The sequence below is a fragment of the Dreissena polymorpha genome, chromosome 14, assembly GCF_020536995.1.
Source record: "Dreissena polymorpha isolate Duluth1 chromosome 14, UMN_Dpol_1.0, whole genome shotgun sequence".
NCBI classification, from domain to species: Eukaryota; Metazoa; Mollusca; class Bivalvia; order Myida; family Dreissenidae; genus Dreissena; species Dreissena polymorpha.
In genome coordinates, this window is record NC_068368.1 from 9,188,890 (window position 1) to 9,260,978 (window position 72,089).

At 36.0% G+C, this 72,089-nt stretch overlaps 2 protein-coding genes across 6 annotated transcripts; both read left to right on the top strand.

Moving 5' to 3' along the window:
• The first annotated feature begins 12,280 nt into the window (after positions 1 to 12,280).
• On the top strand, positions 12,281 to 42,661 carry LOC127858398 (zinc phosphodiesterase ELAC protein 2-like). Of its 5 annotated transcripts, none has more exons than XM_052395518.1 (21): positions 12,281 to 12,414; positions 12,803 to 12,960; positions 20,336 to 20,380; positions 22,663 to 22,733; positions 23,862 to 23,932; positions 24,965 to 25,028; positions 28,150 to 28,328; positions 29,925 to 29,983; positions 30,939 to 30,999; positions 31,378 to 31,432; positions 32,425 to 32,563; positions 33,317 to 33,541; positions 34,268 to 34,443; positions 35,249 to 35,351; positions 36,236 to 36,377; positions 36,737 to 36,885; positions 37,816 to 37,906; positions 39,082 to 39,202; positions 40,416 to 40,494; positions 41,595 to 41,739; positions 42,007 to 42,661. In XM_052395518.1, the coding sequence occupies exons 1-21, from the start codon at positions 12,331 to 12,333 to the stop codon at positions 42,520 to 42,522; spliced, it is 2,733 nt and encodes a 910-aa protein (XP_052251478.1). In that variant the 5' UTR covers positions 12,281 to 12,330; the 3' UTR covers positions 42,523 to 42,661. The 5 variants fall into 5 exon arrangements, with proteins under 5 accessions (XP_052251478.1, XP_052251483.1, XP_052251481.1 ...); XM_052395521.1 differs by having other exon boundaries at positions 12,292 to 12,312; XM_052395520.1 differs by lacking the exon at positions 12,281 to 12,414 and adding an exon at positions 12,432 to 12,490.
• Positions 42,662 to 47,121: 4,460 nt separating this feature from the next.
• On the top strand, positions 47,122 to 47,511 carry LOC127858664 (uncharacterized). The gene has a single exon (XM_052395870.1). The coding sequence runs from the start codon at positions 47,122 to 47,124 to the stop codon at positions 47,509 to 47,511; it is 390 nt and encodes a 129-aa protein (XP_052251830.1).
• Positions 47,512 to 72,089: the final 24,578 nt, after the last annotated feature.

The window sequence follows — 72,089 nt, forward strand, 5'->3', positions numbered from 1 at the left end:
TTTAGAACAAAACAAGAGCTATTGTCATATCCAGGACGTTTGGACGTGTTCACGTTTGTTTAGTTGTCTGTAAATGTCAATTTCCGCAAAGACTATCAAAGATATCCTCTTCAAATTTACAATTCTTGCTCAATGTCGCCTGTTAAGTCCATACTGACAAGGCTGGTTACCATGTGATCTATATTTATGGAATATCTGCCGTTGTTTTGACTTAGTACATATTAGGACATATTGTCAAATTCTCAACAAAAAACATAATTTTCTCAAACATTGTCCAACCTTTGAACATGACAGTCTGCATACTTATATAATATGATCACATGCAACTTCTGACAAAAGCACATAACTTTATCCTTCATATTTTACTAGTTATTACCGACTTACAATTTCTCAAACACTATCGAAGCTTTCAACTTCGAAGTCTATGCACCTGTAGAATATCAACACCTTCATCTACTGACAACAGAAGACAACTATTCACCATTTTGTAAGACTTATTCCCCTTTTCCGACTTCAATTTTTCAATCATTATAAGCTTTCAACTTGAAATTCAACACTCTAGTAGAATGATTATGTGATGACCTACTTCTATTGACATGAGGAAACTATTCCTCTTTTTGGATTTGAAACTTGTGTCAAGCACTTGTATTGCAGCGTCCTGCACCCGTTGGCAGTGCTATTGTCAACACTTGATACTGCTTGTCCAGAGCATAAATGAGAAGCTTGACATCCGATTAACACTTCAGTTAAAGAAACCTTGCCTTACTTATGCATCTTCCTCTTCATCTCTTGAAAAAGTTTGTCTGTAAAATACAACCATAAATCTAATATTTAATTTAAACTTTTTCATACATACATTGTTTTTATGCCCCGAAGGCAGGCATATGGTTTCTGAACTGTCTGTCCGAAAAATTATACTTTTGCCATAACTTCCATACTACAAAATATTTTTTTCACTTATATTTGTACACAAATCTTCTTTGATCAACACCTTCCCACCGACATATTTCTTGATGACCTTGGCCCTTGAACAAAAAAGTCAAAGCACCCAATAACTTAACATTCACCATAACTTTGTGGTTCATGATTGGATTTACTTTATTTTTGTCCATAACTCCCCTTTGGACAAGACCTTCCCACTGACCTATTTTATGATGACCTTGACCATTGAATGACCTTAGCTTAAAGGTCGAAGTGTTTAAAACTAGATAGACATATTAAGCTCGAGTAACATATTAAACCTTCAACTTCATAACATCAGCATACATGTACACTGTATCTGGCAGCAAAATAGCGTGGATCCGTTTACATTTACTTCAGTTTAGTCACTACACTTCTTTCCAAGCACCCTAAATCTAGCCCCAGGCCTTCAGCGCCTACGGCGCTTTGATTTAGAGATGCAACAAGCCTCAATTAAGTTGCCTCAGAGGATGTTGAAAACAAACATGGGTAAAGTGAATAGTTCAAGTATAAGTCTGTTTGTTGTGTCCGCATTCAAAGATCAGAATCTATCATTAAACCCGCTAGTACACTGTACTTACTGATACAGCTGTTGATAAAACCATAATTACTGTAGAATGTTACTGTTGTTGTGAAGTCCGACACCATACTTGGAAAATTGTCTCCGGTTGAGGATATTGTCCTTGATTTGCTGTAAGTTCTAATTTAATTTGTGAAACCTCTGTATTGCCTGATCATATGAAATCACTATTGAGTTCAGCTTCGAACGAGATTACAGATCAGAAAAAGACTACGATAAGTGATTTTTTCCAGCTCCATTTTCTGCCGCCTTTGTACGTCTACTGTATTTTTCATATGTATGGGTATTCTTCTTCGCTTTAATTGAACAGGAACAGCATCAGCAGTATTTATATATTATTCATTCCACAATATCTGCATACCCTAATTTCCCATCTGGGCCTACAAAGGCGGCACTTGGTGAATATGAATACGAAACAATATACCGTACCGGCTCCCAGAACAAAAATGCAGATGGTTAAACCCGTACTATAAAAAGATCATGTCATTTGAGGGAATGTTTGGACTGCAATCAAGCGTCTGACGGGGAAAATCATGCCCGATCAAATGTCTTAAACCTAGTGAATCAGGGGGAGAAAAATGATAGTGACGTTACACACTGTTTCGGACTTGAAAATATTCCGAGTTCTTTAAATACGGATACCCCACGTCTAGAAGAGACACCTTTGTTAAATAGTTGGTCTCAGGATGAGCTGATATGTTAACAATAAGAGAATGAGACCATTTTAGAGATGATAAGACTTTAACGTCAAAGTAAACCTTATAAATCTGAGATTTTCTTTTGAGTAATGAAGTGATGATAATGTGGAAATCTTGGGAAATGCTTGTTGTGATTAATGAAATCCTATATCACAAGAACATAAACAATCTGGGGAACGAAGTGCTTCTACTGGTAGCTCCTCCTTAACTTAGGTTACATATATTCAATGAACTTCATTCTCAGCGTTACTCTGGTAATTTTGGTCGAACTGGAGATTCTATTAGACGTCGTTTCTATTGACCTGGTATATCAAGTGATGTTGCTAGATGATTTAAAGAATGTGATATAAGCACTAGAGGGTCCTGGAAAAGAAAAAAAATGAATTATTTAAAATTAAAGCCTCCGTGTGATGCAAATCTTTGCTGTGGATATAAAGGGTTCTCTAAAAACCACTAAAAGAAACAATGAGTATATTTTGGTGTGTGGCGCTTATTACAGTAAATGGAAAATGGCGTTTGCTTTACCCAAACAGACTGCTTATATAGGGACGGAAGTACTAGTTTCCAGAGTATTCCTTATATTTATATTCCCAACTCAACTCCATACAGACCAAGGCAGAAAAATCGATTCTAAACTGTTCAAACATGTGTGGGCAGTGTTTCGTATTGATAAAACAAGAACTTGTGCATATAATCCGAAATCAGATTGTATGATAGAAAGGTGTAACATGACTGTTGCAGCTTTTTAAAAAATATTCGTTTCTTCTGAGAAAAATTGCCGTGATTGGGATTATCACTCGGACTATTTTATATCTGCATACCTAGCAACACAACATACAAGTGCTGGGTGTTCTCCCAACGGCGAGTTGTGCGAGATATTGCTCGCACCATTTGGCAAGCAGATTAATCCTGTTCATTTGAATGCAATGGTTTGTTGCTTATTGTTACAAAACAGATTTAACTGTATTTGCCAAACTGTTTTAAATCATCAGTGTGCACTACAGCTTAAGTTAACATAAAATAACAAGGTATAATACATGTAGTGACTTGGATACGGTCGATATTATATTGAGTTTTTTTGCGACATTTTCATTGAATAGTGCTGTATTGTTTTTTTATTTAAGTCAATTGTGTATAGATGCATAATGAATGTACGTGATGATTTATTAGAATTACTTATCAAAAAATGATTAGAAGTTTAAGATTACCAGTTAAATGACCATGTTGACATATAAATTAAAATTGGTTACTTGTAATAAGCCAGTTATGTTGCTTGTACATATGTTGCTTAAAGTTTACGCATCTTGTTTGATGCACTAACTTATTACTTTTCATTTACCGTTTCCATACCATAAGTGTTAGAGAGATCGGGCGCATGCAGTTGAAAACCCTGACTTGACAGAATATTTCACCCAGCAATATGATGCCGTCCATGAACTCGATTTCGACGAGTGACACTTATACATTTTTATTAGAATTGCAGAATATATATATAATAGGTGTTGGTGTATCTACATTGTTTGAATGTTTAGTTCATTATTTACGCCTCTTAATATATTGCTGCTTGCGAAGAGCGAAGTGTACGGCGCCTCAAAATCTCCTCTTTCAAAAGCATCTCCCGCACATTCGAATAGCCAAACCGAGAGAGGACGTTTGTGGCACGTGTGAGCGACTTCGCAAGTACATTGTCGGCGCTGTTACACAAGAAAAGAAGTTACTCGCACTGAGGGAAATGGAGAACCACATCACTGACGCGCGCAATGTTGTTTAATTAGCTACAACTCAATTGATTGTTAGCCTATAAATTCAAGTAATAATGTTATGTAATAAGCCCATATTTTGCATGTTACGTTAAAATGCCAGTGATAATGAAAACCAAAGCGGTATTTAGTATTGATAATCAATTCATGTTCATATTTTTACGGGAGAAAAATGTTTACTCAGACTGCGTGGAGCTGGCGTAAATGGAAGTCGTTCATAGACGAACACTTCAATGCGCTACCTGGCATCCGGTATGTAGCAGCTATTAAATAATAAAAAGTAAATTGTACGCAAATATTTATTTACTCTTATTTCATTTGGACAAACTACCACAAAAAGAATGTGAATTTCCGCTAAAGGAAATATTTGTACTTTCGAATGTCGTCTGCAACCCCCGGCGTAGTCATGGTGAAGACATGTAGCGACGGTGAAGAAACCTTCTTTTGTTTGCTGAAGAACGAATGTTTTTGCTTCACAAACACCGACTGCCCAGTGCCGATACTTGCCGCTTGATTATTTGCAGAATGGCGCGACTACTTGTGTAACAACATGCGCTCTATATTGTTAGCTCGGGGTCGCGAAGGCTTTCCGTGTTAGACAGCATGTGGCATTTGTATTGTTGCTGAAGTGTTTCATTTAACCAGTAATGATGAATATATGATTTATTATGCACGTTTGTTTGTATCACAAAAAGATATATATTGAGGAGTTATAGTAGAATTCAGTTTGCAAGTTTGAAAGTACCTAGTTTAAATACAGTCGAACCTATCTGTACTTACTTATAGACTCCTCTTCATCCAACATCATCAGCATGGATGCCACCGTCTTAGAATGTTTCTGTCCTTTTAATCCCATGAACATAGATAGCGGTGGGCCCACAGTGATGATCAGTCACTGCGTGTTGGTTGATTGCCTCCAGCTCTTCTCCTCTCGCCTCAGCCACAGCCAGCTTGATGCCCGTTCAGCTGCTTGGCTCAGTCTCTGGATAGCCACATGTCTCTCCCTGCCTTTACCGGTAGTTCTTACTGCTGTCATCAGCCTATGCAAGGACTGGGAACAGAACCCTCTAACGCCAACTTCCACGGGAAATAGCCAAGTACGCCAGCCTTGTTGCTTGCACAAATCCATGAGTTCTGTGTACTTTTCCTTTTTCCTCTCGTAGGCCTCTTCACATCTTGCCTCCCATGGTATTGTCAGCTCTATGGTGACGAGCTTCTTTCCTGTCTCTGATCACAGTACAATATCTGGTCGTAGGGTCGTTATATAATATATAGAATTTTGTTTTTTAAGTTACACTTTAATATTATAATTTTATTGAGGATAATGCAAGTAAATTGGAATTACAATTTTTGAAACATGCATATTTAAAAAAGTTGGTTTCATTAATAATTAATTCGTTGATTTTGGAAAGTCAGAGATCTTTAATAAAATAAAGATTAATCATTCAAATTTTGTCTGCTTCCGGCGCTGCCCGAATCCGATCTCGCGTTCGCTCTTAAATATGATTAACCAATCAGTTAGTCAGTCAGTCAATCGGTCGGTCGGTCGGTCGGTCGGTCGGTCGGTCGGTCGGTCGGCCGGCCTGCCTGCCTTCCTTCATGCCTGTCTAGCTGCCTGCCAGCCTGCCTGCCTACCTACCTGCCTGCCTGCCTACCTGCCTGCCTACCTGCCTGCCTACCTGCCTGCCTGCCTTCCTGCTTGCCTGCATGCCTGCCTTTCTGTCTGCCTGCCTGCCTGCCTGCCTTTCTTTCTGTCTGTCTGTCTGTCTGTCTGCCTGCATGCCTGCCTTTCTGTCTGTCTGTCTGTCTGTCTGTCTGTCTGTCTGTCTGTCAGTCTGACTGTCTGTCTGTATGTCTGTCTGTCTGTCTGTCTGTCTGTCTGTCTGTCTGTCTTTCTGTCTGTCTGTCTATCTGTCTGTCTGTCTGTCTGTCTGTCTGTTTGTCTGTCTGTCTGTCTGTCTGTCTGTCTGTCTGTCTGTCTGTCTGTCTGTCTGTCTGTCTGTCTGTCTGTCTGTCTGTCTGTCTGTCTGTCTGTCTGTCTGTCTGTCTGTCTGTCTGTCTGTCTGTCTGTCTGTCTGTCTGTCTGTCTGTCTGTCTGTCTGTCTGTCTGTCTGTCTGTCTGTCTGTCTGTCTGTCTGTCTGTCTGTCTGTCTGTCTGTCTGTCTGTCTGTCTGTCCGCCCGCCCGCTACCCCGCCCGATGGCCTGTCCGTCCGTCCAGCCGTCTGTCTGTCTGTCCGTCCGACCTTCCGCCCGCTCGTCCATCAGTCCGTCTGTCTGTCCGTCTGAATATACCTTAGTTTTCCTACACGTATATATTTTACTGGCTTGAGCATAGCAAAAATTGAGCCCGTTTGGATGGGCATTTTTGTGTATTGTTTACTATAACACTATGCAAAAATGCATTTAAAAATATAAGTGTATGATAAGCCCCTCCTGCTTGATACTGTTGCGTGCTCGTCATGCGTCATTGTCAGTTGTTTTTTGTTTGCAGTTAAATAAACCTTGCCCCTGGTTATAAGTTTCTCTTATGAAATAGACCCATATACACAGAAAATTGATTATGAACAAGATTCTCTGTAATCGTGTGAGAGGTTGTCCAATAAATATGCAAAATAGACACCACCTAGATTTACCACTCAAGAGTATTATCATCATCACACGATTAAACCAACGGAATAAAAAATACTTTAAGTTGAAACGATTTGAGATGTAAGTGTTCTAATTGTTCAAGACCAAGAAGACCAAGTACCGTTCGTATCTATACCCTAAAAACTTATTAATACCTTCTTCATAATGTGAATGTTTAGATGGTTCTATTAAAAAAACATGCATATCAACTGTCAATGGGCAACCACGCATATGCGGCGTTACAAAGCATTTTCTTTTCAGTACGATATTGGATTTATGTTATCATCTCCTTCCAAAGAAATGTCTGTTTATAACACAAAAGTGGAATGATTGTTAAAATCAAAATAGCTACCTTATAACCGGGTTCCACTTTAGGATGAATCAAACAATAATCAAGAAGATTATTTAGACGGACATTACGCAATTAAAGACAGAAGTGTATTGCCGTTGTTTTTTTTTATTTCATGCATATAAAAGAAGGAAATACATGTTTAGTTCCATTTGTAAACAAATATTTGACAAATCATTACCATCATTAAAACCAAAATTACAAATGGACCTTCTTGTACTTTTCTAATCGAAAATTGGCCAGCTAAGTAATTTTCGCCTGTGTTAAAATTAATTCACACAATTAATGCGTATTTAAATAGATTTTTTACAAATTATGTATTGATTAATTAATTGATACCCTCATAAACTTGTGTTTTGTATTGTGAGTGTATAATTTGGTACACGATCAAACCGTTTATTTATAAGATTTCAAAGTAAATGTACAAACAACAAGAATCCTATACTTCTTCGACCAACCAGTATTCAATTCAATGTAAAAACACAACCCTGTGTCGATTAAATCGTAAAAGTAATTGGGCGCAGTAAATTTGTACGACGATGATATGTATTTATTCATAGAAGTTCGTTGTGTTAATTATGTACCGTTGAAGGACTTTTTCCACCTTGTAGAACCCATAGAATCGAAAAACCTCTGTCACCTTAAAACGATTTGACAAATGAGTGTTTACTTTTGCACCGGTCGCTTCAAAATAAGACCATGCAACGGTTTTAACCTTTCTATATCAACTTCACACTCCCATTCTTTCTTTTGTTTGAAAAGAAATTATTCATAATGTGAAGGATTAAATAACCGTAATGTCACTATTGATATTTAAGCCTTTTCAGAGTCAATCAATATACAATTATAAATAAATTCTCCAAACAATAAAAATTAAGTATATGGAATATATTATTATTGAAAAACAACGGCATTCAGTTGTTTTAATGAAGACACCAGAATAAGGTAGATTTATTTATAATAGTTTTAATAGCGAAAATGATTTTTGTCTTTTCCCAAATCATTTCATTTGAAAGGTCACGGCAGATGTTATGTACGAATCATTAGTTTGGCGTAAAATCCATGTTAAGGCGTATAACTTGTTTTCGCGTTGGTAATATAATTATTAATACTTCTGCTAACATTCATGTTATTCGTAATTCGCGCAAAGCTATGGTAACCCGCTTAGATTGTTAAATTGCGGCGAATATCTAACAAGCAAGTATTGTTTTAATAAAATAAGTACTCAATTTCGTACCAGACTACACAACCAGCTCCAGTCAGACATCTCCCTTTTATGAACTTGAACTAGTAACATTTGATCGGGATCGTGATCAGCTACATACAAACCCACGTTGGTGAATTCTCAAGTATGATCGTTGTAGGTTACAGATAGTTTGACCGTCATCCACTCAACGCCATACCCACACATTCCCTATGAATATTTTATTGCATTACATTTGATCATAACGTTACCTGAAAAACTCTCAATAGTAATGGGAATCATAAGCTAGACCTCATAGGCTGATTTTTAGCTATACAACTTAAAAGGATAAACGGGCATAAGAACCTCCTGTCTGGCACCAGCTGGTGCTTGGAGGCTTATCACATGAGCATTTCCGCTTTCGTTCAATAACAGCGTGGGAAATGTCAGATTATTTTTTCGGTTAATATCAATCATATGAAACAATTAATTTTAATTTATATAGAAGTTCGACCTTCAATGGAGTTATGAGGATATACTACCGTGCTAAACATGGTCCAAACATTTTCTGCGCGCCAAACAGTTAACACCCCTTATTTCACCGTGGGCTTCCAAACAGGACAAATGAAAGTTAATTTACTACATGTACGCTAAGGACACATATTTTATTGAAGCTAATCTTATTAAAAAGTATAAAGACGACTCAAATTACGAACTTTAATGACATTTCGAAAGTTAAATTTCAAATAAAAGATCGTCGTCGGAACAATAGCAGCACGTTTGGTTGCTTAAACAAATGTCTAACACTCATTTTTAATGTTGCATGTCCAGCCAATTCAGAGGAAACTTGACATAATTTTCTTGGAATTGAAAAAGGTAATAATATCAATGTTTACTAGAATAATCATGTCTATTATCGAACTGAATCGATATCGTATAGAATTGATACTGTTAGATTTTTGAATAATTTTTAAAGATAAATTAAGATCGTTGTGTAACAGCACAGTTTTTGTTATGCACATGACTTTGGGTTTAAATCTGCGTACAATGATTTTTACGGAGCATGGTACCTGCGAGGTAACATGAAAATAAATTATAAATGGTTTGTAAATATTGATGCTGAAATAAAGTTTGTTTTGAGAGAAAAAAAATCAAATACGTAGTAAATATTGTTTCTTCGCGTATTGGTGTATTTTGTGCAACGCGTCTTAATCGTTCATGTCTTACAATAATTATAAAGGGTAAAAGCTCAATATCAGAAAGGGTCCCAACCTCGGTAAGGACGTGTGCGAAATGGAAAGGGCCTTGTTGCACCGCACACTGGTGTCACTGCCTAACAAAAATGTGTTAAGCACTACTGTTTAACATCACGATGTGTAACCTTATTGACGAACATTGGTGTCAACCTTATATTAAATAGATCACCAGATTTTGTAATGTGTTTTGTGTTAGCGATCAGCATCATAAGCATTACCATCTTTATCATCAACATCATCGACGACGTCGACGTCTTCATTATTATCTTAAAAGAAATTAAAAAGTAGTAGTAGATCTAGTGGTAGTATTTTGTAAGACTTTACATTATATTGTTACAGATTGTGTTTAATGTCAAATTTCTGGATGGAACACGGCTATTTGTGACACCAAGTGTACGGGAACAGACCATAAGAAACAATTATGTGTTGTCCAGAATTAACAGTTGTGTAAATTATAGTTGGTCACTTCATTAAGTGTTCATATATATCGCCCTGAAAATTAATGTTACTGTTGTAGAAAGTTCACTATTACAAATAGCGCCGAGTTCTTAACAAAGGTTAACACGTCCATAAAAGCATTATCTTGTTTTATTAAAGGATAACTTCGGACGACCAATTAAAGCGAGATTCTGCAATTTTAACACGTCCATAAAAGCATTATCTTGTTTTATTAAAGGATAACTTCGGACGACCAATTAAAGCGAGATTCTGCAATTTTTAATATGTGTTTAACTGAAATATATTGATCAAATATGTTACAATGAAATAGGCAAGAAAGATTATACATTGAAGAAGAATTTCATAAAATGCAGCAAAGACAAATTAACGCTCCGAGCCGATTATAACAAAGATATTTCGTACATTTTTTCCTACAATGACCGAAGCATTCGTCTTTTTATAACGATCAGATTTAATGTTCGTGTGTCGTATGAATATTTATTATTGCAGGAATTTAAAATGAACCGTTAAACTAAATTTAGGTTCACATCGTACATGCATGATATAGATGCTGGGGAATTCGACTGTACAGACTTTTTCGATTTCATAATTAAATATCTGGATTGTTTCTCAATTTTCGACACATGTTCTTCTTAACTTTTATTTTAATTTATACATGTATTGAAATATATGTATCATAAGTATTTAACACATTTTATGCATAAATATTTGACAAAATCGTATAATCTCGCTTTAATAACTGATGGAAACGTTGTATTCGACACAAGCCATGAAAAATCTTTAACAAACCGCATGGACTGACATAAGCGGGGTATATCTTCAGTAATGTGACCTACGATTTGCGTTGTCATATTTTGTATTCCTTTTTTCAGCACGACGTGTACACCAGTCATGAATGGACATTTTTGCGTCCATTTCGAATCGTAAAACGATTAGAAATCGTGAACAACACAACGTGTAATTATAGCACGGCAAATTGAATTATTTTTCCTCCGACAAGTTGCATTTCTAGAGAAACATGATAATTGTTTATTATTAAATGCAAATAAAATCCTTTTTTAATTATTTTAACACTTGTGAAGACGTGAAATCACTTAATCTGGCATATTTGAGAACGTCACGACAGCCCTAGACCATTCGTAACTTTTGCGTTCGATCTTACGAATTCATAGCGTGTGGTTGCGTAAGAATATTTTTTTAACTCGTGGATTTTCTTACGACGTTCGTAAGTATTATTACGAAATAAAACGTCCGTACGAACTTTTATGAAACGGCCCAATTATGCACGTATGCGTTGTAACACTTTTATCACTCTGAGGATACGAGAATTTAAAGGTGCACTTTTGATCCGTTGCTATGATGTGCAGTTTGAAAAAACTGTAACAAATAGAATTCAATAAATAAATCCAAATTCAAAACAAGCATAACTAATCAGAGTCATAAGATACATATTCGCTGGAGACGAGACTAGTTATTATACATGTGTCGAAAAGAAATAATTATTCATGGAGTAAAGGCAAAACAGTGTGATATAGTTTAAAAGCAGGCATCTTCATCATCATTTTGCAACAATATAAAAATGAAGAGGCATGTTAGTGCAAGATGAGAAAACGTTTATTACGCTTTTACTGGAGCTTTGGGGGATATTTTATTTACAACTAGTGACAGAAAGTTCAATTCTACAGACGCTGATCTTCACAAACGTGTAGACACAAAATAACATGGCATCGATAAAACTATTGTTGAAGTGTGGGGGTATTAAGTGCCCCTTGAATTGTGTCCGGTTTCAAACAAACTTTTTAACCACACACATGTTTATTGTGTTTTTAACTAACACGTTGCAATACCTATTTAACGCTGCTCTGATGAAGCATGTAATTTTTTTCAGAAGCGGTGTCCGTAAAGCGATGATTACATGCATGAAGACAAAGTTCAATACCTCGTGGATTATCTATGCGACAATTATATGGAATGAGGAGATTCTGAAGAATCAGAAAATATACCACTAGTATGATAAAAATAGTATACATATTTTGTTTTGCTTCCTTCAACAGTTTGTTCAGCAAACAGAAAATTAAGTATTTTATGAGTTTGCACATATTCCAAATATTAATTTTATCGTCGAGAATATATATAGAAACTTTAAACAAACATCAATGACACACTATTGATAAAGATTTGATGTTTAATATATTGTATACATGTTTCTTAATTAAATATTTTTTACACATATAGTCATGCTCCTTACTATAATGCATGGTGATGTTCATGTAAATGGTAACAACATGTATTCCTTCATTATTCTGGGAGGTACGCTGTGAATCAGCCTTATTCAGATAAAAGCACGGACCCAGGGGGTGTTTCATACAAATCTAGTACAGTGTAACCTTTCAATTTCGAAGGCCGGCTACTCTAGGCAAGCTGCATGATGACAGAAGGTTGAAATAACAATCCTAATGCGACCAAGAATTATTACACGGTTAAAATCACACCTGCACCAGAGTTGTTTAACATATTCTCATTCTTCGTATCAAAAAATGGTATGTTTTCTTAAAGATGATATTTTCTGTATCTTCTTTAAAATGCTATAGTGTCCGGAGGGAACGCGTATTTCGGGTAGTTAGCCCTCGTGTTCGAAATTTTTGACGGTGTAATGCTTCTATTGATTAATCCTTATAAACATGAAAATATACACATATTATAAATGAGATTTTAATGTTATGTGAGTTTCACTTGATATTGAATCAGTGGAGAAAATGGAAAAATCTGTGAAAAAACGGAGCTCAAGTGGGGGATGGAACCCACGACCTCCAAAGTGGTAGTCAGACACTAACTGCGTCGCTAAAGTGCTTCCTCGACAGCAACCTTCAATCACTACAATCGTTACCATGTTTTCTCTAATTGTATTTATTTATTTTGTATTCCAAGGATCGTAAAAAGAGCAAAATGAAGGTTGTTTCAAGATTGGAGGCCTCTAAGCGAGGCAAGAATGATATTCCTGCATCAGCCTCTATAACTCTGACTGTGCTGTCTGCTGCCCCAGAAGGCACTGGTTCCAGTATTCTACTTAAGCTGGCTTGTGATAGGTATACTGCCCATAAGCCTGATAAGGCCCTGAATTTTTATGCTGCCACTTAATGAAGGAGCTTCAGATCGCGGTGGTGTAGTGGATGAGGTGTCCGCCTAGCGATCGGGAGTTCGTGGGTTTGCTCCCCACTCGGGGAGCATTCTCATTATCTCCTCCATAGACACCTAGTACTGGTTCTTTCCAGGAAACACACTCGATAATGTCCCTCTGCCTATAATGCTCTAAAGGGCGCTTGGCAGTATATTTAGATAGATAGGAGCTTATATACAGTCAGTCGGGTAGTTCCAGATCACTAGCGTAAAAAATGGTGTTAATATTTTTAAAAGAAAGCAACTGCTTTCAAAATACTTGGATTGTTCAGGCAAAATATTTCATCTTTCAGGCCATATTGATTTATAAATACTTACCAATACATTTCTGATGCCAATTTGAACTTATTCACATGCACCAAGTTGGCTAGTTCCGAATCGAGTGCGGTAATTTCGGATCACTCGGACTATTTGGAAGATGTAGGTCAGGGAGCATCTCAAAACTTATGTTGACTGTCAAAACAAATGATGTATGACTTAAATAAACATCAGAATGGTTCGTTTGTTTCAGTTCAACACCTGTCTGACAATGTGTAAACCTTATAGGGTGTTCGTCTGTACGACAAGCGAAATAACACTAAATTAATATTTTTCAAAATTGTTCAAGGTTTATCAATTGGCTGTGCCCCTACCATCATACATCGAGCGACCCACCGGATTCACTCGTCACATGCACCCCTTTCCTGCAGACAGATCCATACCACTGCAAATTATTATAAGTTTTCATTTTTCCCAAATACTATTGTGATGTGGAACAACCTCCCTGCCACTACAGTTTTACATCCTGATTTTGAAGGGTTAAAACAGTCTCTGCTTTACCCTTCTGCACCTTAAAGTCTGGGAGACATGTCTTATCAGATTTTAACCTTAATTCACTTCAACTTATAATTGATCTAACATACTTTTATCTTTCTTCTTCATTATTTTTTATCGAGTGCACCGGGATTGTCTCCCATATGGCCATCGCCCCCAGAAAGACGTGTCAGTTGGTTACGGGCGATAGTGCAAGATACAGGAGACACCCCATTCCAGAGTTGACCCTGGGTCTTTTAGTGCCCGGTGTATAGCACCTAGTACACTGCACCTCGGTTTAACGGCTCATGCGAAAGACGAGTTAGTAGGTTAGGTACAGCAGGGGATCGAACCAGCGATCTCTGGATTGTGAAGCCAGTGTGTTACCACTTGACCACGGATCCGCTACTTTTATCTTTCTCACTTTTAACACTTTTATCTGCACTGACTGCGCACCTGTCAATAATTCCCGCAAGGGTAGTTAGACAGTATAGAATACTTTATATAGTTAGTACACAAGACCAATTAATCTGTTTGAAAGTATAATGTTTTGATTTGAAATGGATTCCTACATATTTTTGGTTATATTAAACAAACCCATATACTCAATAAAAGCAATTTATTGATAAACTCAAGATAACTTCTTGAAAAATAACACAGAATGATAACATTTAACAACAATAGACTCACAATAATTTAAAAAATGTATGAAATTATGACATATACGAGTCCCCTTCTGAGAAAACTGGGCATAATGCATGCGCGTAAAGTGTCGTCCCAGATTAGCCTGTGCAGTCCGCACAGGCCAATCAGGGAAGACACTTTACACGTTTATGACATATTTCGTTTAAATGAAATCCAATTTTGGTTGAAAGTTTCGTCCCTGATTAGCCTGTGCGGACTGCACAGGCTAATCTGGGACGACACTTTACGCACATGCATTATGCCCAGTTTTCTCAGAAGGCGACACATATGTTTATGACTTGAACATTTTATGGATGACTAGAAAATATTTTTATATCTAAGGTCCTGAAAAAAATAGAACTTTATATTAATGTATTTATTAAAATGACAAACAATTAACATAAACACGTTCCACTGGAATGCATTTGCTAATAATAGAATCACAATAATGTAAAAAACATAGCAAACCAGTACCTCTGGAATCAATTTGCTAAAGAAATGGAAAAAATACTAGATATTGAGTTACCTTCTTGGTAAATATCAAAGAAAAACATTTAACAATTAACAATAATAGGATCAAAATAATGTAAAAATAATGTAATAAAAAGTATCAAAAAAATATTGAGCATATACCAGTACCTCTGGGATAAAAATGGTAAAAAATGGAAAGCAATACTAAATATCACGTTACCTTCCTGGTAAATAACATATGATAAGATTTAACAATAATTAGATCACAATAATGTAAAATGTATAAAAGTATACATTGCAATTATAACAAACCAGTACCTCTGGAATAAATTTGCTAAAAAATGAAAAAATACTATACATCCATTCAAAGATCAAAGCAACTGCAATGTTTATTAAACTAAACTATAACAATCATAGGGACCCGGCATAGTGTTGGGATTGAATATAATTGTTTTTTTTATGCAATCCCAACACTTCGCCGGGTCCCTATGAGAACAATACAATGGCAGAATTTAAAATTCAATGCTCATCACACTCCCTGCTTCTAATTTAGAAACAGTGTCTCTAATAACTTTAAGAGTCTCTGTACAAAGGGATTTCAATGGCTTAATGTAATAATTGCAAGGCAAAAATACCCCCCCACCAACTTCATCTTGCTCCGGCCATGGGAATGAACTTGGTGTTGGTTCCCCAAATGCTTCAGCATAGACTTGTCCCCCCGCGTCAAGTACAGTTCTAAAGCAAGGAGCCAATTCTCTTGGTGCCTGACCTACTGGTAAACATGCAATATCTGATAACATCAAATGGGGTTTGTCATTAGTGACCATGTTATGTAAGTCTTTGTCAAAATCATCAGTTCTGGTATCCAGACGAGACAGGAGCTCACATCATGAATGTTTAAATATTCTCTGTCCACTTGTAACTTAGTAGGTGGATCTGTGATAGGGGGGCGAATCTTATAGTGGTGATAGCCTTTAATTACACAGTTTTTTATACAGATGCACTTATCGGACAACGTGTCTGGCAAAGTTGACGGCCCTGATGAATGGTTTGGAATACTCTGCACTGCATCAGTCTTTGGAACCTGAAATATTAGAATTTTAGCATAACAGCGGATAATATATGCCAAACCTTTAACTTTCACGTCGATATATATTAACTAGATTCCACTAATCAAAATTCATGCAAAATTCCTTTAACAATATTTTGAATTTGTTTATGATAAACTGCACTATACTTTTTATCTTGAAAAAAAATATTGACTGGATATGGCCGCATTATTGAGGTAACAAAAAAATAAGTTGACCTTTTAGGGAGCAAAATTTACAATGAAAATAGAGGTAAATTGTAACATGTAAATACAAAAGTTATCAAATTTGAACAGTAAAAAAACAACACTTTTTCTTAAAAATTCTGCTTGTACAGATGGTTTACTAAGGAATTTCCTGTCATATTTGGCTTTCAATCACTATCATTACTCACATCCGGGACAAGAGAATGGTGAATCATCATTGTCTACAATAAAGTCGTCACTGCAACATTCCTTGTGCATCCAGCTATCACACTGGTCACACTGGATCCAAATACTGCCAGTTTGAAGTAACTGCTCCTCCTCCCATGTCATATGACATCCCATACACTTCACTTCTAATTCTTTGGGTGTTTCAGAGTTTTTCTTATCGTTCTTGTTAGCACATTTTGATGATTTTGGTAAAGTCTTTGATTTTATCATCTCATTTGACTTCTTAGTAAGATTTTTGAAGTATTTGGCCTTTGCCATTTTTTCTCTTTTGATAGACTGTCTTATCTTATGTAACTCTTTCAATGCCATTGTCCTTAAGGCAGATGGTGATGTAAGATTATCAGGCATATCCTGCAAGGGACCTGCCCGTTTGGCCTTTTTTGATGTTTCTGCTACAGGGTAAATCAATCTTTTCTTTAAAGCAGGGGATATCATCAGATCACTTGTTTCAGACTGGTCATTTGATACTTTATTTTCAGTTTGGCAACAAACAACAGATGCAAGCAAATCTAAACCACTTGATTTATTACATCCTTCATTTTGAGTTGTAACAGTATTGTTCAAATCAGCAGCATCATGTGCCTTTGATAAACATGAACCCGATACACAATCAGCACAGCTCGAAATGGTTGCAGTGGTTGAGGTACCTGATGTATTTTCATGTGATCTCAAATACAAGGTTTTGTACACCTTAAAACAGGGTGAAACCTCTTGTATATCATAGCTCTCTTCTATTCGTTTCTGGTATTTGTTACGAATAGGTGTGTCCAGTGAACTTTCAAGCGAATGAAATGCTAATAAAGAAGCACTGTCTGTGCCATCTTTTTTGGTTGCAGACCTGCATTCTACATGGTCTTCTGCATTGAAGGTCATGCCAGGTTTCAGCCTCTCTGATGTGATCACAGTGCCATCTACTGGATAGATACCAGCACTCTTGAAGCTGTTGATTACAGTAAGTGGCTTATAAAAAAGCAGGAAGGCCTCCTTCAGTAGTTCAGCAAAGTTTTCTTTTCCTACAGGATTACCGGGATTGTCTCTGCTGTAACGCCGCAGCACTTCATACCATCTTTTTTTCAGGGGACCAAAGACTCCAACGTCCAAGGGCTGCATGATGTGAGTGGCATTTGGGTGTAACCTGTATAGTTCAATACCTTTTGATGAAGCATACTCAAAGACTTTCATTTCAAGATGACTGCTCACACTATCGATGAGAAGCACAACTGGCCTATCTGGTCCACAATTCTTATCAAAATGTTCAAGGAATTTCTTGGTTGCTGCTGCGTCCATCCATCCTTTCTTTGTGTAGGCAATTCCACTGTTTTCTATCGAACCAGATAATGGATTGTATCCCTTTGGAACTGGTAATGGATAGATGAAGAATGGAGGGATAATGGTTCCATCTGCTGAACCACAGAACATGACAGTAAATCTTTGTTTGCTATGGCCACCAACAACATGGGGAACTTGACCTAAATCAGCTTTTAGTGGTCCTATCACTTTACCAGATCTAATGGTGTTTCTTGTCTTAGTTGAATAATGTTACTATTTCTGCTCATGAATGCGTTATACCAGTCATAGCCTGGACGGTCATCCTTAAAAGGTGTACTTTTATTTTCTTCCTTCACTACTCTTTGTACAAAGTCAAGGAATTCACCGGGTTTCAAACCCATTCCTCGGGCACTCATTTCCTTTAACCATCGCGCCATTGAAGCTTCATCTGCGTCAGAAAATATTGGCCTTGGTCCATTCCTACTATCAACATTAACTTCACCACTTAGCCTACGATAAAGGTACCCATAGGAAACACCAAACTGCTCAGCAGCTTTACGTATTGGTACCTTGTCATTCTCTATCGTTAGTAATGCACGTTTGACAAGATTCGCCTTGCTGGGAGATTTCCTGGAGTATTTCCTCTTCAGCCTCTTCGCCACAGACTGTGCAGGGCTCCCGTGCTGTTTAGGCCCCATGAGTTCAACTTGACATGGTCTGAAATGCAAAATCACAGCATAAATACACATTAACAATAGGATAATTGTTTAAAATATTGTAATGCCGGTCTGTCTGGTGGCCGTCATAGGGTGCCAACATCACAAATTTTCCTACTGAATAAAGACTGCATAAATTAAACATCGCTTTTTATAATATTAGAGTTAAATAATTCCAATAAAACAATACATCAAATTTATGAGAAACATGGCAATTTTTATTTCTTATATAATAAACAACTATACTGGCAGCTGGAGCTTAAAAATATTACAAACACAGTATATAAACAATAAACATCTGTTTTGAGATTTTCCCCAATCTGCTGATCCGCAACTGACATGTACACGAGGTGCAATTTCTATGCTTTTATTTCCTTAAATCATTAACATATACTAAAACCACTCATAGGAATTAAATAATAATAATAAATAAACAAATTCATACCAAATTTACTACCATATACCGACGAAAGACGCTCCGAAATCGTCTTTTAGCTGTTGGCGCGTGTTTTAGTTTGACGGTGCGACGGTAAAATGACACGACTGTAATAGTTACCACAGCGTGATTTTCAATGAAAACAATGTTGAAATTAGGAAGCAAAACTTTGTTCTTGCTTGAAATTGAACATATTTTCCAAAAATAACAGTTATATTTATATGGCAATATCTCTTAGACTAATATTTAAATTAAATCATGAAGTTGATTCGGAATTACCCGAGATCCGAAACTACCCGACTGACTGTATATATTTGCTTGTGATTGGTATGCTGCAGATAGGGTCAACAAAAAGACATCAATTCTAATCCATTTACCAAACATTATAATCTTTATGCTACCTTTTATTAAGAATGTGACTTTTTGTCAATGGTTTGTTGTCTGTCTGCAACATTAAAATTACAGTTTTGAACACTAGTGGTCACATGTATCTGCCCAATTGGTTAAAGACATGGCCACCATATCATCATGTTTGTTATTTAGCTGTTAAAGCAAGTTGCCATGGTGTAGTGGATAATCATGGTGTCCGCCTAGCAATCCGTAGGTCACATGTTTGATCAATACTGTCAGAGCATTCTTTTGATCTTACCCCTGAAATAAGAATATTTTTTTTAAATATCTTGTGTCTCATGATTATTATACCTTAATTCTATTTCAATTTAATCTTGTCAAACATACTAAATTATGAAAAAAGAAATAATATAGTGCAAACATGTACAAATGTAATAATGAGAGAGTAAGTAAAAAATGCCCCCAAAAGCGAAATGCCGCAAAAATTCCCCCTCCTGAGGGTAGCGACCCGCTTCCCCTAAAACGGATTGAGGGCCCTGGTCCCTTAAGACACTGTTTGTTTTGTTAGCACAAGGAAAGGGACTCAAGCGTTTTAATAAGCCATAGGCTTTCAATGCAATAAAGCTTAAATAAATAGGTTGAAACAAATGCAAGAAACAGATCTTTTTACATGGACAATCATACTGTTAACATGTACCATCCATGAGGATTTATAACATGAGTATTTCATTTACTGGCTTTTGCATGTATGTTTGTTTGTATGTGCTTGAGAATTTTCGACATTTGATTACTGATTGGAATGATTTCTGTACAATATAATTGGGCCGTGCTATGTGAAAAGGGGGTTTAATGCATGTGCGTAAAGTGTCGGGCCAGATAAGCCTAAACTGGATTTTCTTTAAACGAAAAATACCATAAAAGCCGTAAGTGTCATCCCTGATTAGCCTGTGTGGACTGCACAGGCTAATCTGGGAGGGCATTTTACGCACATTCATTAAAACCTCTTCTCACAGAGCAAGGCCAAATTGTTTCTTGTTTTACAGGTATTTGTTTAATGCCCCAGAATCCGTGCAGTTATTCACAGAGAGGTGAGGATATTTAAGACTTGTTAGTTTTTTAACTGTTATAAAATCATTAAATGCATATAACATTTTATTAGATTTGATATCTAGGTAGAATCATAGAATTGTGTAAGCTATGCTATGCACCCAAATGTCAGTGTCTTCATTAGGGGCTGGTTAACATATCCATGTCACTGTAGGTATTCAATTGAAACTTCACACTTGTTTTAAGTCATTTTCAGATCACTGACAAAGTTCCATAATTCTCCCCTTCAACAAAGTAAAATTGTGCCCCTGACCAATCTCTGTGAACTCTGACCGGCAATATAGCATAATTATGCACCTTTCGGTACATGTACTTAAACATTTTAGTTAATTTGTGTGTGCAGGTACCAAATATCTCTATATGTAACTACAGATGTTGAAATAAAATAAAACATTATAGGTATGTGTTTGGGATAATAAATAACATTTACTGACCATGGCCTATAACCTTGAACAGTTTTGTAGCATAACTATGGAACTTTTTGTACTATTTAAGTCTAGTTGCATAAGGTTGGCATTAAAATTGGAATTTAGGTTTAACTCTGGCATGCGACAATTACATATCTCTGTAACTTTTACAGATATAAAATTAAAACTTCACACATGTCTTTGGTAACATAATGGGAGGTCACTCACCAAGGCTTATAACTCAGACCGTCCGTTAGCAGAATGATGCCCCATGATAGAATTCAACCAATTTTTTGCATGAAACAACTCCATAAAAATGTCTACTGCAGGATTGTGAACTAAAACTCAATATATGTTTTCAGGGTCTTTATAAATATTCACTGACAAAGACCTTTAACTGCAGTAAGCCCTTTAGCAAGATTGCTGGTACAATGTATGCCCCTCTCTGTACATAGAATAGTCAGGTTTGAGTTAAAGTTGGAACTCATTTTTAAATGTGCAGCCATCACGTAAATATCTCTGTAAGTACTACAGATACATTATTGCACATAATTGAACCAGCTAAGACTCTGTTGGATCATATGATGACTAAGGCACTGAACTCTTGGCTTTAATTTAGCAGAATTATGCCACATATAGAACTTGTTGTACTGCTGTCTCCAGCTGACAAGCAGACATTGCAAGTGGTTGCATTTTGGGCAAGTTGTGTCGTGGTCAGATCACTGTTGCTAAAAAAGTTGTCAGAGATCTCTCTATAGCTTAAATTAATATGGTGCTTATTGGTTACAGGCTGATCTAGCAAGGGATTGCATTTCGAGCCAAGTGGTTTAGGTCACTGTAACTGAAATAAGTTTTTTGGCTTGATAAATTTATCTCTGATGGGTTATTGTGCTTTCATTTTGTCTGTAGGGCAATTACGTGCAGACTCTGCTTTCAAACTGAATAAATTCAAAATAAATGTTGATTCTACATATGGTTAACAATACATATCTTTTCCACAACATAGTGTTATTTTGTTTGTGGTGTTCTTAAAGTGCAAACAATCGAGGACTCATCCTGGATCTGTTCCTAAAGTCCCAAATCATGTACATGGTGGTAATCTCCCATTTTTATTCATTTGATTGTTTTTATGCCCCCTTTTCGAAGAAAAGGTGGCATATAGTGATCAGACTGTCCGTCTGTCTGTCTGTCTTTCCGTCACACTTTGTGTTTAGGTTTCGAAAAATGCTCATAACTTCTATGTCCCATGAGATATAACCTTCATATTCGGTATGCATGTGTATATGGACAAGGCCCTTCCATACGCATACACAAATTTACCCCTGTGACCTTGACCTTGAACTTAGGGTCCGCGTTGAGGTTTCGAAATCTGCGTTTAGGTTTCGAAAAATGCTCATAACTTCTATGTCCCTTGAGATATAACCTTCATGATTGGTATGCATGTGTATATGGACAAGGCTGCTCCATACGCACAAAAGTTTTTACCCCTGTGACTTTGACCTTGAACTTAAGGTTCGCGTTTAGGTTTCGAAATCTGCGTTTAGGGAAATCTGCGTTTAGGTTTTGAAAAATGCTCATAACTTCTATGTCCCTTGAGATATACATGTAGCCTTCATATTTGGTATGCATGTGTATACGGACAAGGCCTTTCCATACACACACAAATTTTGACCCCTGTGACCTTGACCTTGAACTTAGGGTCCGCGTTTAGGTTTCAAAATCTGTGTTTAGGTTTCAAAATGCTCATAACTTCTATCAAGCGTTTATAGGGGGCATATGTCATCCTATGGTGACAGCTCTTGTTGTTTTGTATGTGTGCGTTGTGTAAAGTAATTTTTAACTTTGATTCATTTTAGTGTCAACATAAATATGGTGAACAATATCTTCTTCACAAGAAAAAGTCATGAAGCTCTTAGTGGCCTTGGTGGTAAGTATAAAAGTGATCGCCGTGGCGTAATGGATATGGTGTCTGCCTAAAGACCGGGAGGTCAGGTTTGATCTTAAAATCTCCCTCAAAGACACCAAGTACTGGTTATTGGCCCAGGAAACAGACTCTAGTGTGTTTCAAATAAGTACTAAGTACCTTCAATGCAATTGAGGTAGAATAAATATGTTTAAACTAAACTAAGTATAAGAGTGAATAATACATGTAATTTGATTGGCCCATCCTTCAACAAATAAATGTTTGGGGTTGCTAAGTTCCTCAATACACAAGGTATTAACTGGAAATTTCAATATAGTTTGTTTGTAATGAAATCAGAATACTTTGTTTACAACTCTTTACTGGGGACTACATGTAGTAATAGAGACTTGTGAGTCTTTTTCAACTACAACTACCTTCAACTTGCCCTAAAATAAACCACAAACAATAAACTCTTTAAGCATGGTATTAAAATGACAATTTGTCATCTCTATTTCAGTTGTCAGTATGATTTTCCTTAAAAAGTCTAAATCAGTTTGTAATGTTACAATGTAATTTAATTGTAACTTATTCTCACTGAAAACGTTCTCATTTTTGTTTACAAAGCACATCTTCGGGTAACTTTTTGGTTTATGGTTATTTTATATTAAAAATATTACGTTTAATATAGCTGCGGTTCTATGTGGCTGCCAAGTAATCCATTATTCAGAAGAGAATTGCAGAATTACAATTAAGCTTCAGATTGTGTGCATGTATTCAGTGTGTTTTTTCACCATTTTTAGCTGGGTCCCTTTGAATTGGGAAACAGCATGATCTTTTGATTAAATTTGGGAAATTAATGTTGTTGATTTTATGTTTACAAATACTTTGAAATTGATAATAAAAGTGATTTCAATATATTTTCCAAGGTTAAATGTATAGAGCTGGACTTGGAGATAATTGACATGTTTATACTTATTAAACAGAATTTTTTTTTTTGGAAACCTTCAATTGGGAATTTTTAGATCCCATTTGGGAAAATATATATACTCTTTTGATTGGTGATGGTTCCCCCTGGCCTACCGGACCATCACTGGTATTATGTGACAGAATTGTGTGTTGTTGTTTATTTTTGACAAGGAATAATACTTTCAGGGTTTCTATTGTGTAATACTGAAAATTTTGAGCGGTCTGAAACAATAAAACTACATGGACCTCCGAATGTGGTGAGTAATAAAACCTGTAGGCATTATATTTAGAACAGATTAGTGCATTTTTAGCTCCACTGTTTTCCAAGATATTGTCATAGCCAGCTCGTCATGTCCGTTGTCGTTCGACGTCCGCGTCGTGCTAAAGCCTTCACATTTTGCTCTAAAATCAAAGTGCTTCCACCTGCAACTTTGAAACTTCACATGTAGCTGCACCTTCAGGAGTTCTACACGCCACACCCATTTTTGGGTCATAAGGTCAAAGGTCAAATTCACTGTGACCTAAAAAAAATAATTCTGACAAGCTTTCGCAGACGAGCGTGGCACCCTTTATGCAGTGCTCTTGTTTTACCTATGGGTTATGGGTTTGAGTATGAACTGGAAATAATGCGGTTTAAGGATAAAAGTTGCTACACACATACGTGGTTACAAATATAAATAAGGTCAAAGTCTTGTTTGCAATACTAAGACTGTGATACTCATCACACATAGCAAGAATCATTAACTAATAGTATTATAATATTACAAATTATATTGTGCAAAACACCTCTTTCCGAAAGCTTTTAGAATAATAGAATGGGATTTAAAAAAAATAGGTTTTGGGGAAATTGTAATTTTGGGCCAATTATGATCATGCTAGTTGTGATTTCTATAAGTTAGTGAGTCATTAGATAATAAAGTTTTTTTATTAATTTACATTTATTGGTTGATTCCTAACTTGAACTATATTTATATATGTGAAGAATGTTGATAGTCATGCCTTTTCCTGGTTTATCTACGGATCCGTTAAACTGACACATTCCCAAAGCAAATTGGTAACAAAAAACAATTTGAAAAAAAAATCCAATTCAAAACAATATATATTTTTTTAGAATTTTCTTATGATTATTGTATCTCAATTTTATTTAAATTACATCTTTTTCTTATCTTCCCAAATAAGTGGACTTTTTGGCGCAAAAAATGTCCAATCCCAACATTGCATTTTTCCTAAAATGGCCAGAATAACCTGATAGTTGAAATGAGTAAAGCTGGATTGATATATTCTTCAAGGAGAAGGTGTTGGACCTATTGAGTCACTTTTCAGAGGGACATGCTGATCCAAGGGCAAGAATTGGTAAGTACAGTTATGGAAACTTAATTTATATATTTTGGGTTCAATGTGAAGTTTCATGACAAACGATGATATTTTGTTCCTAAAATCTGCCTTTAATAAGGACAGTAGTGGAAAGCAAAGTGAAATGTCAAAAATAGATTAGTCATAAGTGTTAAATAAATCTGAGGAGAGGGCATACACTAGCTTGTTAAGAGCCAAATATCGACATCATCACAGTAACATTTTACTGTCTATGGATGTATTTAAATATGTGTTTATGGTCTTCCATGGTGCTCTTGAATAGGTTGTCTATGGTCAGGTAGAAACTTAGTGGCTACATTTCATATTTATTTGGTTTTTGACATGGATGACATGCGACTTAAATATCACCATTCAGTGCTTCAGATATATATCGCGTAAGCGCTCTTGGAAATATTAATTTTCTCACCTTACTGAGAAAATAATTCATGGTTTTCTCCCAAAAAAGACAAAATAATATGCTCTATTTATTATTTTAGCATATACTGCTTTTGTATCAAATATAAGAAAATTACTTTCATCCTTTGTAACGCAGTGTTGATGTACTACATTTATCACAATTTATTGACCATACTAGAGTTTTACAGCAGACCATGGTACATGTATATTCGTCTGTGAACTATTTGATGCCAAATTCCGGAGATTATTTTTTTTATTTTTAAACAGAAAGTAAAATACTTATTGAATTAAACAGATATCTGGAGCAAACCTTTTAAATAAATATTTGATTTGTATGTCTGTTTATGATTGAATAGTTCATGTTTTTAACCAGGTTTTCCGAAGGAAAAAACTGGTTATTAGATTGGCGAATGCGGGCGGGCGGGCTGGCGGGCTGGCGGAATAAGCTTGTCCGGGCCATAACTATGTCGTTCATTGTCAGATTTTAAAATCATTTGGCACATTTGTTCACCATCATTGGACGGTGTGTCGCGCGAAATAATTACGTCGATATCTCCAAGGTCAAGGTCACACTTTGAGTTCAAAGGTCAAAAATGGCCATAAATGAGCTTGTCCGAGCCATAACTATGTCGTTCATCGTCAGATTTTAAAATCATTTGGCACATTTGTTCACCATCATTGGACGGTGTGTCGCGCAAAATAATTACGTCGATATCTCCAAGGTCAAGGTCACACTTTGAGTTCAAAGGTCAAAAATGGCCATAAATGAGCTTGTCCTGGCCATAACTATGTCATTCATTGTGAGATTTTAAAATCATTTGGCACATTTGTTCACCATCATGGGACGGTGTGTCCCACGAAAGAATCACGTCAATATCTCCAATGTCAAGGTCGCCACGACTAAAAATAGATTTAAAAAAAAAAAAATTACAAAGGGGGTTAATTTTTTTTGTTCATTTCAAAAGTTCAGTTTGAGTTTTCTCCCTTTATCAGATTTTTTTTTCACAATGAAAACCTGGTTTTGTGACAATTTTGTCCCTTGTTTAAGAAGTTCTCTTGTGGAACAGAATTTTTATGCTCCCCGAAATAATATTTCGGCGGAGCATATAGTTGCCAGTTTGTCCTTCCTAATCCTTCCTTACTTCTTTCCGTCACAATTTTGTTACCGTTTCTCATAGCGCATTCAATACTTTACCAATCTCTTTCATATTTAGCATGTAGGTACCTTGCATGGACCTCTACCTTTTGACGAGGTTTGAGGTCACTGGGGTCAAGTTCAAGGTCACCGAGGCTAATAATAGATTTTTCTGTCACACTTTTGTTACAGTTTCTCATAGCACCTTTAATTCTTTACCGATCCCTTTCATATTTGGCATGTAGGTACCTTGCATGGACCTCTACCTTTTGAAGAGGTTGGAGGTCATTGGGGTCAAGGTCATTGAGGCTAATAATAGATTTTTCCGTCACACTTTTGATACAGTTTCTCATAGCACCTTCAATTCTTTACTGATCTCTTTCATATTTGGCATGTAGGTGCCTTGCATAGACCTCTACCTTTTGATGAGGTTTGAAGTCACTGGGGTCAAGGTCACCGATGCTAATAATAGAATTTTCCATCACATTTTTGTTACAGTTTCTCATGGCGCCTTCAATACTTTACCAATCTCTTTCATATTTTGCATGTAGGTACCTTGCATGGACCTCTAAGGTTTGAGGTCACTGGGGACAAGGTCACCAAGGCTATTAATAGATTTCTGTCACTCTTTTTTTGTTACTATTTCTCATTGCGCCTTCAATACTTTACCGATCTCTTACTTATTCGGCATGTAGGTACCTTGCATGGACCTCTACCTTTTGATGAGGTTTGACGTCACTGGGGTCAAGGTCACCGAGGCTAATAAAAGATTTTTCCGTCAACTTTTGTTACAGTTTCTCATAGCACCTGCAATTCTTTACCGATCTCTTTCATATTTGGCATGTAGGTACCTTGCATGGACCTCTACCTTTTGATGAGGTTTGAGGTCACTGTGGTCAAGGTCACCGAGGCTAAAAATAGATTTTTCTGTCACACTTTTGTTACAGTTTCTCATAGCACCTTCAATTCTCTACTGATCTCTTTCATATTTGGCATGTAGGAACCTTGCATAAACCTCTACCTTTTGATGAGGTTTGAGGTCACTGGGGTCAAGGTCACCGAGGCTAATAATAGATTTTTTTAGGTGGTTATTAACACATAGATTGACAAAGTGCATCATCGGGGAGCATCCATCAGTTTCACTGATATTCTTGTTAGTTTAGTTGTTTCACAAATGATTTTTTCACAAACGTTTTATTACCAAGTGTATGTCATACTTACTTAGATATTCCTTAAAAGTGTCTTGTCTAACAAACTGTGTTTTATTTTCTTCCTTATAATTCAATTAAGTATATTCTATTTGTACGACATTGATTGTGTCCCTCATAAAATACCACATTCTCTTGTGTTAAAGAAGGGTTTTAGGTCACTCAAAAAACATGAAACATTTTCAGTGAATTACACGGTTTTCATTCCTACTATAAACTCCTTGCTTGTCTTCTTGTGTTACAGAATGCTTGTCAAATTCAATCATTGATGTCAACAGGATGAACTTTTATTGACAAACTGAATGACCTGTTTTCATTTTTTTTTAAATCACATTTAGAACCTTAAAATGTTATACCTCAGAATGGCGTGGTTTGCCACACAAGTCATACGAAGATGCTCAAGTGACAGTGGAATATGTGTCTCTATATGACGAGCGTTATGATGGCAATATTGAGAACATGCATAGGAACAGAGCTGACATTAATGAGGAAGATGAGATTGAGCAAGCTAAACATATGACAATGGCTTATATTGTCAAGGTATGACATTTTGCTAAGGAATTGTTATTTTATAAAAAGCTTGTACTTTCCTGGGAATTTTTAATGAATAACAATAAAAACAATTGAGTTGATAATACATTTTTAGCTGGACTATTATATATGAAATATATATAGTGGAGCTATCCTACTCACCCCGGCGTCAGCGTTTCCGTTTCAGTTAGTGTGCAAATGTTAAAGTTTTCGTACTACCCCAATTATTTTCATTGTCCCTTGACAAATTGGTTTTATATTTTGCATACTTGTTTACCAACATGACCCCAACCTATAAACAAGAGCAGACCACTGTATCAAGCATTTTGACAAAATTATTTCCCCTTATATACTTAGAATGTGCATATTATTGATAAATCTATGTTAAAGTTTGCGTACTACCCCAAACATTTCCAATGTCCCTTGACATATTGCTTTCATATTTTGCATACTTGTTTACCAACATGACCCCAACCTATAAACAAGAGCAGACAACTGTATCAAGCATTTTGACAGAATTATGGTCCCTTGTATACTTAGATAATTGAACATTTTGCTTAAATTGCCAAGACTTCTTTATTTATGATCAGATTTTATTAATACTTTGACAAAACAACACTTACCTGAATACCACAATGGATTCCACCCAAACAATACCCCACGCCCCAACCCAGAATCCCTGCCCCCCCCCACCTCCCCCCCCCCCCAATTTTTTTTCCTTTTTTTATTTTTGAAAGATCACCTAATAAATGACCACACCCCACATAATACCCCCTCTCAACCCCCCCCTACCCCCCCCCCAATTTTTTTTCCTTTTTTCCTTTTTGAAAGATTGTCTCATAAATGACCACAGCCCACATTATACCCTCCTCTCAACCCCCCTACCCCCACCCCCCCCCCCCCCCCAAAAAAAAAAAAATAAAAAGGAAAAAAAAAAATTCTTTTTTTATTTTTGAAAGATCGTCTAATAAATTATTGAATATGAATAATTTCCCCATCATGGCTAACGTTATACTGTCAAGCACTCGAAAGGTCAAGCGCGATGTCCTCTGACAGCTCTTGTTAAATAACAATGGCTGATTTGTTTCTGTTATTTATTTCTTTAATTTTTAATTTCATTATTGACAGTTGATACTTTAAATGGTACCGCAATTTAATTAAATAATTTTTTTTTAAAAACATTGCTTATTAATGTATCTTTATGTGTACATGATGTGACCGGTATAAATCTTCAAATTATTTTTCTACCAGGTTTTTCATGGCCATTTTAGAAAAATGCAATTAGGGGATTACAAATTTTTCGCACAAAAGTCAACATATTTCGGAAAAACTAATTTTAAATAACTAAATAATTATTGACATAAGACAAATATTGTGTACATTATAGTTATTAACTTTGTAAGATGTAATTAAAATAAAAGTGAGAAACAATACCGGTAATCATAAGACACTTCTTTAAAAAAATTAAAGGAAATTAAAGTAGAATTTCTTTTCATGGGATTTTTGTTCAATTTCGCTTTGGGAATGGGTCTGTAAAACACATGTTTAGATGCGCTAGCAAAACTCCTGTTCACACACAGCCAGTTTAGAGTCTGGTATTTTCAGTTCAAGGAGACTGCACCCAAGGTGGATAGACACAAACTGGAGGCTCTCAAAATCCAAAGGTGAGTTCACAACATTTTTATATGTAAGACTCACCTATGATATTGTGTTGAGTTTCAAAACTTGTACTTACTGAACTAAAAAAAAAGTAATCTTAATTAAATATATGTAGTTGATAATTTGAGTACATTTATTCATTTGTGCAAATTATGTCATTTTTATGCCCCCTAAGGTGGGCATATAGTGATTGCACTGTCCGTCTGTCTGTCTGTCTGTTTGTCCTTCCTTCACACTTTTGCGTTTAGGTTTTGAAAAATGCTCATAACTTATATGTCCCTTGAGATATAACCTTCATATTTGGTATGCATGTGTATATGGACAAGGCCTTTCCATACGCACAAAAAATTTGACCCCTCTGACATTGACCTTGAACTTAGGGTCCGCGTTTAGGTTTTGAAATCTGTGTTAGGTTAGAAAAATGCTCATAACTTCTACCAAAGCTTTTATAGGGGGCACATGTCGTCCTATCGTGACAGCTCTTGTTGTTTCAAATTTGAACACTGAGTACCCTAAAAGCAATACTTTGAAGTCCAACCATGATGTTCTGTAATATATCTTCCCTGGATTTAAAATGACTTAATACCAGTGCATGTCAAATCATTTTCAATTGGGCATGTGTCAATTTCTGTATACATGTAATATGGTTTCTCACACAGTTTTATCCTTTGTTGTTTACATGGCTGGTTAGTGTCCTGAAAATGCTTCTACATATAGTAAAGAGGCATAAACGCGCATATGGACCTGTCACTATTTTCAGTAAACAGTCTTCACCAGCTAAAATTTGAAAAATGATTTAACAATATAAATAACATAAAATACTGCCCTTCACTGTATTTATTAGAGTCATGCATTTGGCTGCAGTTCATATGCAATTTGTAGGTAGCCGTCAGGATGGTAAATATGTATCTACATGTAATAGTTATTTGTTAACCACTTGATTTACTGTTTGTCTTTCAGTGGACCCTGGGTAGGGGAGCTAGTTAAGGGCAGGTCAGTCACCCTGCCGGATGGTAGACAGGTTTGTCAATAGCCTTTGTACTTAATGTCATTAAAAGCTTAATACATGTAAATCTTCATTAAATTCAACATGCCATGAGACCAATATAAGAAGGAACTGTTAAGTTATGAAGCTTGAAATCTTACTTTATCTCAGTAGTCGTCTTCATAACCAATCTATTACAAGGTCTCAGGTTAAACTATTGATTTAATTGACCAAAAGCTGTGGGTATGAAAAAGCCCAGTTCCTAGAATAAATTATTTCAAATTTGCTTTTTTTAATGGCTCAAATTTTCAGTCATTGAACCTTCATAACACAATTTGTTTTCAAGTTTGCTTTCAAACTTAAGCAGGCATAACTGTTTTAACTTTACACACATCATTTGCTTGTGTTTTTTAGCTGGAGCCTAAAGATATTATTCAAGAAGAGGGGCCAGTTTTGGGACCACTGATAGGTAAGCAAGGATACTTTGTAGTGCATGTTTAACACTTTCCCACTCAGAAGCAAAGTGTAAATGGCTATGTGCAAACACCCAAAAACCAGAACAGTCTGCGAGTAACTCATATTATGACAATATAAAATGATGTCATATTTTGATGTAGTCATGTTATGAGAAAATGTTATGCAAAATCTGTCAGTAAAAACCTTTTGAAAGAATCAAAGCAAAATGCTGGTAAAAGCTACGCAAACAAAACAAAAGAAAAAGTCAAATTTATATTAAATATATGTTTTTTATTTACTTGTTATCAGAAATATATATTTACTTATTTGTCTATGATCACTACATGTATTGAAATAAAATTAGTATGCCATATTACTGAAGCAAATCAAGGGTTTGGTGTCAAGCAGTACAACATCACATTCCTTCATGAGATATATACATAGTTATATATACCCCCACAAAAGAAGTTTAGGGGGGTATATAGGAGTTAGCTTGTCTGTCGGTCGATCAGTTTGTCGGTAGGTCGGTCCGTATTAAGTGTCCGCTCTCTAATTCAAGTTGTTTTCATCCGATCTTCACCAAACATGGTGAGATGTTGTATCTTGATGATGTCTAGGTCAAGTTCGAAGAAAGGTCATGCCAGGTTAAAAACTAAGTCAAGGGGTCACTAAGTGCATTTTAAACATTGAGCATGGTGTCCGCTCTCTAATTCAAGTAATTTTCATCCGAGCTTCACCAAACTTGGTCATAAGTTGTATCTAGATGATGTGTAGGTCAAGTTCAAACAAGGGTTATGGCAGGTCAAAAACTAGGTCACGGGTTCACTTAGTGCGTTTTAAACATTGAGCATGGTGTCCGCTGTTTTTTATGAAGACAACATGCAAATATTCTGTGTCAATGCAGCATGTGGGGGTATTTGTCACGCCTGTGACAAAGCTCTAGTTTGAGTATGCTCAAACTTTCATCTATCCTGTATGTAAACGCGCAAATCATTTCCTTTTCAGTGTTGGAAGTGCCTTGTGAGGCCTACCTGACTTCCCTGTTGACCTCCCCCCTTCACAACCTTCCCTCACCTGATATCATTGTGCACATCACTCCACAGAGCATCATTGACGACCCCAGATACCAGACCTTCATGAAACGGTAATTGGGGATGTGTATCAAATGTTTGTATGTTTATAATGTAATTTTGAACTATACTGTTTTGTTGAATTATTTGCCTTTGTTTAACTAATTATCCCCCGCAATAGGCGGAGGGTTATTGTTTTGGTGTTGTCCGTCCGTCCATCTGTCCGTCCGGCACTTTTGTGTCCGGAGCCATATCTTGGAAGTGCTTTGGCGGATTTCAAATAAACTTGGTATGAGTATATATATATGGATAAGAGGATGATGTACGCCTAATGGCATTGTACACCATCTGTTAATAACAGAGTTATGGCCCTTTGTATCTTGGAAAAATGCTTTTTTGTGTCCGGAGCCATATCTTGGAAGTGCTTTGGCGGATTGCATTGAAACTTGGTATGAGTATATATATATATATATGGATAAGAGGATGATGCACGCCAAATGGCATTGTACACCATTGGATAATAAAGGAGTTATGGCCCTTTGTATCTCGAAAAAATGCTTTTTTGAGTGTCAAATATAACACTTTTGTGTCCAGAAGCATATTGAAGGGGGATATCAATTCAACGAATTTGCTTGTTAGCTATTATTTACCATTGGTAGTTGATGTGTACAATAAATATTGCATCCTGAGGCCCATGTCTATATTAAAATGAAAAGAAAATAAAACTAATGAAATATTTATTAATGCTTTCTGCATTTCGTGCAATTTTGTGTATTTATTTATATTTCTTAAGGGTCTTTACACTTACCGGGTCATTTATTATAAAGCTACGACTGTCGTCACCTGATTCTCAATGAAGCTGCCGAGATGAGCTACCTTCCTGAACTCCACAACGCATGTGGCATACGTAACCACATTCACGGAGATATATTCCCCCTACCTCGTGGGTACTCGTTCATAAGACCGGATATAGCACAGGACGCCAACACTGTATATGGTTGCTACCATTTGAATTACATGATGAGGCCGTATAGTTCGAAGGGATTTCATTGGTATGTGCAATATATGATCGCACGTGTTTTTCAATGGGCACTCTGCTTTGAAATTCTCATTTAACCAGGGGATAAGAGTATAATGGAGACTAATTCACCTTTATTTTTGATGAAGGATTCAAAGTAAATTGATTCAATGCTACAGCTATGTAAAATCATTAAACACTGAAATGCAGACTATCGTTTTTCAACTCGAATCTTGATTGAAGTGGATTTTAAGGTGTATAATCTTTTTACTATATTAAAATCAAAGGCCCATACATTATTAAATCTAATGACAGTTAATTTTGTTTTGTTTATTGTAGTTCCATTTAAAGGCAGTTTCCCTCAGACAAAAAATCTTAAATTTCCCCAAATAGTGTCTTCTCTTTTGAAAGTTAGTGAATACACAAAAAAATGTCTGATATGATCATAAAAGAAGTGAAGAGAATAAAATATGAATAGATCAAACTTAAAATGTTTGAAGACTTAACATTATTCACAACTGAATGATTCTGGCTTTAACAATTTTGATACTTTTCACAACTAATTTACCAAATTTTTGTGCTTTACATGAAACTTTTCAAACAAAAAATCACTGAATAAATTCATGCCACCCATTCATATGCAGTGACTGGATTCCACAGTTTGATGCTCACAAAATAAATTCATGCCACCCATTCCAATGCATTGACCAAATTTCACAGACGCTCACAAAATTAATTCATGCCACCTATTCCAATGCAGTGATCAGATTCCACAGTTCCATGCAGGCAAGGCAATGGAGGTGGCGAAAGAGAAGATTATGGAAGACGTCCGAAAGCTGAACAGGTCTGGCGGCAGCAGTAAAGAGGAACACAGCAAGGAATGGGTGGACAAAGCGATGGAAAGGTTTAAGCTTAAGCTGAAGAATGGTGATGCAGGTATGTGTGCAAGGTATTTTAGCGCATCATTAACCCTTTGTATGGTGGGAAATTTGTCGTCTGCAAAAATGTCGCCTGCTGAATTTCCATAATTAGCATTTTCTTTGATTTTTTTCAAAGAATACTATCAGAATATCAAACAGTTTGAATCTTGATGAGACACCACGTTCTGTGGCGTCTCATCTGGATCCAAACTGCTTGCAAAGGCCTTCAAAATTGGGTTCCAGCACTGGAAGAGTGAAATAAAATCAAAGTGAAACTCTTTACTTGTGTCATAAGGTCAGAACTCTCTACAACTTACAAGAAATCATTAAATATATGGTCTTTGTGTTGTAATAATAATGCTTTTCTTGTGTGCTAAGCCTCAGAAGAAACTTTGTTGTATACCAACCTGACTTAGTGTTCACTTTAGAAGTATTGTTGGCAGATCATGATGATGTTACAACGATGTTCAAGTTAAGCTTTAACTTACAATATTTTAATTCTAGAATATTCAAACCTCTCGATCTTATTCTTCATATGGATTTTTTTTAAATGAATCTTTTAGTAATGTATCTGCATGATACCATGTACAGGAGGAAACACAATTTTAGCAATTGTTTTTTAATTGTATTCTTGGAACAAATGTTATTTATCTAATAAGCATAACAAACATATTGGTATATTATTTGGAAAATATTGATACGCCAAAAGGCTTTAAATTTTTAGTCACTTGTGAATGACGATTTGTTTATGCCAATTTCTTTGTAGATAAAAGGTTTACAATAAGATTGAATATACACATTAATATTTTCCATCGCTACAGCGCCTATATTTGATAAAGACTATCCAGAGATAACATTTATTGGCACGGGGTCTGCGAAACCGTCACAAAAAAGAGGGGCATCAGGAATCCTTGTTACTTTAAGGTACGCTATGATCATAAGCAGCCATGCACTGACTGCTATTGAAACTGTTGATAAAACTATAATTGAGTCGTCTTCTGAGAAAACTGGGCATAATGCATGTGCGTAAAGTGTCGTCCCAGATTAGCCTGTGCAGTCCGCACAGGCTAATCAGGGACGACACTTAACGCTTTTATGGTATTTTTAGTTTAAAGGAAGTCCCTCCTTACTGAAAATCAAGTTTAGGCGGAAAGTGTCCTGATTAGTCTGTGTGGACTGCACAGGCTAATCTGGGACGACACTTTACGCACAAGCATTATGCCCAGTTTTCTCAGAACGCGACTCAATTTGTCTCCTATATAGATGATAATTAACTTTTGAATGTATGTTCTATTGTTTAAACAATGCATAAAGTGTTTGAGTAGAAATTTGAATGCATTAATATTCTTAATAGAATCCTCATTCGTTGGGTTCACACCATGTGCCCCAAGGTGCAAGATTATGAAATATTCATAAAACCTACTCATGTTTAACACATTAAGACCTAGTGGACTCTCCCATCCTTCTAAATTGGATCAATTTATTTCCAAAATTAGGGATGTCTAGTATATTTATTTCTATATTTAAAATATTTCTTATTGAAATTCCTTTAAGCAAACAGCGCATGACCTGATGAGACGCCGCATCATGTGGCGTCTCATCTGGGTCTACGCTGTTTGCCAAATCCTTTTTTCTAGACGCTAGGCATAAATGGGTTAATGTTATAAAAGTTCTGTAATTACCTGACTTCAGTAAGTCTATTCCATTTCATTGTCATCCTTTTGTAAGCGGTCTCTGGCCAGAATTCAGAGTTGTGTGATTTTCCATGACTATAGTCTAAAATAAACACCACCTTTTGATGTTTTCAGACAGAATGAGTACATGTTGTTAGACTGCGGTGAGGGCACACTCCATCAGATGATAACCATGTTCGGTAGGGAAAGAACCAATCTGATTCTTGCGCAAACCAAAGCTATCTTTGTGTCACATCTTCACTTCGACCACCATGGGGTAAGGCTTTAATGTTCTTGGTTAGGGTTGGCCGACATTGTTGAAAAGATATGAAAAGTTTAGTCTTGTGATGTGGTAACTCATACTCTTTTAATACAGATTTAATGCCTTTTGACCCATTTTGGCAAGTAGGGCTTGGTGATACAGAAATTCTGAGCATTTTGGTTTTAATGATGTTTTCTTTGATGGTGTTTTCTAAAATGATATTCAAACATAGTTATCAATAAACCAAATGCTTCTGTCATATGGACATGTATCCTGATAGCTATAGTCTTTTCACTGCCCATGAAGACTTAAAATTGATTCTTTCTCTAATTCTTTCTTTTCTACTGCGGTACATTATACTATTCTATTGGCAGGGATTGTTCTCCATTTTGAGAGCGATTCGTGAAACTTGTGCACAAGATTCCGGAGTTAGACAGAAACCCTTGCTGCTGGCTCCCTACTTCCTCATCAACTGGATACGACTCTATTCCAAGCATGTCCTCGACATTTCACAAGACTTCGAGTATGTTAAGGGTAAAATTGAGTGTCCAATTTGGTGAACGGTTCACTAATTTGGGCTGTAATGTCCATTAATGGGTTACAGTTCATTGTATGCTTTTGTTTGTTTTTATGCCCCCGAAGATTGCACTGTCCGTCTGTTTGTCCGTTCGTCTGTCTGTCAGTCACACTTTGTGTTTAGGTTTCGAAAAATGCTCATAACTTCTATGTCGCTTCAGATGTAACATTCATATTTGGTATGCATGTGTATATAGACACGGCCTTTCCATATGCACACCCCTTTAACCTTGACCTTGAAATTAGGGTCCGCGTTTAGGTTTCGAAATCTGTGTTTAGGTTTCGAAAAATGCTCATAACTTCTATCAAAGCGTTCATCGGGAGCATATATCATCCTATGGAGACAGCTCTTGTTATAACTTGCAATGAGGATTTTTCAGATAATGATTTTATTATGATGAAGAAAAAGAGGATGATAATGAAGAGGTATATAAAGATGCTGTTGATGTTTGTGATGATGAGGAAGTAGAAAAAGTTGATAATAAGTATGGTGATGATGGGGATGATAGTTATGATAATGGTGATAGTGATGAGGATGCAGATGAGGAGGAGGATGATACAGATGAGGATGATGGTGATGATGATGCAGATGAGGATGCAGATGAGGAGGAGGATGATACAGATGAGGATGATGGTGATGATGATGGTGATGATGCAGATGAGGATGCATATTGTGTTGATGATGAGGATGATTATCATCTTGCTTACAATTATAGTAACTTTTTGTAGGGATTTCAAATATTTTAAAGAATGGTTCACAAATCTTGTCATATTTATTTGCAACATAAATTTATAATGGTATTATTTTTTATTTTATTTTATACAAGTAGATGGTTGTAAACAAGTGCAAACAGATACATGAGAGTCTTTTCTGCAGGTTCATCCCCCACAGCGTTTTACTCAATGCAAACCACACTGCACGTGAAGGCTTTTTACAACAAGTCAAGACAAGGCTTTGCTTGACTGATGTAAGTGTTGAACATTAATAACTTTTTAATGTTCAAAGCTACCAACATCATTGTTAAATATCTTTTGAATTAAAAAATGCCCATGGTATATATGTCTGGTTTAATCAAACATAAGCTTGCTACCTAAGTTGGCATCATTGCATTGGATATTGGGAATGTCACATTTAAAATTGTATTTCGGACCTGCTTGGTGTTGTATGTATTATGGTCAATTTTATAAATTCAATTTGTTAATAGCAGGGTAATTTTCAGGGGTCCTGTCAATAAAAATGGGGGTCCCAATAAATATGCTGGCTGCACAGTGTCAAAGTCAATCAGTTAAAAGTATAGTAATCGATTATTTACGTAAACAAAAGCCGAGATATAACACACACCTATACAATTAAAGATTGTATTTATTTGTATAGTGTAATCTTGCTTGCCAGATAATAAGCTATCGTAACCTCAGTAAGCTTTTCTTTCATAGCGACATAAATAGCTTACATTTACGCAATGTAATCTCAATTCGGGACTTTGCACCTAGCAACAGCAGGTGCGCGATAACACCATTGTTCGATAAATCAACAAGCGAGACAACTCGTACATCCTTCTAGAACATTACGTACCGCATTTGTCTTTCAGAGTTTCTTGTTGATATTACGAGAACCAATACGTCAAAATGATTTGCGTCCCATGGGACGCAAATTAACAAATATGATGGGTCCTGACTGGCATTTTATGTGTATTTGAAGCAGAATATCGCGTCCCGTAAAATACTGTTAGTAGTGTTCAGTTAATTGTATTTTGAAGAAGAGTTACCTGTGTACAAGGAGGTGTATAAGCAGGCTGGAAATGCTTTATATTGAACAATATAAAAAAACTTGCAAATGTTATTTAGCTTGAATATGATTGCATGCAGAGATATGAGCCGTCTAGCCCATTGCACATACAATTTGTGCAAAGCTCCTAGCTTTTGTAAGAAAAACCTATGTTCACTATACAAGAAGTATTAAAGGTACACAAATGGGCAAATGGCAAATGTTAGGAAATAACCCGGGTATGCTGGACATTTTGTTTTATTTCTTATAAAAATAAAATGGATGTGAGTTGAGGGGAGGGGCCTCCCTTTTTAATCATTGATTTTAACAATAACATGTATCTGAATATAGTTCCAATTGGAATTCTTGGTTTCACAGCTACAGCTATGCCAGGTATTGCACACAAAGTCATCTGCGGGACTTGTTATGCAACACAATGATGGCTGGAAGTTGGTTTACTCCGGAGATACCATGCCATGTGAGACTCTGGTGAAGGCAGGTTGGTGTTGTTTTCAATACTCCTGGTGTTACCACTTAGATACGAATTTGTACACATGTTTAGTCCATTAGAAAGTTATATTAAATTTCAGACCTTTTTTACTAGATTCAATGTTTATGCCCCCGGATCGAAAGATCGGGGGTATATTGTTTTTAACCTGTCTGTCATTGTATGTGTCCGTTAGTGTGTCCCAAAACTTTAACCAAAATTTTAACCTTTTTCATATTTTTTGCAATATTGAACGTAGCAACTTGATATTTGGCATGCATGTGAATCTGGCGGAGCTGCACATTTTGAGTGGTGAAAGGTCAAGGTTATCCTTCAAGGTCATAGGTTAAAAAAATTAATTCAAAGTGGGCTATTAGGGGGCATTGTGTTTCTGACAAACACATCTCTTGTTTAAGGCTTTATTTCCAACCCTTAGATATTGATGAGCAGCAAACAGCATAAAACTCACATGCTGTTCTGGTTTTATGCTGGTTGCAAAAGCCATTTTCACTTTGCTTCTAATGAGGGGAAAGGTGTCAATTGAAACAGCAGAATTGTGAATTCAGTGGTAAAAGTAGCAACAATTTAAGTAGTACTAAAGTGAAAGTACAGAAGTACCAGTAGTGCTCGTATTAGTAAGGTAAGAAGTAGCAGCAACATAAGCAGTGGCATCAAAATTATAATTTCATTTGAATAAAAAAAAGAAACTGAATCTTTAAATATACAGATTAGAAGCAAATAGATTATTTTGTTTTAGATTTGCACATATCGTGTACATGCCATGCTTTATCAGACTGGTTTAATCTAACCAGTAAATTTTCATATGTTTGGATCTTCTTTTTTAGCTCAGCTGTTTTCGGAGAAAACCTGAGGTATTGTCGTAGCCAGCTCGTCGTGTTGTGTCGTATCCGTTGTCCTGTTTACTGCCGTCCGTGTCGTGCTAAAACCTTAACATTTTGTCAAGGTTTTGAACATTGGCTCTAAAACCAAAGTGCTTTCACCTACACCTTTGAAACTTCATATGTAGCTGCAACTTGATGAGTTCTACATGCCACACCCATATTTCGGTCACTAGGTCAAAGGTCAAGGTCACTGTGACCTCTAAAACAAATTCTGACAAACTTTCATTTCTTTAAAAATGCACCCGCAGCCGAGCTTGGCACCCGTTATGCGGTTCTCTTGTTTTTAATTATCCTTAAATTAGGATATGTTTGTTTCTTTTCAGGCAGGAATTGTGATATATTGATCCATGAAGCCACATTTAACGATGTCGAAATTGACCATGCTTTGAAAAAGCATCATTGGTATGTATCCTTGCAAGCAGCTGGTTAGTTCTCCCCAACCCGGTCGGCGGGGTAACTGGGGGGAACTTAAGTTGCATCTCCGATGCGTCTGTTTGTCCTTCTGGTTATTTGTGTGTCCGTCCAAAGGTATAACTCAAAATGTTTGTTGTAAGTACGTTTTAATTGCAGTTTGTATGGCTACAGAAATAATAACAAACTAAAGTCCGGATCTTGAAATAATTGAAAATGTTCTTAAGCTAGATTAATGAAAGTGGAATGTAGATAAAAAGACAGATGATCAATACATGTATCTACATTATGTCAGTTGTGTTTTTTTCGGCTGACAAAAATTGAGGTTGCCTCGGTCACCGATGCTATAGGTACAGAAATAATTGAAAACTAAATTCTGTATCCTGCGATACCTCAACAAGTAAGTAAGCTAGGTTAATAAAAAATTGATGTTTTTATAGAGTGGCATATGTGTATAGAAGACAATATGAGACATATGCTTTCTAATTCAGTTTTGTCCAAAATTATGTCAGTCTGTCTGTTAATAAGAAAAATCTGGATCCCACAATAACTAAAAAAATACGTATGATAGACTGATAAAACTCAGTACATGTATTTGGAACGAGGGTCTTGACATGTGGTGTTAATGCACGTTATTCCATTTTTTTTGTCAGACCAAAAATGTGATTGCAAGTGTTACAGATATTAGTAAAAACTTTGTGATAATGTTATTGAGCATAAGATTTCGCCCAAGTTTGAAAAGTTACTGATATGAGTGACAACTTGGTGATAATGTTTGTAGGCGAAATAATTTGCCCTAGTTTGATAACCAACCAGATCAACTGAAGTGCATCTGAATTATGGCCCTTGAATTATAAAAAAAAAATTATGTCATTTTAACCTCTTTGCTCTAAATAATTTAAATCAGTTCATCTTGATTCTTTTGTGGGAACAATAACTTGGCAGTTTTTGATTTCGAGAAAGTTGACCTTTAGTGCTTATAAATGTATTATGGTCAGTGCATAATCAAAAAGTTGCCACTTACCGGTGAAGATCTTAAATATTAAAAAAAATCCACCTTTTGTAAGTAGCTTTTCCATTTCTGTTTACAGTGTAACCAGTGAGGCAATACTAGTTGGCAAGAAGATGGCTGCCAAGTACACTCTGCTCACCCATTTTTCGCAGAAAATGCCCAACATACCAAAATTCACTGCCTTGTTCACAGAAAACGTTGGCTATGCATTCGATCTTATGACGGTAAGCTTTTCTGTCTTATTGTTAGTCTGCACAATGTGGCTCTGACACTACTATAGTTCTGGATGTCTTTATAAAAACATGCTATTTTAACACTTCAATTATTTCCTATATCCTTATTATTTGCATATATGGGCACTGAAATTATTTAATTGCCTGAAATTATGTAATGGGTAAGCATATTCCATCAAAAGGCTTTTAAAGTACTGGTTTCAATACAAACATAGAGGAAATATACTTGCATTTTATTGTTCTATCATATTGTTGTAGATAAAGCCCAATCAATTACATCTCCTTTACCACATGAAGCCATTCTATGAGAGCCTGTATGGAGCGCACATTGAAGCAGCGGACACGAAAAAGAAGTATTTGAAAGTGAAACAAACTGAACCCGCTGATGGCTCTAAAGAAAGTCTGACAGAGGGCGTGGCAGCTACAGTTGAAGACTTGGAGGAAGTGCTGAAGAAAAGACTGGCAATGATAGAGAGCTGGACATGTGTAGATGGGGAGGATACAGGCAGAAGTGTCAGAGGTGTGGGTGCAGAATCAGATGAAAACAAGGGTGCAAAGGTTGACAAGAATTTGGAACAAGTGTGTAAGAGTTCTAAAGAGTTTAAAGACTTAAACCTTGGTGCTGGTGAAGAACATGGGAAAAATGGTGATTGTTCTGTTGATAGTTATGAGATTGGTGAAGATTCTTTGATTCAGAACACGAAGGTAGATCAGACTGAGAAAAGAAAACATGGTGAATTGCAAAAAGATGTAAAACGTTCTAAGGTTGAATGATAATATTATTTATGAAAAATAGGTTAATGAATTGAACATAAAAAATGAAAACAATTTTCTGTTGATAAGTTAAATAAATGTATTCTATATTTTGGTTGCACTCGTACTGGTATTACAAGAAATATACGCTTTGACTTAACTTTTCAGTTGAATTTCATTTGTTTCTTGCGTGAAAGTCCCGATAAAGAAATTATTGTTACTTTAATTAATTTGTATAGTCACTGCTGGTGTTTCATCAAATACGGTTTAAAGCTATAAGGCTAAACAATATAAACAGTTTGTGAGGTACCATATATTTGGACTCGCTTTTAATTTCAGAACTACATGTACATGGCTTTGGTTTGAGTGGTAGATTGAGAATTGTGTCTTACTTACCAGTTACTTTTTACATATACTTGCAAATTATAATATTTAGATTTTACCGAAAAATTGATCAGTTAAAGCAAATGTTAATTTAAAAGCCGGTAGCTAGTTGACAGCAGTTGCTGTTGATAATTAAGATATAATGCTGTTAGTAACAACTGCGCGGGATTTGACATGACATTGGGCCACTTAATTGTAAGCGTGGTGAAACTTTGGCACACTTTTGATGATGTAATGTTTTTTATAATGACAAGCGTCCATGATTCTTTTATTAGCAAGTCTTGGAAATCATACATCAAATTAAACAACCTGTTAACTATTGAAAAGTTAACAAATGAAGGTCGGTAAATTAAACGGTTACTTTCAAAAGTATAATGTGGTCCCCCTGTGGCTGTAATGCTGGTTATGTTGCACTAGACAATACATAAAGAGATGCATACATGCCATAATTTGCCAGGTCCAAATCGGGACTTTCCATAAAATATTGTCGGGACATTTTACCAAAAAGCGGGACACTTAAAACGATCAATCATTTCACCTTTTCTATATACTCAACAGTTAGTATATTACTTACAAAAACTCTAAATTTCTGCCCAATCTTGACGATAAATGTGTGTTCAGAATTTCGTGAACACTGACGTTCTCCATTATCCGGGAGTAAACACACTCCATAAATTAAAATGAGGGGTATCCCTGTATGCCTCGATTTGACATCCAATTGGTACAGGGATATCCCCTTGAACATATGTAAATGGCGTGACACGATGTGAGTGCATCGATAACTGTTCTTATTCAATCAATCGTAAATTGACTAAATTTAGATTGATGCAATATGTACAAACTATTTTCTGAAAATCAGTCGAAAACGAAAGGTAATTTTTGAAAACATCAATGTATATTGGTCATCATTCAATTTGTTTGATGTACAAAATCGGTGTTTTGACAGGATTTATCACCTTAGGTTGTATAATACACAGGATAAAAGTATCGTTGGACTTGATTGGGCCATGAAATACAAACGCAAGTGGCGTTAATTTCTGTACGATACATCTTTCGATAGCAATTAGCGACTCCTATCATAAAAACACCATGGTGTGAATGCTGATTAAATCAATAAGTTGCCGATAAATCGCTGATAAGGTGTCAAAAACAACACAAGTTCACTCGAGTAGTAGAAGTGGGTTGTTAATTGGGGGCAATAAAGGGATTAGCGATGATAAGTTTTAGCCAGAAAAAGCTCAAAAAAACGATTTTTTGGGGGAACTTATAGACCTTATATTGTTTTTATCGAATGTCGGGACAAAACGTCTCATATCGGGACAAAGGGCCCAAAAGCGGGACTGTCCCGCCGAGATCGAGACGTCTGGCATGTATGGTCTGAGATGTCAACAGTTATCCGCAAGTTCCGTGTACCTTGAAGACTTTTCGTATGAACATTGTATTTAAGTATTGGAAACAAGAAATATCTTTAAAAAAGATATACGGCGTTGATTGTGGTTGGAGTTTATGGAAGGTAAAGATTTAAATGAATGAGATCAAGGATAGCTAATATCTTTTTCTGTGCAGTTTTTAGCTGCATCAAACGCAGTACGGGATGTTATGCGGAGTTTTCGCGGCTTATTTTACATTATTACATATTGCTGGTCATAAACCTATAGATACAAAAAAGAAAACCAAAGTCAACCGGCCACACGCGAAGTCTCCGTACATATTTTAAATATGTATACGCGCGTTCTTCGAACAAACCTGTTTGAGTGGTTTATCGGGCATTGCTACGTGTATTTGATTCGATTATTAACAGTATCGAGAATCATCGCGCTCATACTTAATACATTAGTCAATATGCTGCAATAATACATTAGTAAATATGATGGAATAATTCTTGTTAATTAATTAAAAATAATATTTATCATGGTATTGTTGAAAACACATTAAGAATCTATTATTGACATGCCATAAAATAATATCGCTGGATATCTTCATTTCACATCTTTCTGGTGGTAAAGAAAATTCTGGTTCACCTAGTTCACGCTATAGCGTCTTTATTATATAACTATTATATAACTGACCGCGAACTCCGAACAGCACAGAAGGTCTGACCTGTATATAAACTCTGACATTCAAACACACTAACCGCGAACTGACCCCTTATACCTCGCGGGTTGAAATGCAACACATTAAAGTGAGGCATCGCTTCCACTGCTCTTTATACTTTTACATATAACATCTTGACAGGAATATGGAAGTCAGTACTAAATATGAGAACATGGCCTTTAAGTACACAACGTTCTCGCGCTGAAAATCCTCTGAAAATAAAAGATGTACGCACAAACTGTATTGATGTCGAGATTGAGTGTAAAACTGTTCTATCTATAAAACCTTTTTATTAGAGATAAAACTGTTTCATGCTGAACACGCAGTAAAACAGTGTTACAAAGACGCGGACATGTTTCCAATGTTCTAGTGGTATTATCAAATCAGCCAATGCAGTCAATGAAGTGTATTCATCTGTACTTGGCCGCGGGAAGTTTTATTTGAATTCTATTGGACGCTAACAAAGGTCAGGCTAAGGTGAAAAGCTGGCGTATTCAGCTGACGCCGAAAAAAGAGAATACACTTTGAAGAACAGCCACCTTGATAAAGGCGATTTTAGGGTCAAAGGTCAATGCCACGTGGGCACAAAATCTTCCATTTAGAAGCAGTGCTGTTAAGGTGGAAGATAATGTCAGTTGAGGGTTCCGACCGGCACTTTGTTTTTATTTTATATTTGCCAAGTCGGTATAATTGTTTTTTAAACCATTAAAAAATTTGCAATTGTAAAAGCATTTCATGACCCTGTTCACAAATAGGAAAATCTGTGAACCAGCTGCTTTTAATTTTAAATATGGTATAAATCTTTTTCTTGCAATGACAGCGCGATCTGTTAAAAAAACCCGAAAGGGGAGTTCAACAGTATCCGAAGATAGTAGATAGATGATTATTCATTTTTACATGATAATCACAATTAGATCTATTCCAGCAAGTTTTTCGCCCTTTAAAGGAGCCTTTTCACAGATTTTGGTATGTATTTAAGTTTGTCATTAAATGCTCTATATTGATAAATGTAAACATGACCTCTAAAAAGCCCCAGTAAAAATTCAAGAATACAATTTACATCGTCAAAAGATGCATATAATGGCTATTTTAGAGTATGGTAAATGTTCAGTATTATGTTTTCTCACAACTAAAACGAACATTTGCAAATCTGAAACAATTGTTTTTATTATGTCAATTTACTAAAACGTGAAAATGCCCCTTTGATTACCTCTATTGGCAGTCCGCACAGGCTAATCAGGGACGACACTTTCCGCTTTTATTGTATTTTTAGTTTCAAGGAAGTCCCTCTTTACCGAAAATCAAGTTTAGGCGGAAAGTGTCGTCCCTGATTAGCCTGAGCGGACTGCACAGGCTAATCTGGGACGACTATTAACGCACATGTATTATGCCCAGTTTTATCAGAACAAGACACATATCTTCACTCATCACATTAAGCTTAGTGACGTGAAGTTGACGTCATTTTGTAATTGTGACGTCACGTTATAATGCTGCGTTTACATTTTGTTCCCGGCAGCCAAGGCAGTCCCGTTTGCCGGAAACGTATCGCGCCGTGTGACTGTTGCAATTGTTGACCTTTAATCCAAAGTTTGCTAGGTTGGGCTAAAATTCCTCACGGTTTATCAAGGTATCCTTGACGTGCCGTCGAAGCGAAAGCGCGGCCCTTCGACGGTGCGCTTAGTTTTCATCCACGGATCTATAAATGTTGTTTAAAGGTACGATGCCTTCTGTTAAGTTCCCGTACGTTCATTGCGTTTGTCATTCATTTGTCACGTTCTGTCAAGGTACCGTGCGGATCATACGTGGACATCCGAGAGGTTTCGGGCACGATTGTGCTCCCGGTATAAGAGAAAACTCTCAAGCAACAGTATTTATTATAACAAAATAATTCCAGAGACATGGATGAGAACGACGAGGATGATTTTGTGTCTGCCTTCTTATTCTCAGCATTAATACAATCTTTGCGTTGTAAAGAGCTGGAAGAAGCACAAAGTCCGGGAAAGACGAAGGAGGCCAAGGTCCCTGTGGATTTTTCCATGGCTATCGAAAGCTAGAAGGCAGCAGCAGCAAGGGCACTTTGATGCATTTCTTACCAGGGAACTCCGCAACGAAGATATCAACACCTTCCATAATTATCCGAGGATGCCCTCAGAACTATTCGACGAGATCCTTGAAAGGATATCTCATGTCATCTCAAGACAAGATACGAAGTTTCGCGCTGCCCTTACACCTGGATCGAAACTGCCACTGACTCTGAGGCATTTGGCTACAGTGGACAATTATTCGTCACTCTCCTATGCGTTTCGTTGCAGAAAGGCAGCAATTTGTCATTTGGTTCCTGAAGTATGCAGCGCTATTGTTCAGGCCTACAAAGACGAAGTGTTCACCGTTCCTGTGACACCCGATGAGTGGAGATCTATCTCCCAGGAATTTGAAGACAAGTGGAATTTGCCACATGCAGTGGGGGCTCTAGACAGGAAGCATGTTGCTATCAGCAAGCCACCAAACACAGGTTCCCTGTACCACGACTAGAATTGATTTTTACAGTATCCATCTCCTTGCATAAGTAGATGCCCAGTATCGTTTCATATGGATTGAAGTCGGTGGAGTTGGACATGTGGCTGATACCCAAATCTGTAATGACTCTGAACTTTGTGAACTTCTTGAACAGTCTGGAATAGGGTTCCCGCCACCATGCCCTCCTCCGAACGATAACCAGAATCAGGACATTCTGTGCTTCATTTTATATACTCGTCTTCAGACCGCGCGAATCGTGTCAGACAATACAATAACTCAACTGGCCGTAACGCATGTCTGCAAAACGCAGCACGCCGTAACGGGTCGGAATAAACACGTAGCAAAACGGCTGTCAATTATCCTAGCTTGCCGTGGTAATCTTGACAAAACGTATCAAACCTTGATATAAACTTAACATGTCGGGGTATGAATAGGATTCCCGTACCCTACCGTACGTACTACGCACCCTTTTCGGGTTCTGTTACGGCCTGCTACGCGGCCTGTTACGTACTGTAAAGTTTTGTTGCGTTTAAAAAGTTCTATCACGTTTCTCATTTCCGCCGTGGCTGCCGTGGCAAATTTTTTGACAGTTTAAAATTTTGGCATGGCAACCCCGTTGTGTTACGTTTGGCTATCCCGTTCCCCTACACGTTCATCCCGTTTCCTCCACGGTGGCCCGAAACGTGATTGCCGTGGTCGCCGGGAACATAGTGTAAACGCAGGCAGCATAATGCCATCGGTTACCATAACGCGGCATAACATAGAAGCAACCATGGGGGACTACACGCATAGTTTGAGTGCGAAATACAGTAATTATCTAATTGTTTAACAATCAATCGGATGGAATCGATTCGGAGAAGAGGACGTACACCCACATTACCAGGTATGCCTAAGTTAATATTTGATGATATGATGTTGTTAACTGCTATGCAGCGGGTCCAGAATAATTGAAGCACAGGTGCTTGAACAATTTTGTTGGTCCTTATATATATACAAAGAGAAAAGGTATCCAACGATGATTTCAACGGTGTATTGAATAACACTATGCAACAGCATGAAAGATCAAACAATGCACACAGTACTCTGTTTCTGTTTAAATATAGTGTACTAATAGTTACATTCCAACAAAACTGGGACTGTCGAACGTTTTCGTTGCGGGCGGTCATTAGGTTTTAGCGCAATTTAACTTTCAGATATGTCTTTAATTTATTCTTTTGTGGAATACTTAATAATCTTTAATTATTTTTGATGAAAAATAACGGTCCGCACACAGAGGTAGTCGCAGCAGGACCCACAGAACAAAACTGTCAAATATGTGATAGTATATTTCAGACAGTACGAACTTGTATATTAACAATAATGGAACATGTTTTATTATAGGGATAATAAAAGTTTTCGAGGGCATGATCATCTTCGGGCGCACTCGGACATGAACGAATTTTGAGAGCGCCCGCAAATGATCATGTCCGAGTACAGTAGCAAAAATTCGATTATGTCATATGACGTCATACGGTTCAAAGACAGTCAATACTGCCAATATATTATCACTGAAGTATTTCAAGCATACAGCAGGGACGTTGAAGGTACATAAACACTTACATTTACAGCATAGTCTTTTGAAAGTGTTTAGCAAATAACATTAACTTCATTGACGTTGCCAATAAAGCTGTTGTCAAGAGAGTGCATGGAAACTGGTGCTTATTCAGTTTCCCATTTATGCTTGGAAAGTCGTCGAAGGCTGGAATTATTAACAAACTTCATTGAATCCAATGATAATGGGAAGTAACTGCGCGTGGACCAGTTTATGGATATGAAAAACACATAGCAGGGCTTGAACGGCACGTGAATCGCCTTGTTAATACACGATTTCTCCCGTTCAAGCCCTCCTTTTGCCAAGTTTCTGCACCCCGCCAGAGGGCATTATAGATCGAGTTTATATATATAGTTATAATTATTCATATTGGGTCACAAAAAATGTTGATATTTACTGATTGTTTCAGAAGCACGTTTTTTCATCATTTGTTATTTTATATTTGACTACATATTTTTTTATAACTTATTAAGTTTTGGTGAGCCACAATTTAAAGGTCAGTGCAAATTGTTGCGCAATTGTTGCGCAATTGTTGCTTATTTTTGTTGTTTGGTGGATGGGGGAGGGCAGGGTGTGCAGATGGAAACAGATGCAGATAAAACGTTGTATGAGCTCCAAATATCACATTTCACCACGAGTAAGTCACAGAGTAACACAAATTGTAAATTTCTCCCAACATTTAATGTAAGTATATATAGTTACAATAATAAAGAATTTGTATGCAAGTGCGTATGTTAGTTCATGTTGGTTTAGATAATTATGGCACGGTTATTTTGAATGCATTTAGCATACGTCTTTCCATTACATAATCACTTTGGAACAACTTTCTATTCGTCGTTACCATTTTGACCTTCGAAAAAATATTAATAGTATTAGGTATGCGATCCTGAAATATTATGTTTCATAAATCAATATAATTTCGAACAAGAAATAAGTGACTTTTATGTGAACAAATTGTGGCATTATTGACTTGGAGGGACAGTACAAATACTACGAATTAAGGACTAATAATATTTCTTAAACTAATAAAATAAACGCGTTGTAGAGCACGTATGTACTGCCAGAAATTAATTAGAAATACGATCTGTATTAGTGTCAACAAACGTCTGTGCAAAAATAGAAATACAATTAGTTTTAATAGGCTGATAAAGTGGCTTGCAAACAAACCTTCCGGGTTTAGGTCAAGGTACTCCAGTCCAGTTGGTCATTGATCTCATTTGATAAATAACCCAGTTTCGATATAGCGAATTGTATAGGTATGACATGGGGAAAATAAGGTCGCTAGATTCGTAAAGGTTCTTTACAGTTTTACAAAACGTTGTTGATTTAAGAAAATCTTAACTTCTTCACAATTCATATTATAATTCATGACATCAAAAGCCTTGTTATATTATTATGGAATAAGCAATCTAAAATCATAACATGACGTGGATGTTCATAAAACAGAAGTCGAACACTTACCAAGTTTAATTGGACTTTCAATCAGTTAAGTATCGTGTTTCATTGTTATGACAATAAATTAACGATATTTTCTATCTAAAAGAATTCTTAAAATTAAGTACAAATTGCTAAGTCAGATCAATGCTGAAAATATACATACCGATACTCTTGTTTAATTACAGCTTTGCGGTGTGCAGGTATTAGTAATGCAAATAAATTATCCTAATAGCGAGTCATATACGATTATTTGAAACTTGTTTGAATTGTATAATCCGAAAAAAAAACGGTATGCAAAAAAATGCTCATTGAAAACTAATTCATGACTGCTAGAATTCCAATCAAACATTCCGAAATTCAATTATAAAACACATGATTAAAAAACTACTGAACTATTTTCTGGAGAAGCTTTACCACGTTTCAATAATTTAAAAGTAATCTTTGCAAGTAGTGTTTATTTGAAAAGAGTAGTAAATCGAGAACTTCGCGGTTTTATCAAGTTTATGGTAACACTGATCGCCTGTTACCCAGAAAACAGAAAATCCGAAATTAAGTTTTAAAAAACTAGCGTGTCAGCAAGTTGTGTATGTGGTCAAAAGAATTATTTATAAATAATAAATTCATGAATTATATATGTTATCGTGAGCATCTTCTAGTCTATACCAATAATAGATTGCACGTTAATATTAATTAAATAGTACACATTTCAAACTCATAACATTTCAAGTTTATAATTATACTTTGCATGAGAATTCGCTTACGAATATGTGTTCACTAGATGAATTGTATCCTGTCAAAATATTTAACTTTTTGGTCTGATTTGCTTTCAAATATAGACACCTAATAGATTCATCATCAATTTATGTTTTTTTGTTCAAACAAAAATATTCAGACTTTAGTTTTCAAATTCCTTTTTCGTCAATGCAAAATATGCCGTATTATCGATATATGATTTTTGTTCACTTAAATTTGATTGACATAAGTTAGAAGCTGATATGTTCAATATTAAATAAAAATGTATTTTTTTTAGATTCCTTAGGTTGATAATGTTGGAAGTTTAGTATGGAGCTTGATTTGTGATTCCTTCAGATTGTCCATATTTGGGCAACAATATGTACTGATATCAATCAAACGCATATGTATGACTTAATTTTCCAAAATGTCAATACTGATAATAGTTGTAAAGAAGTAGTTAAACTTCAACTAGAAAATATAAGTATATATTTTTGATGGCAAACATTAAAGGGGCCTTTTCACAGATTGATGCATGTTTTGAAGTTTGGCATTAAATGCTTTTATATTGATTAATGTAACCATTGGATATAAAAAGCTCAAGTTAAAAATCAAGAATAAAATTTTAAAAAGGTAATCCTCAGCATGACTCGAACCACTGACCCCTGGAGTCCTGAAGTAAAAAGTCTACCACATAGACCACTCGACCATCCTTCCGTATGCAATACCAGACGTATTTTATACTTTATATAAGCAATCCTCGTAGTTTCCCAAAATATAACGACAAAAACAGAACTCTCCAACTTATTAATTCGTTTCGCGTTGCAACGCTTTATAATTTTCGGGTTTTTAAATCGTCAAAAGATGCATATAATTGCTATTTTAGAGCATGGTAAATGTTCAGTACTACTGTTTCCTCACAAATATCATACCTAAACCGAAAATTTGCGAATCTTAAACAACTTTTTCAATTTTGTTAATTTACCCAAACGTGAAAAGGCCCCTTTAATGTTGAAGTGTTGTTTTGAGCAATGGTCTGGTGTCACGTTACAAATTAAGACAAAACAACTTTAAAATGATCGGATACATAAACTACCAAGAAAGTCTTCAACGCAGATAATATGTAGTTAAACTCAAGAAACATCATCTGTATATTAATACTTTTCTTGTAGTTAATTTAAGGCAAATTAGGAATCGCCTTAACGGTACAAGGCAATTCATACACCAAGACATTCAACATAGAAACGTGATTTAAACTGGGTTCAGGGCATTTGACCGGTCGATGTAAAGTATTGGAGCGGGGGGGGGGGATTTCAGGTATCCCAAACCGTACACTTGCCCTAAAATTGATCACAATTGAATACACGTGTAAATAAACAATATTCTCATGGCATTTCAATTCCAATTAAAAAGCAATACAAGAAGATAATGTTTCGATGTAATTACTAAATCGTTAAGAAATAGCAGGGCAAGAGAATGCAACTTTTTAAGACACAACCACAGAAGATTGCAAAACCATAGTAGATTTCAATATATTTCGCACCAATGTAGATTTCGAATTGCCGGTAGATTTCAAACCATTATAGATTACGAAGCATTGTAGATTTAAAACCCAAAGAAGTGTCAGAAGCCAAAGTTGGCCACTTAACCCTTTTCGTGTACGCTTGTTTGCTTTGCAGAATATCGCGAAGTTTTCAAATTGTTGCTATGTAAATTAAAAACACCTCTTATTCGTTATGTCAGCCAATTAATCTGGGGAATTAACTATAAAAACGAGACATGTATTCATAGCGCAACTTGCCTCTCATACCACTTTGGTCACAAAACTTCTCATATGTCAAAATTGAGCTAATTTATAGTCAATTTTTACTGCTGGACCGCTAACGGTGACCATACATTTGTTCGTAGGGCGACCGCTTTTTCACGCAAAACCTCGTGTTATTTAAACATCCAATAATATATAGTAAAGAAATCGGTGAGAAATGATTTTAAAATGCTTTATGGACAAATAATTCTTTTGAAAATTCTAAATGTCAAGTTTTCTCTGAGGTCAGAAGACAGTGTTCTATTGTGGTAATTGACTTAATTTGAATGATGAATGACACAGTAACTAGGAACAAGCTGTTTTAGAAAAAATACTTTGACCTCTAAATATGAAATTCATTTGAGGCAATGAGCCTGGTAATCCACGTATCACGCCATCTAATTATTTTTATATGTGTGCCATTGTTTCTAAAAGTCCATCATATTAATGCAAAGTTATGGCTAAGGCAGGACTTTTTAAGCTGTTTTATAGTCGAATTGACCTTTGTCCCCCAACACGGGTCATTGTCTCAATTCAACGTCACACCTCAAGTATAGAAATAAGTGCTTTGAGAAAATCAGTGTTTGTATCTGTATAACAATGGCACTGTTGTTTTAAGCTTGGGGGGAATATAACTGTACAGAAAGTCATGTCAGTTGGATAAACTTTTCACGAACTTGTCATGCAATTAGGTTGTAATTGCCACTAAAGTGAAGAAAGAAACGGGTCGTTAAACGGCAATATACAAGGTCAAAACATTCCGTGGTTACGCTCAAATAATCTTTTTTACTGTCAATATGGAGATTTTCTTCCGCAATACACTCAGTTTGACTCTTCTGATTTGTTGTCGTTTTTTTCCCTTAGTGCGACAGGGAAATTAAATTTAGATTGTGTGTAAAAAGGAATAGTAAAGTCATAATATTCAGGATGTTAACAGTAGCTGTTTGTGAAAAAATGTTGTTTTAGATGTATTATTCATATCTAAGCACATATATACTAATTTAAGCTTATTTTATATGCACGTTTCGGAAAAATAGGTTTAGTGTGCTTTCTACGGCACTTTAATTGCAAAATGAGAAAAATATTCAATTTCATTTCCTTTATTAAAACACAATTATTGTTTATAATGTAATTAATTTTAATCATTTAAGAATAAAGGCGGTTAAATAAGTAACGTTAATTCTTTGTTTTCGTCAGTTATTTCCCAGATTTTACCATTTTTCAACAACGTTATATCAACTAAGATATTCAAAGTAGAAGAAGGATCATATTGACCTCGAATCAAAAAGTTAAGAGTTCTTATATATTTTTATTGCAATGACTTTCATTTATAAGTACTTATGACATAATACTCGACGACATGACACATTAGGTACATGCAAGTGCATAATTAATGGGTATTAGTTATAATGAATACAAAAGCGAGCGAGACACGAATGATCATATTGATAAAATTTAATCGCACTTTAGCGAATATTTCACAAGATGCGAATATAAGATTTTTTATTCTAAATGGTCAACTATATAGAAAAAATATGTATATTGGTCTGATTAAGATGAAAATATTCATTAAATGTCTATATTTATATTATGACTTATTTGATGGGAATATCTATATCTATGGCACTAGAGATTTTATTCGGAAGAAAAGGCATTTGGAATATGAACTCAATCCGGATCATCTTAGCCAAGCTTTAATTGATTATATTTGATACTACAACGGTTTGATTTGGGTTATGTTGATGCAGTAGTTCATATACATCATTAAGTGTTTTAACATAATCATTCTCCATAGGCGATCGGTAGTAGTGATACGTGTTATTGTTTTTGTTAAATCTATTTAAAAGCATTTCTGTACTTAAATCTAATATTTTATATATGGTAATTTGAACGTTTATAAATTGCAAATTCTGACTATATACATACATGTTGTTGACACGAATATGACCTATATGAAATCTATTTATTTAAACTTTATCCTATACACGTTCGTAACATTTGAGTTATGTCTGGATATTGGTTCCTTCTCATGAATATAGGACCGCGTGTTATTATTGCATTTTCTCTCCAGTTTATGTCTAGAAATGTCTACTATAAGGATTTATGAATTTAGCATCAAGTAGTTGAGTAAATGGGGAAATTATGGGAATTAATTACACAACAAAGAAACAAATAAAATAATTATTCAAAGAAGAAAACACTTGACAAAAAATTAGCAATACTCAATTCAATAAAGGTTTATTTGCGAACTGTGCCAAAACCTAGTTATATATTTTATCAGTTTAGTTTATGGATGTTTTACCCAACCTCACTGTATATGATTGAAATGTAAACTAATTATTATAATTAAAAAAACATGTATGAAATTGTCGTTCATTGTATTGCATTCTGACATTTACATGCATGTGTAGTATATAAGGGATACCTTAATGAATATGTAAATCTCTGATGCGGCAATTCTTTGATCTTTGACATTTAATATAATATAAATTTTCTCAAACCGATTCAGAGAGGCACATTACGCTTTTATTTCAGACAGTTAACTGTAAGAATAATGAACCAGACATTTCACAAGTTATGCGGACGGGTAAACCGATTTATATTTGCTAGATTGTAGTATACTCCGTATAGCAAAGCAGATCACTCTGTCTTAAATTTGACTAATACAATTCTTTCGAAGGTGTTTGAATTCGCGTCTTCGCATTCAAATCAAAACAGTGCATTGTTGTTGTTAATCTGTGTGTATCTTTTTGAAATACAAATTGTATGAAATACACCCATATATAAAAAATAATAGATATTTACAATTCATGACCTTTGTATGCGTGAAGCATTTGCGTACATTTATGAGATTGTTTATTATAAGGTTAATACAATATGCCACAGATGTGATTTTAGAAAATAAATCTGTTTCAAATCGCAAGCAATATTGATTGTACGTAACTTCGTGTTAATGACCCGTTAACTCTAAATCGGATCTAAATAACATACTTCAAGGTCACGAATAATGTTTACTTTGCGCTTGAGTAATACCCATTTGGTTAAGACTATAAATGCCATTAATTAAGTAAGATATATGCTTAACTAAGCGGGACACTGGAGATGAATGGTGTTGGTCAATTTCCGTGTATGATTTTAAACGTCCTGTTCAAATATTATCAAATTACCGTTTTTCTATTTTCCAACGTTTTGCACTATTCATTGGATACAATGACCTTTATTTATTTTGACCGTATGTTTTAGACAAAAAAATCTTCAAGACTTTGTATCAACATATGTGAACGTAGAACTGAGTAAACCAAAATACGATTTGATCATGCCACTTATTTATGGTAGTTTATTTATTTAAATTCTAAGAAACACAGCAGAGCTACTTTTCAGTGGAAACCATCAAACAGGTAGAAGATTTTGAAATGCAGATAATATTAAAGAATTATCTGCCAAATACAGTTTTGCCTGGAGAGTTTATGATTGAAAAAACAACAACTATTGATTTTTCCTGATGATCTTCCACTTTTCATTTAAAATAATACTACTGCTCTAGTGAATCATTTGGTGAATTAAAAGTCATTGTAATATATTAAAGGGATCTTTTCACGCTTTGGTAAATTGACAAAATTGAAAAAAATTGTTTCAGATTCGCAAATTTTCGTTTTAGTTATGATATTTGTGAGGAAACAGTAATACTGAACATTTACCATGGTCTAATATAGCCATTATATGCATCTTTTGACGATTTTAAAACCTAAAAATTATAAAGCGTTGCAACGCGAAACGATTGAATAATTTGGAGAGTTCTGTTTTTGTCGTTAAATTTTGTGAAACTACGAAGATTGCTTATATAAGGTATAAAATACTTTACGCATATGTACTCGGCGGAATAGCTCAGTAGGCAATGCTCTTTTTCTTTTTTAAATTTTATTCTTGATTTTTTACTGGAGCTTTTACGATCCAATGTTAACATTTATCGATATAAAGCATTTAATGAATACGTAAAAAAATGCCAAAATCTGTGAAAAGGCCCCTTTAAAATGATTACATAAAACCTGCAGTCATCTTTAAAGTGTGTTTTTCACATCGATATATGTTAATATCGCTATAAATCTATAAATGCCAGACATAAATCAGGCTTACGAAATAGGATACGTGCACTATCATTTGGTACCATTTAATTATTCTAATTTATGCTCGTGCATCATAAAAACATACAATGCATTAATTAATTCAACAAGTTATAAGGTTTACTGCGATAGTGATTCCCAATGTATAAAAATATATAAAAGAAGCTCTAGTTATAAGCAAAACGATCCGGAAAAATACTTTTTAATAGATTTCACCACCCCCTCGATAGTACTTACCATATATTGGGATTATTTGTATTTGTATTTAAATTGCATTTTAGGTTATACGTGTATAATATTATGTTATTATTCGAATTCACATGATATAAAATGATGTGTATGAAGACGATGTAATATTGTTTCTATCTGTCTGTCTGTCTGTCTGTCTGTCTGTCTGTCTGTCTGTCTGTCTGTCTGTCTGTCTGTCTATTTGTCTGTCTGTCTATCTGACTGTCTGTCTGTCTGTCTGTCTGTCTGTCTGTCTGTCTGTCTGTCTGTCTGTCTGTCTGTCTGTCTGTCTGTCTGTCTGTCTGTCTGTCTGTCTATTTGTCTGTCTGTCTATCTGACTGTCTGTCTGTCTGTCTGTCTGTCTGTCTGTCTGTCTGTCTGTCTGTCTGTCTGTCTGTCTGTCTGTCTGTCTGTCTGTCTGTCTGTCTGTCTGTCTGTCTGTCTGTCTGTCTGTCTGTCTGTCTGTCTGTCTGTCTGTCTGTCTGTCTGTCTGTCTATTTGTCTGTCTGTCTATCTGACTGTCTGTCTGTCTGTCTGTCTGTCTGTCTGTCTGTCTGTCTGTCTGTCTGTCTGTCTGTCTGTCTGTCTGTCTGTCTGTCTGTCTGTCTGTCTGTCTGTCTGTCTGTCTATTTGTCTGTCTGTCTATCTGACTGTCTGTCTGTCTGTCTGTCTGTCTGTCTGTCTGTCTGTCTGTCTGTCTGTCTGTCTGTCTGTCTGTCTGTCTGTCTGTCTGTCTGTCTGTCTGTCTGTCTGTCCGGGTCCGTCCGTCCGTCCGTCCGTCTGCCCTTGTGTTTGTCTGTCTGTCTGTTTTTTTCTTTAAAGTTTTCATTGTTAATTGTTCCTTGTGAGCACACAAATTCGAAACAATTTAATTTAAACAAATGTGTTGTTATTTAAAAAAAAAGGCTTTTATGCAACGATATACAGATTAAATGGCATACTCAATAAAACGATTGTATAACTAAAATTGTCATCGAAAGTAATCGAAAGGAATCGAAAGTAATCGTGTGTTTCATCCGGAGAATTATATCTGTAAGACCGACGTATTACAATAATTGTGTTATGGTCTTGCTATTTGTTTTATTCATTGTTTATATATAATAATTTAATCATTTCAATGCATTAGTAATTTTTCACATATGTATATCTGCCATCTCACATGTTGCATTGTAGTTAAACGTCTACACATTAAAATTAGTTTTAATTAAACACCCTAAGTAACCCACAAAACCCATTCTAATATAACACCTGGTTATACAAGCAACAGGAAATTGAATCTAATGAACGCGATGTAAACGTTATATTATTCAGCGTTGAAGGAAAAGCATACATAATTTTGTTATTAATATAGTTCAAAAAACGTATGTTTATAAATATGTTTATATCTTATTTTACAATAATTATTTGCTATTAAACGGATTTAATCGATCAATCAAATAATAACGAACCTTTGTACAAAATGCATTTCTTGAATTTATGGTAATTGCATCAAAGCATAGTTGTAGACTTCTTGTCTTATAATAAGGTACGTGAAAAACTTGTTAATACTTTTAAGAGAGACACGACCTCGAACATGCTCATCATGTATTCCGTCCATTATTCCACAAGTGTATGCTCGATTTATTTAATCTAAATTCTATTGCATTAATCTAAAAAGGTCTTCTTAATCAGCTGTTGATGACAAATCTAATCAACAACGAGTAACATAGCATCTCGAGAAGAGCTCTTAATGTGGAGATATGTGTTGTGTTTATTGATCATGAAGATTATTCAGATTATCATCATCAAAATAGTTTTAGTGGCATTGTAATAATTCAAACATAATCATCAGAAGGTCAGATTAAGGTCAGAACATGTATTGAAAGATGTGGTATGGGGATATAACTTGAAACCAAACTGCAATATACCATAGAAATGCAGGCAAATATTCCCAGGAATGAAAATAGATAAAAACAATTCCAAGGCTACTAATCCATGAAACGATTTCGAAAATAATAAAAATTACGTACAGATCCGACGCAGAGGTCAAATGAATAAACTTCAATCTCGAAGTTCATCATGCTGATAATTAATGCAATATTGCTCATTCAAGTCAGTGAAATGTTCTGTCTGTAAAATTGTTAAGACTCCAATTAGTAATGGTTTCATCCCCATAGACTTATAGAGCCACATTAGATTGTATTAGAGGCAGACCTACTACAAATTAGACATGTCAATGTGATTTTACATGTATTAAATTAATGAAAATAAAATACTTTAGATTAATGATGCCTTTTAATTAAATTGTATAGCTGACCGTCATCATTTCCTTCTTTTGCTTATTTTTTTTAAATAACGTTAGACTTTTTTAAAATATATAAGAAATAGATGTTTTATTGAAGATTCGTCTATGGCATTAATTTGGCTTTGTGTTTTAAACAAATTATATCCAAGTACATTTATAAACGATGTGTTTATGCAAAAATGTGACAAATTACAAATGGTAAAATGATGGACAATTTGAGATAGTATAACTTACACAACAGCATTTTAGTCAATAATTATTCATTGGATAAGCATCTTCTGGGATTGTCCACCATTCGAGAACAAAACTCAAATGTAGTTTGCTGAGCGAATGAGATATTTAATGTTATACAACACTAGTTACTTATAATGTAAAGATTACATATCACCGACAACCTATAATTTGTTTCTTTTATGCTCACAGGTTCGATAGAAACTGTGCACCCAAATGTCATCTAATAAAAAGTCTAAAAGGATTTGCAAAATTATTATTTTGTGTATGCACATGTTTGATTCAAATATACTACATTTGTTATGTTATAAATGTTTGTATGCACATGTTTGATTCAAATATACTACATTTGTTATGTTATAAATGTTCTTCTGTTATTTTTTTATGTTATTTTTATCAGAAGTTTCCTTGTTAAATCTTGATTTGACTGCAAGCAAACAACTGTGTAGACCATCATCAATTGACCATGTGCGTTACGTTGTCCCGGTATTTATGGAAAACATATTGAGTGCCGAACATATATATTTTAAGAACATATGAGCCGAAATATTCGCCCTTTATGGATTGGAATTGAGGAATTGTGTCCATCCGGAGCTGTTTCTCAGTAACTATTGAATAGAATACAATGAAACTTCAAAAAAATAAATGTGCATCATCATACTGCGGTGGTGCATGTGTAAATTCTGTCGGGATGGATTTTGTTACCTCAGAGTAATGGTTCCTTAATTGATTGAAATTGAGACGTTTTGTACGTCCGGAGCTTTTTTTGGTAACAATTGTATAAAATGTCATGAAAATTATATAAATGTGTATTTTCCTACTGTGTTAGTACACGTTAGAGATTCGTCTGGATTGACTAGGTAACTCCAGAGTTATGACCCTGTTATTTATTTAGATTTAGGAAATTAATCTATCCGAAACTGTTTATGAATAACTATTGTATCAAATGTGATTAAAGAAATGTATAATTGTACTGTGGTAATGCACTAGCATGTTTTGTGGGGATCACCTATAAAGTTTAGGCCCCTAATTTGATTGCTATTGAAGACTTTGTCTGCACGAAGCTGTTGTATAGAATTAAATACAATACAAATTTAATGTGTATTATCATACTTGTTTTTGGTGTTTCTTAGACAAGATTAGTTAGGATGACTAAATCAGTTTAGAGTTATAGATAGCCCTCTTATTGATTGAAACTAAAGGATTTTTTAATTCGGTGGGTGAATTCAATTATGTGCATATTATTGATATGGATATTGTACATCCCTTTATCACAACAGACGTAGTTTTTCCGCCTTTATCTGGTACGTAATCGCTGCCTGACGCACAGCAAATGCTTTAATGCTTTTATCAACATATGTGGAAAGTTGTTTAGAAGAGACAATGTGGTCAATATGAAACAAACGCAATACATTATTGTTATTATTCATATTGTATGGAGATGCCATCACGAAATATAATGGGTTGAAAAAAATGAAACTAACGCGACTATGAAATTGTGCAGTATAAAAAATATTGGCATGGGGTCACAGTTTCACATTACAAGGTCCCAGAATTTTCCGTTTGGTCCTGAATATATTTATTTGAGTGAAAGGTGGCATTTAAAAGGACCCACATAGGTACTGGTTTTACAAACAATAAAAATTTATATTATTTTTGTAAGCCGAAAAACGATTGGATAATTTTTGCTCATATAGTTTAGTCATGTAAATCGCAAATGATGTGGCTATTTTCTGCAGAATTTAAATGAACGGTTATTTTATCATTTGTTCTTGCATACAAAAAGGAGGGTCGGCCAGGTTGAATGGTAGAAACAAACAGCTTTTTATTAAACGTCTTTATACGAACTATCACCCTTGTTGCTTAATTTATAACGCATGGGGATTCGGACTATTTTTTTGTATTAGGATGCGTTAACGGTTAACATTAAATATAGAAAATATAAACATAAAAAGGCAAAACGAATCACCCATTAATCATACTATACTAAGACGTAACTGTAACCCAAACCACATTGTTTACTTAGTAATTATCACCTTTAATTTTATAATATAAAAATCAATCTTCAACATCGTCAAGCACCTCACTTTCGTTGTAAACTATTTATTAAAAAATATTCGTGTAAGAAAGACGACTATTTAAAAATGGAAATACGTGTTTATTTGTCCCCACATAAAATCCTATTGTGAAAATATTTGATAATTAAATTATATTGGTGTATGCCGTTTATGAAACGGTAGTGGGTGAAGTCTCGCATTGGACGCACTTTTCGTCCGGAGGTCGGCCTTAAAGGTTAAAGGGAGTACTGGGGCGTTAACCAACATTGAACTATTTGAACTTTAAAAAGGGACTTTTGCACCGTATGCACGGATATATCCGCCTTCTCTCGCGATATTTCCGCTTTCTATCGGGATATTTCCGCGTTATATAGGGATATTTCCGCTTTCTATATTGTTTGTATCCCGAGGAACTATACTTTCTGAGATCATTCAAAGACGAATTTCCGATCGACAATGTTAACGACCACACTTTTTGTTAAAATGTTGATTTTTCGTTTATCAAATGTCTATTTCCAACCGATTGATTACACGCATACCTGGTATATGTAAATCGCTTAAAAATGTCGATTTTGAGAGCAAAGGAGGTTTAAAATTTGTGCAACGATTGCAAACAAATGCAAAGTCGAACATTTTAATACGCGAATGACCACACTCGGAAAGTTTTGCAAACGTTTAACAACAAATGTAGCAAAATGATAAATCAAAACAATAACAGAAAACTTAATGTGTCAGATGGACCATTACAATCCGGCCAAAGTCACACAATTCGTATGCCGTTATTGTGACAATTGGGGTCAGGTAAATAAGTCACCGCGCCAGCATGAAATAAATTACACAGGGGCAATGATGAGGTACACTTGCAGTCACAGCAGGGCGATGTCTTGATACATCAGCAATCTCCGGAATCTTCCGTAAGATGTAATAACCCTTCACCTGATCCAGAGTGCAGCACAAATCAAATACCGATAGGTATAGGTACACTAATTCTGAAACAGTTAAGTTTACAATTTTCGAAAAAAAAGAATCGTGATTAATTCTGAATAATCTTTACAAAATACCGTTAATAACTTACTGATTAAATGAGTATTTGTACGGTGATGTACATGGATGAAAAATCGATATTCTACTGAAATCTTGAAACTCATAATATATTTCTCGACGTTTATATAACTGTTCACAAATTTATCTTAATAAGTAGATAAAAATATATAACCATTTTCAACACGTATTTATAAACGTTTACGACGTGTGTGAATTAAGTCTATTTAGCAAGTTAAGTACATACTATAAGTTTAATCATGCGTCCTATTTAGCCTTTTTAGCACCCTTTTTAGCCCATTTAGCCTATTTAACACGTTCAGTTAAAACAGGTTGGAAAATACATGATAATTTGCCTATTAAGTATATTTAGCATCCTGTTCAGCCTATTTAGGGGGTTTTGTACATATTAGGAAAACTATAAATCCTAAAAGCATATGTAACAGTATTTTCCGCCTATTAAGCGAATTTAGCAAGTTTAGTACATGTCTATAATACATGTCATAAAATACATCCTTTTTAGCATATCAAGCTTATTAAGCAGCCTTTCAACAAGTGTATTAAATTGGTTGAAACAAACATCCTAATAAGGCTATTTAGAACCCTATTCAGCCTATGCAGTCTATTAAGCATTTTAGCATTCTTATTGGATAGGTTGAACTATATATCATATTATTAAGTTTAAGCCTATTTAGCAAGCCATTTGGCATTTGCATTATTTGCACGAACTTATGCACCGTTAAGTGCCCCTTTCGAACCAACAAGAGATAGCCCAAGGAAGTGACATAGCGCACGCTGATCTACCGTCGGCTGCCTGTCGGGCTGACCTAGTTTCGGCCCAGGGTTTTAGTTAGGATTGGCGTCAGGAGGACGTTCATCAAGCCTTTTTAGCGTAGTATACGCAATATCTACGGCAAGTCGATATGCAACTTTAAGGGCCCCTTTTGGAAAACAAGAGGAAGCGACCTAGTGCACGCTGATCTCCCGGCGGCTGCCTGTCGTGATTACCTACTTTCGGCTCGCGGTTTTAATTATGGTCGGCATCAGAGGGACGAACGTGAAGCCTATTATTATGCGATATATCGACGAAGAGTTGGTATGCATCTTTAAGGGCCCTCTGTCTTCGAACAGAATTATCCCCCGACAGCGACCTATTGAAAGCACATCTCCCGTCGGCTGCGTGTCGAGCTGACCTAGTTTCGGCCCGGGGTTTTAATTAGGGTCGGCGTCAGAGACACGTTCATACAGCGCATTTAGCGTAGTATGCGATATATCGACGACGAGTGGGTATGTACCTTTAAGGAATCGACCAAGTGCGCGCTGATCTCCCGTCGGTTGCCTGTCGGACTGACCTACTTTCGGCTCGGGGGTTAAATTAGGGTCGGCGTCAGAGGGACGTTCGTGCAGCTTATTTATTGTATTATGCGTTTTATCCAAGGCGACAGGGTATGCATTTTAAGGGCCCCCTTCGAACACACAACAGTTATCCCCAGGTAGCGACCGATTGCAATAATATCTTCCGTCGGCTGCGTGTCGGGCTTACGTAGTAACGGCTCGGAATTTTAATAAAGGTCGGCGTCAGGCGGACGTATATGCAGCCTATTTAGCGTATTATGCAATATATCGACGACGAGTGGGTATGCATCTTTAAGTGTTCCCCTTTCGGACAAACAAGAGTTTTCTCCCGGTAGCGACCTAGTGAAGGCAGATCTCCGGTCAGCTGCATGTCGGGCTGACCTTATTTCGGCACGGGTTTTAATTAGGGTCGGTGTCAGGGGGGCGTATATACAGCCTATTTAGCATATTATGCGCTTTATCTACAACGAGTGGGTATGCACCTTTAAGGGCCCCTTTCGGACACACAAGAGTTATCACAGGAAGTGATCTAGTGCACGCTGATCTCCACTTGGCTGCCTGTCGGACGGACCTAGTTTCGACCAGGGGTTTTATTTAGGGTGGGCTTCAGGGGAACGAAATACAGTCTATTAAGCGTTTTACGCGCCATATATACGGCGAGTGGATATGCACCTTTAAGGGCCCGTTTTGGACAAATAAGAGTTATCCCCGGGAAGCGACCAAGTGCACGCTGATCTCGCGTCGGCTGCTTGTCGGGCTGACATAGTTTCTTCCCTGGATTTGAATGAGGGTCGGCGTCAGTGGGGAGGGGGCGTACGTACAGCCTATTTAGCATATTGTGCGCTATATCCACGGCGGCGGGTGGATTTGATCTTTTAAATAACCCTTTCGGATTATCATAAATTATCATCCGGAAGCGACCATGCGCAGGCTGATTTCCCGTTGATCATAACTAACACCATCATCACCATCACCACCACAACCATCACCTGCACCACCATTTTCACCACAACCTACACCAGCAACATCATCATTTTCACACCCACTACCACCATCAACGTCATTAAAACTTAACACCACCACCATCAGCATCACAACCAAAGTCACCAAACCACCACCATCACAACCACCATCGCCACCAATATCACCACCACCATCTTCACCATCACAACCACAACCATCACCACCACCATCAACACCACCATCATCACCATCCCAATCACAACCATCACCACCACCATGACCACCACCAGCACCACCACCACCGGCTGAATTGATGAATCTTCGTGGCATCCGTAAACGTTGCGCCATCCTTCTCCAGCAGTGGGACCGGATCGTGATAGAATCCCATCTGGCACGAACTAGTAACTGAAATGAAAATAAATAAAACACTACTTTATTGAAAATATACACTCAAGTATCATTTTAACCAACGAAAATATTAAGGGGCGATAACAGATAAATAAAATAAACACGTATTGGCATATATACCGGTAGGTAAATAAGAATACATCCATTGGCAAGAAAGTGTCAGAGTTTACGTTAAACAGCTGCACTGAAAAAAGGGATAAGATGATGTAAGACCTTAGTTACTGCCTTAAGTTAACCGTATTGCTGTTGGAAAACAGACCGAAAACGCTATCGAGTAGACTTGATTTTTAGAGCTAAGGCGTTTTAACACTGCTTTCGCTGACTCGGACGACTCGGACTCGCTGTACCAGCACCGTCGACCCGCGTCAGTGTTTACGCTAGCGGGCAAAAAGGTGTGTCCCTCGCAGTAAAACTGAGGAGCCTTGCCAGAGTTTGAGCAGACAGACACATAGACAGAGCGACAACAACATTAAAACGTCCTAGCTCTAGAAATCAAGTCGAATGGACAGTGTTGTCTTTCTGCGTATCAACAGCAGTACTGCTTACCACAGGAACTCAACGACAATCGCACATCACAGTTATCTCTTTAATCATACCTGTCTTATGTCAATTTCAAAAAGATATATTATCACTTATCTTTGTATTTACAGCAGTGGCAGGGATGACATTTCAACGATCCATTCTTCGGTCTTTTTACTGTGACCCCCAGCAGTTGGTCATGGTGTATCCGATCCCGTCGAGAGTTACAGTATGTATAAATAAACGGACAGCTGTTCGAAAAAAGATATTTTAGAGATGACACCCACTACGTAAATACAGACAAAGGACATGTCGTCAATATATTTTGTCGAAATATATTGGTTAAAGTTTTAAAGTTTTCCAAATCACATTGTGATTTAATTTTTCCAAATAAGTTGCTTCGTGACAACCTTTAATTTACGATAAAAATTGTCAGTTTTGAAAGTTCAAAAGGAGTGGATTCCGTAAAAGTAATCATACACATTTGGGCGCACAAATACATTGTTAAATGGCTATCGCTTTCATGTGGAAATCAGTAAACATATAAATGTATGTTTATGTTATGCTTATTTTCAGTAATATACTTGTTGTTTTCAATACTTATAGCGGTATTTAAATCAACAAATTAATGTTTCGTTCATTTCGTTTTACGTGATACATGTGTATTTTTTTCATTGTTTTCATTTTCCTCAACCAAACTTTTAAACACGTATCACACTTGCAAGCACTGTCTCAATTGCAAAGCATACGCAAATAAGTAATAGTTAACTAAAATTTATATTTACCTAATCAGGTGAACTGCACATCCATTCATTTTAATATCCCAACAACCAATGATCAACCCGATCAAGTTTCACACCTTGATAAACCACCTGATCACATCTCAGAAAGGTGTAACGTGCTACTAGCTCAAATAAAAAAATTAAAGTTGTGGTGCAAAGATGGACACTGTCAATTGTATTTAATACAGCAATTATCAGCTTATTCACTGAAGCATTGTGTCGAACTGATAATGTATGATAAAAAAAAAGAATACTTTACACATTTTGTGATTTTAAGTCTGCATTAGCTGTAGTCCTATGAGCTAACCTAGGCTTGAAAGCGTATGTAAAGTATAATTATTATATAAAGAAAAAAAACACGCTGAATGATATTTGGATGGCACCAGTCGAAGTTTAACGAATCCTTTAAACGCTAACACACACCTAGTGATATTTATTTTTTAGTTTGGGCACACACTGTCAGATCGTCGATGGTATTTTTTTACTTGTTCGGACGTAGGTTTTATACTGTTAAAACATCGTCCAATTTCGAATAAGATCGTGGCGACAAATTATGCAAAGAAAGGCATTGAGAAATGTTCAATTGACTGATACCTGAAAAGCAAGAGTTTAGAAACCCCCCTTATCACCTCGGAGCAAACAACGCTGGTCGATTATATCAACCAATAAAACAAAGATAGCTTACTTTAAATAATAACGATTCATACGGTGTGTGATTTAGAAAGAATTGTAAATGGGTCAGCTTTATTAGGACCTGCAGATTAGTGGGTTTTCCGAAAAGTTCCTTTTCCGGGATACATATATTATCGTCAAGATATCGGACGGCCACCGGTACAGTCATCCAAAAGCCCTTATTTTATTGGCGGCGGCCTAAACTCGATTAATCTTTTAGTGAATTTCCTTTGCAATAATTCTGCATGCGCGACGACGCTCACATTCACATCGGTACATTTATACTGTTATAAAGATTGACATGCATGCCTCATTAGTAGTTCATTACATGTATACATGTAAGCGTAAAATATATATGAGTCGCGTTCTGAGAAAACTGGGCATAATGCATGTGCGTAAAGTTTCGTCCCAGATTAGCCTGTGCAGTCCACACAGACTAATTCAGGACGACACTTTTCGCCAAAATTGGATTTTTGCTTAGAAGAGACTCCATTTTAACGAAAAATGTCATAAAAGCGGAAAGTGTCGCCCCTGATTAGCCTGTGTGGACTGCACAGGCTAATCTTGGACGACACTTTACGCACATGCATTATGTCCAGTTTTCTCAGAACGCGACTCTTATAAATATAAACGTGACATTGACATACCGGTCGCGATCCATTTCGACACAACTTACTTATCAGACCCGCAGACCAGAGCACGCAAGAACGCAGAGCAAAAACAACATTAATTTTGTGTCTTGTTATGCGAATTTTGGGCTTAATGCTTGTGCGTACAGTGTCATCCCAGATAAGCCTGTGCAGTCCGCACATGCTAATCAGGGCCGACGCTTTCCGCTGTTATGGTATTTTTAGTTTCAAGGAAGTCCCACCTGACCGAAAATCAAGCCTAGGCGGAAAGTGTCGTCCCTGATTAGCCTGTGCGGACTGCACAGGCTAATCTTGGACGACACTTTACGCACATGCATTATGCCCAGTTTTCTCAGAACACGGCTCATTTGATAAAACTTTGTGAAGTCAGCTAGGACATCGTTAGACTGGCGCAAGGTTACCTATTATTTGACGTACGTTTATTAATTTAAATAACGACAGAAGTGGATGTGCAAATGATGCGGTTGGCCTGCTGCACCGTACGTCAGTCGGTTGTTGTGAATCATGTTATTTACTGTAAACAATCCCGAATATACTACCAAAACAGAAAACAAGAAATTGCTTTCAAAAAAGGATATTCGGCGTTTATCTTGACTTTGAAATAAATGTAGAAAATTGACGTTTCTAAGTTATTAAATTAAAAAAAGTGTTAATTTGCTGTAGCTATTTTTTCACTGAAAAGTCGAATTATCCACCGCATGAAATGTTTGCTATGAAGTGAACGAATATTAAACCACATAACATTGTTCGTAGATACAAACACATTTTACTACGCATCACATCACATGAAAATTAATTTATTATGAATTTATTTCTTCGTCATCGAACCATGCGGTATGTTGATATTTAATTAGGACGCAGTTTTTTTTCCACACATTCAAATAACACGGTTACATTCGCGTCATGCGAAAATGGGTCTTATGGCATATGCGGAAAGCGTAGCTTAAGCCCAGCCTGCGCACTTACGCAGTCTGGTCAGGGCTACGACTTCCGCTATAAAAAGCACGCAATTAATCGTAATATCTCCAGAGTAGCCTATTCAGTATGCATATTCTGACAAGACTGCGCAGATGCACAGGCTGAGCTGGAGCCACGCTGGCAGAATATTGCATAAGACCCATTTTCGCATGACGCGGATCTTACTTTTCATAATAAAATACAAAAACAAAAACATAAAATAAAATCCTTCCATATCTGGAAGGATTTTCTTGTGATGGCAGATATTTTATGTGAGAGCATGGGACGACAACTGCGTGGAGATTGTGCACCAGCATTAAGTAAACTGTAACGGGGCAACGATTAGGTACACGTGCAGTCACAGCAATTTTGATACATCGACTTTCTCCGGAAACTCCGCAATATATGCAATAAATCGTTCGCTTATCCGAAGTCAATCGTGATACATCGACTATCTCCGGAAACTCCACAATATATATGCAATAAATCGTTCGCTGATCGGAGTCAATCGTGATACATCGACTATCTCCGGAGTCCTCTGCTGATCCAGAGTGATCCTGAGTGGCAGTTACATCAGAGCAAATCAAATACCCTTATCCTGAAAATGTTAAGTCGACAACTTTCGCAAAAAAAGAATCGTAATCTATCCTGCAAAGTCTGAAACAAATACCGATTTTTTTTGAAATGATTAAATGATTATTTGTATGGTGATGTACATGACCAAACAACCGATATGCGTCTGCAATCTTGAAACTAAAATGATATTTTTCGACGTTGATGTAACCCTACTCAAATTTGTCTTAATAAAAAGATATAATAAAAAGATATAAAAAAACATAAATTTTCAACACGCATCTTTAAACGTTTACGTGCAGTTTCATGTAATATCCGTTGACAGAACGCATTCAACGATTTTTTTGGCGACGCGATGACAATTCTCTGGAGAAAATGTTTGAAAGGAAATAAAAATTTCTAGCTTGTCTCTGTAGTGTAGAACCAAACAATTGCTAAACAGAGCCATTCACGCGTTTATTTCTGCCTTCCATTCAGGTATTCTGTGCTTCATATTTAGTAACATGTAGCGCTTAAAATTGGAATATTATCGTTGTTTTAAGTTTTATTAAATATGAGTAAGCTATTTACCAGAATAAATATACTCCGTCAATTTTTAAGAACCCACCAACTTACCTCTTGCGTGAACATTTATAAGTGGTGCAGGTTAGTTAATACATTATAATTGGTTCAAAGTTTAATACATTACATGTATTTGAATATCAAAAAAGAAAAAAAAACTTTCATGGATGAGAAGACAATCATCTACGATGCTTATTTGAGTTCTGCCCCATGCTTGAGTTACTAGAGAAGAAATTGCAATATGGATCAGGTAGTTAAATATGCTATTGGAAGATCATCATTTTTTTATGTCGTTCTTATACGGTTTAAATCTCTTTATAGAATTCCTTGTATGACATGTTGCTGTTATAACAAAGAAGAATGATCTCGACGAATTCTCACTACGTTTACAGTAATTCTAAACAATTAATATATGAAAATGATATGATATAGTCAAAATAATTAACGGTGAACGTCGTTTTCCTGTAGCAAATTGATTTTAAATTATATTTCAGTTTTCCTTGTTTTTTATCCCATTTTCACCGCGACATTGACGGTATAACACGTTGTGGAATATACTTTCTTGTATTCAACACTGTGGAATATACCTGTCGCGTGCACGGACTACTTTTTAAATGACGTCATGCGTTATGCGCTAAAATTAGGTCGATATTGTTTGGTTCATTGATCGAATTATAAGGTCACCCATAAGAAGAAAATGTGCAAATTTTGCAGAAAAAAAATATATATGACATATTCACCAAAAGAAATGTTGAAATAAAATATAAAATTACACGATTTTTGTTTTGTTATTTTTTATGTATATTTACTTTACCACTGAATGATTTTTTATAAGAAACAAAGTCGACAAAACTTAAGCTCAAAATTATACGACCGTAAACCTTTAAATCTAGTCATGACATAATTTTTCGCCATCCGTATAATGAATCAGCTGATTGATGGCGTCATAAATTGACATACTTATTGCTTCATTTTCCCCAATTTTTTTTGGACGATTTATTATAAACGCGACTTATTTTAAATGTTTTCTACATGTACTGTATGTCGACATATCTGAATTGTCAATTGATCACATTTTCCTTATTTCGTGTAATGTGCATTGTTTATAACCAAAGCATATACTTTTGACATTTAACTTAAATATTAAGAATGTACAACAAGCCATACACATATCGCACAGTTCATGAATAAGCAGCGATGTTTGCTTTCCGTTTTAATTCACGTAAGGCATAGAGCTGTGTAAAGTATAAGATGGTAAAAATAGCACCACTCTGGAATTGGGAACGTCCCATTTTGTACACGGGTATTTTCTACTCATTTATCTGTTGTGTACTGGAAGGTTTTCCATTCTTTGTGTATTTATATATTAAATTATTTTCTCGTACAATAAGGGCATTTAACAAAGATAAATAAAACATTGTGCAAGTTTAAACATAATTATGTTTGTATGCAGAAATCTGCAAATGCAACCGGGTTTACCAACGGCTATTATTAGATAAACTGCTCCGGTTCATTTGAACAGCAGTAATGTAGAGTACATGACGTAGCGTGTGACGAAGAAGAAAGTTTATCGCGTTCATAAACTCATTTGAATAAAGTGATAGAATGGCATGAGGGTCTTTATTT

What these genes read in the sequence shown, in the direction of transcription:
- LOC127858398 (XM_052395518.1), top strand. Translation starts at nt 12,331, where the DNA reads ATGCGACCAAGAATTATTACACGGTTAAAATCACACCTGCACCAGAGT. An exon ending in CAATGGCTTATATTGTCAAG is followed by an intron (nt 28,329 to 29,924) that starts GTATGACATTTT and finishes TGGTATTTTCAG; the next exon opens with TTCAAGGAGACTGCACCCAA. An exon ending in GCTGAAGAATGGTGATGCAG is followed by an intron (nt 34,444 to 35,248) that starts GTATGTGTGCAA and finishes CCATCGCTACAG; the next exon opens with CGCCTATATTTGATAAAGAC.
- LOC127858664 (XM_052395870.1), top strand. Translation starts at nt 47,122, where the DNA reads ATGCCCTCAGAACTATTCGACGAGATCCTTGAAAGGATATCTCATGTC.